Genomic DNA, 69,686 nt, shown 5'->3' on the forward strand with positions numbered 1-69,686 from the left:
TTGGTGTATGTGATCACAATATTTCTGAACATTTGTGGCCTGCTCCTTCTCTGCCAGAAAGTATGATCCATTCCACAGGAGACACATGATGCAAAGACATCACCACTATCTGTAAACACCTGCAGACATATCTCACTGATAGCATCACTGATAGCATCACTGGGAAGGCCATTGCTAGGTTCACACTTTGAATACTTCATCTTCTTTCAGACCGAATGTAACCAAAAGCAAGATGTGGTGTTTCTGTCGGAAGAATTACCCTGGACATGATCTGCCTCCTCTGACACATGGATATCTCTCCACCTTACTTTCATAAATCTCACTAATACATTCGATGCTGTAAACAGAGCCGGGGCTACAAGATTTTGGGAAAAATTGGCTGCCCATCAAAGTTCACCAGTCTCATTCACGCCTTCCGTGACAACATGTGCTGCACTGTACAGATTGATGATTCTACTTCTGACAGATTGTAAGTGAAGAATTGAGTGAACAGGACCGTGTTCGAGATTAAACTCTATTCGACATCTTCTTCTCCATGCTACTGATCTTACCGTCCCTGGTGATATAGCTGGAATGCACAGGCCCGCTACGTGAGACCACAAGCTGTACAATATTTCAAGTTGAAGGATAAAGTCGCCGACTGGGAGAACCGATCGCGTCGGCAAAACCTGAGAATCGTGGGGTTGCCGCAGGGAATGGAGGGGAGAAACTGCACAAAATCTGCAGCCTCGATGCTCGGGAAACTGGTCGGCGAGGAGGACTTCGCCAAGCCCCCGGGAGTAGACCGCACCCACATGTCGCTTTTTTCCATGGCTGGGAAACCACTGTGGGCGATAATCGTGAGGCTCCACAGGTACCAGGACTAGGCGCGGATCCTGAGGTGGGTGAAGAGTGCGAGAGGGTGTAAGTGAGACGGACATTCCAGTCGCCTTCACCAGGACATTGCTGCTCACTTGGGCAGAATTGAACGGTGTAAAGTCCACCCTGTTCGAAGGTGGAGTGCAGCTTGGTGTCCCCCATCCTGCAAGTTGTGGGTGACATTCCAGGGTAAAGAACATTACATTGACACCCCGGAGGAAGCCAGTCCAGGAAAGTGGACTGGACAAACAACGATAGAGGTCAATGGCCAGAACGCGGGTGGAAAGACATCGAGGGAGACAGGGCGAACACAGGCAGAGGCGGGGAGAGAGGGGGAGGGGAGAGAGGCAGACGGGGATTAAATAGAGGAACCCAACTCTTAGGAGAGCCGCTACACTGGCGAGCAAGCTGGAGTACCGAGGTACAGGGAAGGAGGAGGCCTCGGGGCGCCGCCCGAGAGGGAGGGAGCTCTTGGCAGAGGGGGTATGAAAAACAGAACTTCGGGGGAATCAACGAGCAAAAGGGGGGTGGTCGAGGAGGGGGTAAAGCCAAACGGGAGGGGGACTAGGAGCGGATAACAGAAGGGTAGGCCGCACAGTGGGTGAAGCAGAGCGGGTAGGGGGTTAGAGTGGGGAGGGGAGGTCGCTGGTTGCAGCTGACAACATGTGGAGATGGCGCAAATAAGGAAGTCGTGGGCGGTCATCTTGAATGGCCCGTGAGCAAGGGCAGGCCCGGACGAACAGGGCCAGGCCCACAGGGTGAGTATGGTTGACCCCACAGGATGTGTTGGCAGGCCCAGGCCATCCCCCAATCTGGATAGTAACCTGGAACGTGAGGGCCTCGAGGGGCCGGTGAAGAGGTACAGTGTCCTCGCCGATTTCTAGAGTCTGAGGATGGACGTAGCCTTCCTGCAAGAGACACACTTAAGACTGTGGGTAAGGACGGGCTGGGTGGGACAGACGTTTCACTCATGTTTCGGCATTCGGACAAGGGTTGAGGGGGTGCATACTAATCAACAGGACAATTTCATTTATGCTGATGAGCACCGTGAGGGACACGATGGTAGAAGGGGGTTGGGGGTGAAAGGTTATGGGGAGCGTGACCATGGAAGGGACTCTGGTTGTCTTGGTAATCATATATGCCCAGAACTGGGACGATGCAGATTTCGTCAAGAAAGCAATGAGCGAATTCCCGAACCTAGACACCCAGTGACATATCGCACAGGCGGACTTTACCTGTGTACAGGACCCGACAATGCACAGATCCAACCCCAGGACAGGACCGTGCCAGGCATGGCACCAGAATTGAACCCATTAATGGAGCAGATGGGTGAGAGGTGCGACCCCCAGGGTTACAATCACCCGAGAGTAAAATAATCAATCTTCTCCCATGAGCACAAAGCCTACTCATGTGCGGACTTCTTTGTCGCAGGGGTAAAATGTGGGAATACTCCACGATTCTAATCTCCGACCACACGCCACGAGGCTCGAGAAGGGTCCTGATGCTAGAGATGGGCAGGGCCCAAAGCCCCCTATGGAGGCTGGACGCAGCTCCCTTGCCCGATAAGGAATTCTGTACAACGGTACCCAAGCCATCGACGGTTATGTAACCTTTAACCAGAACGGGGAGGTCTCACCTTCCACGTTCTGGTAGGCGCTGAAGGCGGTGGTCACAGGCGAAATCATAGCTCATGGGGCCCTTCGGGTCAGGAAATACATGGCAGCCAAGCAGCGGCTGATTGACCCCATGCTGGGTGTTGATCGGCAGCGGTTAACCGTGGAACTGCTGGTGGACAGTAAAAAGCTGCAGATGGAATTTGATCTGCTCTCCAGAAGGAAGTCACTGCACCAGCTTCGCCATACACATAGAGACAAGGCCAGTCGCATTCTGGAGCACCAGCTCAGAAAACAAGGAGCCGCAAAAGAGAAAGCGCAAGTTAGGACCAGAAATTGCAGGTTGGCAGCAGACGTAATCGAGATTAAAGTGGTCTTTGGAAACTTTTACTGAGGGCTATACACCTCCGATCCCTCAGAAAGCGACTTGGGGATTCTCTTTCTTAAAAAATAATTTTTATTGGAATTTTTTGAAAAACATATATCAACAGAACAATAACAATAATAAACACCCCCGGCACCCGTAACAAAGCCACCCCCCCCCCCCCCCACCTCCCGAACCCAACAAACAACAAAATAAATTAACAAGAAGCAAATTAACTTAAACACTATCCTGCAACTTACTGCGTATGCGTCAATGGGAAAGAAAAAACAGAAAACACAGGACAGTCTCAGCTGGTCTGACAGCCTCTATGGAGAGAGATGGCAAGTGTCATTTCGAGTCTGGGTGACTCTTTGTCGAAGCTGGACAACTGGATCTTTGGTCAGGTGTAGACTGGCGGTGTGGGGGGGAGCGTGAAGCGTTGGGCCTCGACAGACGGCCAGCGATGGGTGGAGAATAACAAAAATGTGTTGGGTCGAAAGAAAAAGGGAATATAAATGTTTCTAATCAGTGTTAAGAACTGTGCTGATAGAGGCGATTAGAAGATTAGAATGTGTTAATGGCAGATGACAATGAGGAACAAGGGGCGGATTTCCCAAGAGGGATGCGATTGGCTAGGGGAATGGGGAGGGGGAAGCAATGGGAGAGGAAGACATATCAATGGAAGCAATGAAAATAAGTTGATGGAAATAAACATGTGGTGAAGTGGGAAGAGTGATTTCACGGTACGAAGTTGTTGAGCGTACTGTAAAATCCGCAAGGCTGTACCGTGCCTATTCAGACGATGGGGGTTGTTCCTCTGCGTTGTGCTGAGCTACATGGGAACATTGCCGCAGGCCATGATCGGACATGTGGACCTGAGAGCAGGACAGTGAGTTCAAATAGCAAGCGACAGGAGAGTCTGCCACCAGCTTGTCGATGGAGCGAAGGTGTTTTCCAAAGCGGTCACCCAGTCGGCATTTAGTCTCTCCAATGCAGAGAAGATGGCATTGGGATCAGCAAATGCAACAGGCCAGATTGAAGGCTGTCTGAAAGTAATGTGTACTCAAAAGGACAGACACAAACGATACTGTAACTGACTTAGAGGAAATGCCAGAGACTTAACTGAACCAGCATTGGGAAAGTAAAAACGGTTTTCCTGATGGAGAAACAGGAAAAGCCAGTGTGGGAATCCAGGCTCAAAGTTGATTTACAATTATCCCCCCTTTCTTCCACATGAACGGTATTTAGGCTGCAGCATTTTACACACCAAAACACAAAGAGGTCAAATATAAGAAACACATAGTTGTCAATTCTTAAACTCAACTCAAGCATTGAATAAGGAAACAAATATTGTGTAAAGTCGGTTGTTTTTTTCTGTAGGATTTAAGAATGCTGCATTAATAATAGAAGAGAGCATTTCGCCGTTAGAGATTTGCTGAACAAATTGAAATGAGATGAAATCAAAATTACTTATAGTCACGAGTAGGCTTCAATGAAGTTACTGTGAAAAGCCCCTTGTCGCCACATTCCGGCGCCTGTTCGGGGAGGCTGTTACGGGAATCGAACCGTGCTCCTAGTCTGCTTGGTCTGCTTTCAAAGCCAGCGATTTAGCCCTGTGCTAAACAGCCCATTAAGTTCTTCATTTCAATATAGGTTCTTCTACTGGCTTGTAAGTTTAGACATCTGTTTTAAAGAAATAGACGTGTTCTTGTAAGAAGTGACATGGCCTCTCAGCCGAACCATGCGAAGCTGCAACAAGGCAGTTGAGTTGAAGGTGACACAGGTCCGTTGGCGCTTGCGTTGCCAGCTGTTTCTGTAGTGTAGTGGTTATTACATTCGCATTACACGCAAATGGTTCGAAACCGGGTAGAAACATCTGGTGTGTCCAGTTTAGTCTGTCGCTAAATATTACCTCAATCTCGTAACTGGTCTTTATCATCGAGGAATAACAGAAGCCTATAACTGCTGTGGGCCAGTGGCGCAATGGATAACGCGTCTGACTACGAATCAGGAAATTCCAGATTTGACTCCTGGCTGGCTCGCAGTTCGTAGTTTTGGCGTCCCCTTTAGTTCAGTGGGTCGGACAGCTGGTTCCCGATGCAGAGCAAATTGAGCAGGGCATCATCAATTCTCGTTTCAGCTGTGGTTAATTATGAAAGCCCTGCCCTCTCAATTGAACTTCAAGCAAAACATAACTTATCTCCAGTTCAGCAAAGTTCAATATCTGATCCTTTGATAAGTTGAGACATCAGTTTTAAAGGAACGGCTTCTTCCAATAACGTGCATGGCCTCTCGGCGAAACCGTTAGAAGCTGCAACCGTTAGAAGCTGCAGCCCCGAGCAGTTTCTGCAGTGTAGTAGTTATCACATTCGCCTAACACGCGAAGGGTCCCCTGTTCGAGACCGGGCAGAAACATCGCGTGCTTCTCATTTTGTGTGACGAATGTTTGCACAAAATACCTTTCTTCCTCAATCTCGCACGTTCGAGGAACATGAGATTTGGTCTCTCATGAGATATTAAAATTCCTGCAACAATGTCAGAAATACGGAATTTTCAAGACGCCGGGGGAAGAAAAGCCTTCCCTATTTTGCCATGATTCGGATATTAGCAGTTTGTACATCCACCACAGAATCTATCGGGTTTACTGATGCAGATAAACATATTTAATCACCATTTCAAACATTTCTAAATGTACGATAAAAGCAACTTACTGCGGTGGGTCAATGGGAAACAAAAACAGAAAACACAGGACTGTCTCATCAGGTCTGACAGCCTCTGTGGAGAGAGATGGCAAGTGTCGTTTCGAGTCTAGGTGACTCTTTGTCGAAGCTGGACAACTGGATCTTTGGTCAGGTGTAGACTGGCGGAGTGTGTGGAGGACGTGTTGGGGGGGGGGGGGGGGAGAGGACGTGTTGGGGGGGGGGAGGACGTGTTGGGGGGGGACGTGTTGGGGGGGGGGGGGGTGGGAGCGTGAAGCATTGGGCCTCGACAGACGGCCAGCGATGGATGGGGAATAACAAAAATGTGTTGTGTCGAAAGAAAAAGGGAATTTAAATGTTTCTAATTAGTGTTAAGAACTGTGCTGACAGAGGCGATTAGAAGATTAGAATGTGTTAATGGCAGATGACAATGAGGAACAAGGGGCGGATTTCCCAAGAGGGATGCGATTGGCTAGGGGAATGGGGAGGGGGAGACAATGGGAGAGGAAGACATATCAATGGAAGCAGTTTGTTCATCCACCACAGAATCTTTTGGGTTTACAGATGCAGATGAACATTTTAATCACCATTTCAAACATGTCTAAATGAACAACTGCTCCCTATCCACCCTGCCATGCCCCTCATAATCTTGTACACCCAAAACTATGCAACGTCTCTTCATAACATAAATGGGCGAAGTATGTCCCTGATCTGCGTGGGAATCGAACAGAAGACATGTCGTGTCAACAGAAATTTCAGGTATTTTCGATCGAAAAATTGATTTCTATTAAAGTCTAAACCTGGCACGATGTGCTTCCCATGTCCCAACTGATAGTAATTCTCATGTTGCTCGGCGGTTATTATACATTAAGCGTACATTGTCGTAATAATAATCTTCACTAGTGTCATAAGTAGGCTTACATTAACACTGCAATGAAGTTACTGTGAAAATTCCCGAGTCACCACATTTCGACCCCTGTTCAGGTACACAGAGGGAGAATTCAGAATGTCCAATTCACCTAACAGCACGTCTTTTCGGGACTTGTGGGAGGAAACCGGAGGACCCGGACGAAACCCACGCAGACACGGGGAGGACGTGCAGACTCCGCACAGATAGAGAACCATGCCGGGAATCGAACGCGGGTCCTAGGAGCATGAGGCAGCAGTGCAACCCACTGAACCACAGTGCCGCCTATTAAGTACCTTGTACATTTTGTACCGCAGCACGTATTGATGCATTCTGCATTTCGCTAAAAGAACAGGTAACGAGGAGTCTTTGTCCTTGGACTTTCTGCGAGAGCAGGCCATGATTTTCGTCCATCTCCTCAGTTGAGTGCTACCCTCTGCTGGTAGGTAGATATTCTGATTTTAAAGTTACAATAAAATTTGCGGTATGATAGACCATAATAAGACCATAAGACCATTAGACATAGGAGCAGAATTAGGCCACTTGGCCCATCGAGTCCGCTCTGCCATTCAATCATGGCTGATATTTTCAACCATAGCTCTCAAGATTTCCCAAACTATTCCTCTCTTGATCTACACAAGGACAGAGACATGTCCGGTAAATAGACCTGATTGCTTGCCTGAGCCTGGGATCAATTCCTTCTCGGAAAGGAACCTCAGTGATGCTGTAAACACTCACTCAGGGTTGTGTACGGGGCTTTAGGTTTTCTCGAACGAGAATAGACCACCCCGTCATCCACATCGAATGCGCTTATACTGAGGTAACCGATCTGTTTAGATTTGTCAGCAAACGCCAGATATCGTCCTGAACCCACATCTTTCTTCATTGCTGAGGTGTTGGTGATAATCCATCTCGGTGGCTGTGTCGGTTTCTCCTAATATCATTGCATTTTGTACATGTTGGGGCCTTTATATTGGCAATTTAACTTCACCGAAGCCCCTTCTGAGACTGTTATTGTCACTGGTGACTGAGCTACTGGATTGCACATTGCCGGCCTGCGAAAGTGAAGGACTGAAATGAACAGATTGTTGTTCCTTTATAAAGTTAGAGTTTGCTCACCTAAGAGGTGCTTTTTAGCGTGTCCACTCCACTTAGCCTGTACATCTAGGTTGTGGGAGTGAGAATGTTCACGGACAGTGATCTGGGACCGGACCCGTGTCCTCAGTGCAATGAGGCAGCAGTGCCAACCATTGCGCCAACGTGCCGCCCTGAGTTTAAACAGAGTTGATATAAATCTACTTGTATCTGCGGCATTTTCTGGGACCTCTGATGCAGGCACTTCATAGACATTCCCGATCGTTAATTATACTCTAGCCTATGTGTATTAATATGCTAATCTGGTTTAATTAACACTATAACTACTTACTGTGCCAAAGCGCCGCCAGTATTATCACAACCATGTCTGACTGAATCTCTCCCAGTGAACTGAACTGGACTGAGTTAGGGATTGTGTAGGAGAGAGGGAACTTCGTGCAGTGCAGGGAGTGGGTCTATTGTGACATCACTCGCCTCCCATCCTATCGGCTTGGCCGGCACCATCAGGTGAGTTTGTGACGCCCGTGCTTGAATTTGGCGCCCTCTGCTGCCGGATTCGGTTTACTCCGTGTTAGAATTCGGCTGTTGAGTGGATTCAGTGTTGACTGCAATGCATATCAGGACGGGAAACCTAGACAGAAATCTAAATTTCAGCTGTTTATACACTATCTTTGTCACTATAGGTGTTTCTAATCAAAAAATGATGCTTAATCTGTGCAAATCATCCCTGGAGTTCTCGGTTCACATCATGGATGCGACGAAATCGAAAGAATGCCAAGACTTTGGAGGACATGCGGACGTTTGAACTCAGAATGATAGCAGGGCTCAACAGACTAGTTTTCTTTATTTTGGTTCTGAACATCGCTTTTTTCAGAGGCCAGATTGTCTGGAATAATTTTCATTAGGTTAAAATTCATGAAGTTTAAATGTCCTCTGAAGAAGATAGGTGGATGATATTTCATGCAATAAGTGTTTGTGAGATAATGAAACGTTACAGAGGACTTTAAATGGACCACCGAGGCACGGGCGGGATCTGAACACGCGATTTTTGGTTTACGAGACCAACGCCTTTTCTCTTGGCCACCTCACCTTATGCAAGCAAATCATGTTGATTGCACTGTGAGTTGTTATCATTTGGAGTCTGGCGCAACAATTGGCGAGAGAAGAAGAATCAATAGAACATTTCAAAAGGTATTGTCAGAACTTGAGAACGGAAAACCCCGCGGGATTTAAATGCAGGGTGAAAAGGCAGCGATTTAGCCCTGTCCTAAACAGCCCCAAAAAACATATCATCCAGGAGTGGAACATCAATTCGTCTCTGGGTGGGATCGAACCACCAACCTTTCGGTTAACAGCCGAACGCGCTAACCGATTGCGCCACGGAGACGACAACAGGATCACAACTCTGTGCATTTCAACAGTGACGGCCAATCCTCTGATTGCCAGGGACCGAATGAGAATGCTGGTAATATTGGTCCCCTGAGGCAGTGCGGAAAATACCTGGAAGGAGAGTACACATGGTCCCGCGGGCATAAAAAACGGTTTTTAATGAAAGGTGATGGTGAAAGACGAATTTTGTTGTCCTGTCGACAAATGCCGCCTGACTCCCTGAGATGTTGCAGTACTTTTGGCGTTCTCCGCAGATGTTAGATTGATTTTCGATGGCAATGACATTAGCTTTTTTCGCGGGGGCTCGTTGGTCTAGGGATATGATTCTCGCTTTGGGTGTCTCGCTGTCGGAATTTGTGAGAGTTCCCGGGTTCAAATCCCGGACGAGCCCTTCGATGAGGTTTTCCTTTGGTTAAGTAACATGTTTTCTTCATTTCTTTGCGGCGTAGACGGCGGGATTCATTCACATTGGGTTTGCTTTGAGAAGCTGAGCTCAAACTGCATGGATCCAACACGTTCCCGAGAAGCTTGTCTATGTGTGGGCGTTCACATTTCTATTGACTAATTCTGGTGGACTCAGACAGCTTTTTGTCCCTTTCATTTTATCAGTTCAACAACTTCAGACTGTGAACTCTCACTTCCCCCTCCACTACATGTTTTTTCCATCAACTTTTCATTCCTTCCATTGATATGTTTTACCCTCAACAATGCCCCCCTCCACCCAGCCCATACCATCCTACTTGATCAATCAGATCCCTGTTTGTAATTGTTCTCTGACGCACTGCTTACCTTTGTTCTGCCATTAACACATTCTGACCGCTTGATGCGCCACCAGCACATTTCATAGCCTTGATTAGCCTCATTTACATTCCCCTTTTCTTTCTGCCCGAGACATTTTCTATCGAGGCCCAATACAGCACGCCGCCACCCCCACCCCCCACCCACAATCGTCTGAATCTCCAGTTCCAGTTCTCCAGCTTTGACAAAGAGTCCACTTGACTGGAAACGACAGCTGCCATTTCGCTCCCCAGAGGCTGTCAGACCTGCTGAGATTATCCAGTATTTTTTGTTTTTGTTTCCGTTTTTAGCATCCACAGTAAGTTGCATTTGTCATACATTTAGACATGTTTGAGATGGTGATTAAATATGTTCATTTGTAAATCGCTGAAACTCTGTTGTGGATGAACTAGCTGCTAATATCCGAGCTGTGCCAAGATATGAAAATTCTTCACCTCTCATTGCCTGCCGAATTCAGTGCTTGGGCCTTAATGTTCAATTCAGTGTAGTGGCTCATGGGAGGCGAAATCTCATAGTCCTGGAACACACGAGATTCCGGCAACATTCAGGAACAGAATTATTTTGTGACAAATAATTGTTCAAACTTTTCTCACACAAAATGCTAAATTTTCGATGTTCCTGCCCGGTTTCGATCCGGGGACCTTCCGCGTGTGAGACGAATGTGATAACCACTACACTACAGAAACCGCTGCGAATATCTGAGCTGTGCCAAGATACGAAAATTCTTCACCTCTCATTGCCTGCCGAAAATCCAGTGCTTGGACCTTAATGTTCAATTCAGTTTAGTGGCTCATGTGAAACGAAATCTCATAGTCCTGGGACACACGAGATTCCGGCAAAATTCAGGAACAGAATTATTTTGTGCCCAATAATTGTGCAAATATTTCTCACACGAAATGCTCGATGTTTCTGCCCGGTTTCGGACCGGGGAACTTTCGCGTGTGAGGCGAATGTGATAACCACTACACTACAGAAACCGCTGGCAACCAATGGACGTACGGAATGTACAACCTCACTGTGTTGCTGCAGATGCTGATGGTCTGTTTGAGAAGCCAGGTCCCTTGTCACAGACGACAGCTGTTTCTTAAATTAACAGATGTCTCAACATATAAAGCCATGAGATGTAGAAATTATATCGAAATTAACATAAGTTATATTTTGCTGAATGTCGGTCTCAAATTTGTGCTCTTTGGTCTCGAGGTCTGGTTCTCGTTTAAGGATTTTCAATCAATGCCTATGGGAGTGGTCGTGGGTTTAAACCCAGGACAGGCTCTTTACTCCAGGTCAGGAATTACGAATTGTTTGCGATGCTGACGGCGGGGTTGATTTACATTGGCCCACTCTGAAAAAGATTTCTCAGGACTCGGAATGTTTACGTCGTTTCTCTCCCCACAGATGATGCTCGAGAGAGAGAGACAGAGTCTGAGCTGGAGTGCGTTTGGATAAAATTGATGCTCCAGATCTGTGTTAACCACAGGGACGTGACCCATTTAATCCACAGAGCCAAAGTGGAGAATTGAACTGACTGGGGAGCTGGATCTTAACGCTGACCTCCCGGACCTCGGCGTCGTGAAATGTTCCAAAGAAGCTCAACAGCCACTCGAGGAACAGCAGCGCATCTTTCCACTGTGCTCAATACAGCTTTCACACTCAGTGTGTGTTCAGTAGTTTCACACTGTAAATGCTGCACCCATTTTGTGTGTCCTTCCATCGCAGATTTGGGATTCAATCTTGTTTCCACTTGTTCTTTGTGTCCGGGCGGTAGTTGTTGATCAACATGCCATCGATAGCTCCTCCAGACATATCTTTTGTTTCTTTGTTTCTTCCATTGCGCTAACAGAGAGCTGGCACAGACACGGCGGCCGGAATGGCCTCATACTGTGGTGTCTTTATTCTCTGATTCGATGCTAACCTAACTCTGTGGACAGGGTCCCAAGGCCTCTTCTTATTTAATCTCTCCTGACTTGCCCCCCATTAGAACCCTTTCCTGTCGTCCTGTTTCCTCCCTCCGGTAATTCACTTGGTTAAGACGTACCACATTTCTAACCTGTCCCGGTTTTAATTAAAGGTGATGGTGAAAGACGAACTTTGTTGTCCTGTCGACAAATACCGCCTGACTCCCTGAGATGTTGCAGTACTTTTGGCGTTCTCCTCAGATGTTAGATTGATTTTCGATGGCAATAACAGTATGCTTTGACTCTTTTTGCGGGGGTCGTTGGTCTAGGGGTATGATTCTCGCTTTGTGTGTGTCGCTGTCGGAATTTGCGAGAGGTCCCGGGTTCAAATCCCGGACGAGCCCTTCGATGAGGCTTTCCCGTTGGTCAAACCACATGTTTTCTTCATTTCTTTGCAGCGTCGACGGCGGTATTCATTCACATTGGGTTTGGTTTGAGAAGCTGAGCTCAAACTGCATGGAACCAATACGTTCCCGAGAAGTTTGTCTATGTGTGGGCATTCACATTTCTATTGACTAATTCTGGTGGACTCAGACAGCTCTTTGTCCCTTTCATTTTAGTCCCTTATCAGTTCAACAACTTCAGACTGTGAACTCTCACTTCCCCCTTCACCACATGTTTTTTCCATCAACTTATCATTCCTTCCATTGATATGTTTTACCCTAAGCATTGCCCCCCTCCCCCCAGCCCATACCATCCTACTTCAGCAATCTGATCCCTGTTTGTAATTGTTCTCTGACACACTGCTTACCTTTGTTCTGCCACTAACACATTCTGACCGCTTGATGCGCCATCAGCACCTTTCATAGCCTTGATTAGCCTCATTTACATTCCCTTTTTCTTTCTGCCCGAGACATTTTCGTCATTTCCCACCTATTGCTAGCCCTCTATCGAGGCCCAATACAGCACTCCACCACCCCCACCCCCACCCACAATCGTCTGAATCTCCAATTCCAGTTCTCCAGCTTTGACAAAGAGTCCACTTGACTGGAAACGACAGCTGCCATTTCGCTCCCCAGAGGCTATCAGACCTGCTGAGATTATCCAGTATTTTCTGTTTTTGTTTCCGCTTGAAGCATCCGCAGTAAGTTGCATTTGTCATACATTTAGACATGTTTCAGATGGTGATTAAATATGTTGATTTGTAAATCGGTGAAACTCTGTTGTGGATGAACTAGCTGCTAATATCCGAGGTGTGCCAAGATCTGAAAATTCTTCACCTCTCATTGCCTACCCGGAATTCAGTGCTTGGTCCTTCATGTTCAATTCAGAGAGCTGGCACAGACACGGCGGCCGGAATGGCCTCATACTGTGGTGTCATTATTCTCTGACTTGATGCTAACCTAACTCTGTGGCCAGGGTCCCAAGGCCTCTTCTCATTTCATCTCTCCAGACTTCCCCCCTATTAGAGCCCTTTCCTGTTGTTCTGTTTCCTCCCTGCGGGAGTTCACTTGGTTAAGACGTACCACATTTCTAACCTGTCCCGGTTTTAATGAAAGGTGACGGTGAAAGACGAACTTGTTGTCCTGTCGACAAATGCCGCCTGACTCCCTGAGATGTTGCAGTACTTTTACCGTTCTCCGCAGATGTTTGATCGATTTTCGATGGCAATGACAGTATGCTTTGGCTCCTTTTGCGGGGCTCGTTGGTCTAGGGGGTATGATTCTCGGTTTGGGTGTCTCGCTGTCGGAATTTGCGAGAGGTCCCGGGTTCAAATGCCGGATGAGCCCTTTGATGAGGTTTTCCGTTGGTCAAGCAACATGTTTTCTTCATTTCTTTGCGGCGAAGACGGCGGGATTCATTGCTGTCCAACCCATCGAACTAAAGGGGACGCCAAAACTCGGAACTGCGAGCCAGCCGACGAACTTTGAATCTTCTGATTCATCCTCAGACGCTTTATCCATTGCGCCACTGCAGTCCAAGCATTTGCTATTCCTCGATGATGCAGACCAGTTACGAGGTTGAGGTAATATTTAGCAACAGACTAAACTGGAAGCACCAGATGTTTCTGCCCGGTTTCGAACCTGGGACCATGCGCGTGCAAAGCGAATGAATTAACCACTACACTACAGAAACAGCTGGCAACGCAGACTCCAACGGACCTGTGTCACCTTCACTCAGCAACCTTGTTGCAGCTTCGCATGGTTCGGCTGAGAGGCCATATCGCTTCTTATAAGAATATGTCTGTTTCTTCAAACCAGATGTCTAAACTTACAAGCCAGAAGAAGGACCTATATTGAACTGAAGCATTTGTTCAGCAAATCTCTAACGGCGAAATGCTCTCTTCTATTATTAATGCAGCATTCTTAAATCCTACAGAAAAAAGCAACCGACTTTAAACAATATTCGTGTCCTTATTCAATGCGTGAGTTGAGTTTAAGAATTGATAATTATGTGTTTTGAGTACACATTACTATAAGACATCCTTCAATCTGGCCTGTTGTATTTGTTGATCCCAACGGCATCTGCTCTGCATTGCAGAGACTAAATACCGACTCGGTGACCGCTTTGGAAAACACCTAAGCTCCATCGACAAGCTGGTGGCAGACTCTCCTGTCGCTTGCCATTTCAACTCACTGTCCTGCTCTCATGTCCACATGTCCGATCTTGGCCTGCTGCAATGTTTCCATGTAGCTCAGCACAAAGCCGAGGAACAGCACCCCAACCTCCGAATAGGCACGGTACAGCCTTGCGGATTTTACAGTAGGCTCAACAACTTCGTACCGTGAAATCACTCTTCCCACTTCACCACATGTTTATTTCCATCAACGTATTTTCATTGCTTCCATTAATATGTCTTCCTCTCCCATTGTCTCCCCCTCCCCATTCCCCAAGCCAATCCCATCCCTCTTGGGAAATCCGCCCCTTGTTCCTCACTGTCCTCTGCCATTAACACATTCTAATCTTCTAATCGCCTCTGTCAGCACAGTTCTTAACTTTGATTAGAAGCATTTACATTCCCTTTTTCTTTCGACCCAACACATTTTTGTTATTCTCCACCCATCGCTGGCCGTCTGTCGAGGCCCAATGCTTCACGCTCCCCTCCACCCCCACCGCCAATCTAAACCTAACCAAAGATCCAGTTGTCCAGCTTCGACAAAGAGTTACCCAGACTCGAAACGACACTTGCCATCTCTCTCCACGGAGCCTGTCAGATCTGCTGAGACTGTCCTGTGTTTTCTGTTTTTCTATCCCATTGACGCATCCGCAGTAAGTTGCTTTTATCGTACATTTAGACATGTTTGAAAGATGCGCTGCTGTTCCTCGAGTATCTGTTGAGCTTCTTTGGAACATTTCACGACACCGAGGTCCGGGAGGTCAGCGTTAAGATCCAGCTCTCCAGTCAGTTCAATTCTCCACTTTGGCTCTGTGGATTAGATGGGTCACGTCCCTGCCGTCACAGATCTGAAGCATCAATTTTATCCAAGCGCATTCCAGCTCAGACACTGTCTCTCTCTCTCGAGCATCATCTGTGGGGAGAGAAACGACGTAAACATCGCGAGTGCTGAGAAATCTTTTTCAGAGTGGGCCAATGTAAATCAACCCCGTCGTCAGCATCGCAAACAATTCATAATGTCTGACCTGGAGTAAAGGGCTTGCCCCGGATTTAACCCAAGACCGCTCCCTTGGGCATTGATTGAAAATCCCTAAACGAGAACCACACCTCGGGACCAAAGAGCACAAGTTTCCGACGGAGGTTCAGTAAAATATAACTCATGTTAAATTCGATATAATTTCTGCAACTCATGGTATTATGTTGAAACATCTGTTTTTTAAAGAAACAGCTGTCGTCTTGGAATAAGTGACGTGGCCTCTCAGCCTCACTATTACAATATGCAGCAACACAGTGACGTTGTACATTGTTCACGTCCATTGATTGCCAGCGGTTTCTGTAGTGTAGTGGTTATCACATTCGCCTCACACGCGAAATGTCCCCTTTTCAAAACCAGGCAGAAACATCTCGTGCTTCCAATTTTGTATTTTTCTGAATATTACCTCAATCTCATAACTGGTCTCCATCAACGAGGAATAGCCAATGACGTGCACCGCTGTGGCCCAGTGTCGCAAAGGATAACGCGTCTGACTACGAATTCCAGGTTCCACTTCTGCCTGGCTCGGAATTCAGAGTTTTGGTGTGCGCTTTAATCAGTGGGTGGGACAGCTGATTCTTTGTGCAGAAAAATGAAGATTGCGTTTAGTTACCTTCTATTTAGGTTTCTCGACAATATTTGACATTTGTGTTTTGATGTGTATTTCAATAAACCCACTCAGTAGTTATACATTGGATTGAAGAGAATCCGTCAGCAGAGGGAGGCAGGCAGCAGTATGCTAATTAGAAAGTCACGTGAGATCAATGCCAAAGCCAATAGTGACGTGAGATGCTGGCGTCGGACTGGGCGAGCAGTAAGAAGTCTGACAACAACCTGGTTAAAGTCGAATCATGATGGTATCCTGAGTGATGTCACAATAGGCCTGGCCCCCTGCGGTGTGTGGCTGGAACAATGAGTTGAACAGAGCCCGGGATCCCTCGCTCTTTCTCATTCTCTGACTCATTTCATTCCCATTCACTGAGAAATTTAATGAGACATGTTTCTAATAATACTGGCGACGCTCTGGGACGGTCAGTATACGATTAGGTTCATCGTGACAGTTTAGCATATTGATCGCAAATAGTTTGCACTCAACATTAATATCGTTAACGATAAGATATATACATGTTATGTGTAGCTTGGCAAATGAGAGTTTACACACTTACGTCTCGATAGACACACGTTTCGCTTGACTCTATTTAATCTCGGGCTCTTTTGTTCATCGACTTTCACAGGGGGATTATGTGCATTGACTCAGTCTCCAGTGACATTAACTGTGTTAGAAGAGCGTTCGGCGCAGTTAATTTGCGAGTATACAGATCAGGGTATAAACACCATGCAGTGGTATCGGCAGAAACAGGCACATCCTCCAATTTGCATAATTTACAAAGTAGCAGTACTGAAGAAAGATAAAATCTCAGGACGATATCTGGCGACTGATGATTAGTCTACAAAGTCTGGTTACCTGAACATAGGCGCCCTGAATGTGGAGACGGAGCGGTTTATTACTGTTCAGAGAGGCACAGTGTCTGATACAAGACAAGAAGTCGTACAAAGACCTCCTTTCTTCTCGGCTGAGTGTTTTTGACGCCTCTAACTGCGAAAGTCTATTTCCGTGCTCGCAGTGAACAAAACTGACAGGTTTATGTAAGACACATTTGCATTGATGTCTTTATCATTGTCCACCTGAACAGAAAGCCGGTCTAGGAAACCCTGAGACTTATCTCCATGATCCGAGTTATATCACCACAGCAATTTCGGAGCTTACCCTGAATATTGATGTTCCAACAGAGGCGACCCAGGAGTAGTGAGTCTGTGTTACTTGTTGCGGCAAAAGAACACAGGCTGTGTCAGAGTCTGGGGTGGATTCTAACACATGGAATAAACAATGTCCCTTTGAACATAGTCTTACCAAGCAGCACGGCCATTATCAGAAACGGCCCTGGAGAGTACACGGTGTCTAATGTAGACTTCAGCGGAAAAAGAATCCTTGTTATTAAACGCAGATCAGAAACAGATTTCACTTATCTGGCGACTAAGGGACGTTTCCAGCGACTGTGTTACAAACTGTAGCTTTTTGCAGAGCTGACCGGTGTTCCACCGCAGCCCAATGGTGCTTTAGCATCTGGACTTGGGGAACTGGCTGTCAGTGAATCTAAACAACCCGAATAGAGATCTAGTCAGTATCCTTATAAGAATACAGGTTTCACTGTTAGGCACGGGGTAGGAATGGCCCCGGCCATCTGGTTATTGTCAGGCGGAAGAATTAGGCTGTGAATTGTGTTAGAAAACATTCAAATAAACATTTGTAAATAAACATTGAGGTAATTCTGAGCTTTTGGCTTGTTACCAGCAAATTACTCGAGCCAAATAGACACTATGTGCCGGCTGTGGTCGAAGAGACCCAGAAACTGAGAGCGTGAATGGGGAAAGGATTTCACATTGATTCCGAAAGACAGGACAATATCAGAAAAAGGCAGAAAGTGTGTGAACGCACCACAAATTAATTTTTGAAATTAATTTACAGTATAGCTGCAAGTTAAAAATCGAACTAATAACATTCCTCAGCTGCTGCTTACGTTATTGTTGGGTGTTGTGTTTTGTTCTCATATCTTAATCATGACCCTCACAGGCTCAGTTATTGTTTATGTTTTCAGTGCGAGCGCGCCCTCTGCTGACAATAACTGGAACTCTCACGCTGGGGTTTTTGTACAGGCTCCGCTATTTCTCTGCATCAGTGTGGGCTGCAAGGCACAGAAATACACGGCGGTGTCGGAGAGAAGCGCCGCGGCGATATTTAAAGGAACCGTTTTGTTTTCTTTGTTTAAAATAGCCGAGAACCTGGTTGGCAAATCTTGAGACGTAGCTCCTGAGCTATATATCTTGAATAAATATTTCGGAGCTTCTCCGGGAGACTGGATGTACCAGAACAGAGTTGGAGCACCAGTTGTCGAGTAGCTGCAGCCCAGTGTTATTGCCCGTCCTTCCAGAACTGTTAATTCAGCGGGATCCTGGAACACTTCATCTTTGCCATTTGTTCCTGCAACAAATTACAGAATCTATTAAATATCTGGGAGCGAACGCTGGGAACAGACAATGACCATTTGAACATAGACTCACCGGGCAGCAAGACCAACAGTATTAGAAAAGAACATCGAGACAACATGGTTGCTGCTTTAGAATTTCACAGAAGTCACAGAATTGTTAAAACATGTTAACTCTTATAGTCTGACATGAAAAAGGAAATTCAAAGGCAGATTTCATTTATTGGGTAACTAAGGGGCGTGGCCCAATGGTAGGATTGGCTGGCTTCTCATTGCTGCTGATCATGCAAGTGAACACATGTGCTCCCTGTCAGCAATTGGCTAACACTCAGTATTAGTGTCAGCTCAGTGACTAACTCTTTCTCTATATCGCACTGTCTGTCTTTTTCTGCGTCCTTTGTTCTTCTCGATGTTTGTCTGGCTCTTTCAATCGTTAAGTATGCCTGTGTGCCAATCTCTTTCCTCTGTATCTCGGAACCTCTCTCTCCTTCTACCCCGTGTCAGGAAAGCGCAGAATGGGAGCGTCACGGTGGCGCAGTGGTTAGCACTGCTACCTCACGGTGCTGAGGAGCCGCGTTTGATCCTCGGTCTCGGGTCACTGTCCATGTTCAGTTTCAGCGTTCTCCCCGTGTCTGTGTGGATCTCACCCCCACGAGTACAAAGATGTACAGGGTAGGTGGATTGGCCACGTTAATTTTCCCCTGGATTGAAATCAAAATGAATTGTGTACTTTAAATTTATTAAAACAAAGGAAAGTGCAGAATGTGGAACATTCATTTTCTCCCAGTCTGCCATGTCAACAACTTCACCAAACAATGTGTTCCAGGAAGGAGGGAGTAGAAGTATCAGACAAAATATACTCCCCGGAACTCTGAGACACTCAAATAGAAATCAAGCTGCCTCTCGGATCAATTGCAGATCCGGGAATTCACGAGAAATGTCTTCACCTAGTAGAGGTTAGAATATGGAAATGTCCATTACAGGTAGTGACAGAGGCGAATTGATGCATTCAAGGGGCCAAGGAGGCAGGAGGGGTTGGAAGGATATGCTCGAGTTGGATGAAGCTGGTTAGAGGATATTGGTAGAAAGTGTGAGCATCTAGGTACTGAGTCAGATGTTCTTTTCAGGGGTATAAATTCCATTTCATTTTATAGAACACAGTCTGCGAGTTTTTACTGTCAGTTCAGTTGAATTTTTAAGCAATGATTTCCGCTTTCAATACCCGTGTGTTCCAACTCTAAGCAATGGAGATTCTGTTACTCAGCGGGAATCCTCACTCGCACACACAGAGGGGAAGATGTCATTTTAACCTGCACTTATACCGACGATGTATTGTACTTATTTCAGTCAATTCAATTCTCCACTTTGGCTCTGTGGATTAGATGGGTCACGCCCCTGTGGTTAACACAGATCTGGAGCATCAATTTTATCCAAACGCACTCCGGCTCAGACACTGTCTTTCTCGAGCATCATCTGTGGGGAGAGAAACGACTTAAACACCCCGAGTCCTGAGAAATCTTTTTCAGAGTGGGCCAATGTAAATCAACCCCGCTGTCAGCATCGCAAACAATTCATAATCCCTGACCTTGAGTAAAGAGCCTGTCCTGGATTTAAACCCACGACCACTCCCATAGGCATTGATTGAAAATCCCTAAACGAGACCAAAGAGCACAAATTTAAGACCGACATTAAGCAAAATATAACTTATGTTAATTTCGATATAATTTCTACATCTCACGGCTTTATATGTTGAACATCTGTTAATTTAAGAAACAGCTGTCGTCTGCAACAAGGGACCTGGCCTCTCAAACAGACCATCAGAATCTGCAGCAACACAGTGAGGTTGTACATTCCGCACGTCCATTGATTGTCAGCGGTTTCTGTAGTGTAGCGGTTATCACATTCGCCTCACACGCGAAAGTGCAGGTTAAAATGACATCTTCCCCTCTGTGTGTGCGAGTGAAGATTCCCGGTTCGAAACCGGGCAGAAATATTGAGCATTTCGTGTGAGAAAAGTTTGCACAATTATTGGGCACAAAATAATTCAGTTTAGACTCCTACATCAGACTCCTATTTATTGACTACAGCTCCGCCTTCAACACCATAATCCCAGCCAAGCTCATATCAAAGCTCCAAAACCTAGGACTTGGCTCTCCACTCTGATCCCTGACTTTCTCACCAACAGACCACAGTCAGTAAGAATGAACACCAACACCTCCTCCACAATAGTCCTCAATACCAGTGCCCCGCAAGGCTGCGTGCTTAGCCCCCTACTCTACTCCCTGTACACACACGACTGCGTGGCAAAACTTGGTTCCAACTCCATCTCCAAGTTTGATGACGATACGACCATAGTGGGCCGGATCTCGAATAACGACGAATCCGAATACATGAGGGAGACAGAGAACCTAGTGGAGTGGTGTGACGCCAACAATCTCTCCCTCAATACCAGCAAAACTAAAGAGCTGGTCATCGACTTCAGGAAGCAAAGTACTGTACAAACCCCAGTCAGCATCAACGGAGCCGAGGTGGAGATGGTGAGCAGTTTCAAATTCCTAGGGGTGCACATCACCAAAAATCTATCCTGGTCCACTCACGTCGACGCTATCACCAAGAAAGCACAACAGCGCCTATACTTCCTCAGGAAACTAAAGAAATTCGGCATGTCCACATTAACCCTTACCAACTTTTACAGATGGACTATAGAGAGCATCCTATCGGGCTGCATCACAGCCTGGTATGGCAACTGCTCGGCCCAGGACCGCAAGGAACTTCAGAGAGTCGTGAATACCGCCCAGTCCATCACACAAACCTACCTCCAATCCATGGACTCCATCTACACTTCCCGCTGCCGGGGGAAAGCGGGCAGCATAATCAAGGATCCCTCCCACCCGGCTTACTCACTTTTTCAACTTCATCCATCGGGCAGGAGATTCAGAAGTCTGAGAACACGCACGAACAGACTCAAAAACAGCTTCTTCCCCACTGTCACCAGACTCCTAAATGACCCTCTTATTGACTGACCTCATTAACACTACACCCTGTATGCTTCATCCGATGCCGGTGCTTATGTAGTTACATTGTGTACCTTGTGTTGCCCTATTATGTATTCTCATGTGTTTTCTTGAATTCTGTTTAATTCCCTTTTCTTCCCATGTACTGAATGATCTGTTGAGCTGCTTGCAGAAAAATACTTTACACTGTACCTCGGTACATGTCACAATAAACAAATCCAATCCAATCCAATCCAGATGTTAAATCGACTTTCTTCCCCTGGCGTCTTGAATATTCCGCATTTCTGACTTTGTTGCAGGAATTTTAATGTCTCATGCGAGACCAAATCTGATGTTCCTCGAACGTGCGAGATTGAGGAAGAAAGGTATTTTGTGCAAACATTCGTCACACAAAATGAGAAGAACACGATGTTTCTGCACGGTTTCGAACCGGGGACTTTTCGCGTGTTAGGCGAATGTGACAACCACTTTGTGTTTTGGTGTGTAAAATGCTGCAGCCTAAATACCGTTCATGTAGAAGAAAGGAGGGGTAATTGTAAGTCAACTTTGAGCCTGGATTCCCACACTGGCTTTTCCTGTTTCTCCATCAGGAAGACCGTTTTTTCTTTCCCAAAGCTGGTTCAGTTAAGTCACTGGCATTTCCTCTAAGTCAGTTACAGTATCGTTTGTGTCTGTCCTTTTGAGTACACATTACTTTCAGACATCCTTCAATCTGGCCCGCTGCATTTGCTGATCCCAATGCCATCTACTCTGCATTGGAGAGACTAAATGCCGACTGGGTGACCGCTTTGCAAAACACCTTCGCTCCATCGACAAACTGGTGGTAGACTCTCCTGTCGCTTGCTATTTGAACTCACTGTCCTACTCTCATGTCCACATGTCCGATCATGGCCTGCTGCTATGTTCCCATGTAGCTCAGCACAATGCCGAGGAGCAGCACCGCATCCTCCGAATAGGCACGGTACAGCCTTGCGGATTTTACAGTACGGTCAACAACTTCGCACCGTGAAATCACTCTTCCCACTTCACCACATGTTTATTTCCATCAACCTATTTTCATTGCTTCCATTGATATGTCTTCCTCTCCCATTATCTCCCCTCCCCATTCCCCAAGCCAATCGCATCCGTCTTGGGAAATCCGCCCCTTGTTCCTCATTGTCCTCTGCCATTAACACATTCTAATCGCCTCTATCAGCACCGTTCTTAACACTGATTAGAAACATTTACATTCCCTTTTTCTTTCAGCACAACACATTCTTGTTATTCTCCACCCATCGCTGGCCGTCTGTCGCTCTCCCCCCACGCACCGCCAATCTAAACCTAACCAAAGATCCAGTTGTCCGGCTTCGACAAAGAGTCACCCAGACTCGAAACGACACTTGCCATCTCATCCACAGAGGCTGTCAGACCTGCTGAGACTGTCCTGTGTTTTCTGTTTTTGTTCCCCATTGACGCATACGCAGTAAGTTGCTTTTATCGTACATTTAGACATGTTTGAAATGGTGATTAAATATGTTCATCTGCATCCGATAGATTCTGTGGTGGATGAACAAACTGCTGATATCCGAATTGTGGCAAAACAATTTTCTTCCCCCGGCGTCTTGAAAATTCAGTATTTCTGACTTTGTTGCAGGAATTTTAATATCTCATGCGAGACCAAATCTCATGTTCCTCGAACGTGCGAGATTCAGGAAGAAATGTATTTAGTGCAAACATTCGTCACACAAATTCAGAAGCACGCCATGTTTCTGCCCGGTTTCGAACCGGGGACTTTTCGCATGTTAGGCGAATGTGATAACCACTACACTACAGAAACCACTGGAAGCATCACAGTCAGTGGCCGTGTGCAATGTTGAACTTCAATGTATTGTTGCAGCTTCTAACGGTTCCGCTGAGAGGCCATGTAACTTATTGGAAGAAGCCGTTTCTTTAAAACTGATGTCTCAACTCATCAAAGGATCATATCTGGAACTTTGCTGAACTGGAGATAAGTTATGTTTTGCTTGAAGTTAAATTGAGAGGGCAGGGCTTTCATAAGTAACCACAGCAGAAACGAGAATTGATGATGCCCTGCTCACTTTGCTCTGCATCGGGAACCAGCTGTCCAACCCACTGAACTAAAGGGGACGCCAAAACTAGCAACTGCGAGCCAGCCAGGAGTCGAACCTGGAATCTCCTGATTCGTAGTAAGACGCGTTATCCATTGCGCCACTGGCCCACAGCAGTTATAGGCTTTTGTTATTCCTCGATGATGAAGACCAGTTACGAGATTGAGGTCACATTTTGCGACAGACTAAACTGGAAACACCAGATGTTTCTGCCCGGTTTTGAACCGGGGACCATTCGCGTGTAAAGCGAATGTGATAACCACTACACTACAGAAACAGCTGGCAGCGCAGATTCCAACGGACCTTTGTCACCCTCAACTCAACTGCCTTGTTGCAGCTTCGCATGGTTCGGCTGAGAGGCCATGTCACTTCTTACAAGAACACGTCTATTTCTTTAAAACAGATGTCTAAACTTACAAGCCAGTAGAAGAACCTATATTGAACTGAAGAATTTGTTCAGAAAATCTCTAAAGGCGAAATGCTCTCTTCTATTATTAATGCAGCATTCTGAAATCCTACAGAAAAAAGCAACCGACTTTACACAATATTTGTTTCGTTATTCAATGCTTGAGTTGAGTTTAAGAATTGACAATTATGTGTTTCTTATATTTGACCTCTTTCTGTTTTGGTGTGTAAAATGCTGCAGTCTAAATAGCGTTCACGGAGAAGAAAGGAGGGGTAATTGCAAGTCACCTTTGAGCCTGGATTCCCACACTGGCTTTTCCCGTTTCTCCATCAGGAAGACCATTTTTTCTTTCCCAAAGCTGGTTCAGTTAAGTCTCTGGCATTTCCTCTAAGTCAGTTACAGTATCGTTTGTGTCTGTCCTTTTGAGTACACATTACTTTCAGACATCCTTCAATCTGGCCCGCTGCATTTGCTGATCCCAATGCCATCTACTCTGCATTGGAGAGACTAAATGCCGACTGGGTGACCGCTTTGCAAAACACCTTCGCTCCATCGACAAAGTGGTGGTAGACTCTCCTGTCGCTTGCTATTTGAACTCACTGTCCTGCTCTCATGTCCACATGTCCGATCATGGCCTGCTGCTATGTTCCCATGTAGCTCAGCACAACGCCGAGGAGCAGCACTCCATCCTCCGAATAGGCACGGGACAGCCTTGCTGATTTTACAGTACGGTCAACAACTTTGCACCGTGAAATCACTCTTCCCACTTCACCACATGTTTATTTCCATCAACCTATTTTCATTGCTTCCATTGATATGTCTTCCTCTCCCATTGTCTCCCCCTCCCCATTCCCCAAACCAATCGCATCCGTCTTGGGAAATCCGCCCCTTGTTCCTCATTGTCCTCTGCCATTAACACATTCTAATCGCCTCTATCAGCACCGTTGTTAACACTGATTAGAAACATTTACATTCCCTTTTTCTTTCAGCACAACACATTCTTGTTATTCTCCACCCATCGCTGGCCGTCTGTCGCCCTCCCCCCACGCACCGCCAATCTAAAGCTAACCAAAGATCCAGTTGTCCGGCTTCGACAAAGAGTCACCCAGACTCGAAACGACACTTGCCATCTCTCTCCACAGAGGCTGTCAGACCTGCTGAGACTGTCCTGTTTTCTGTTTTTGTTCCCCATTGACGCATACGCAGTAAGTTGCTTTTATCGTACATTTAGACATGTTTGAAATGGTGATTAAATATGTTCATCTGCATCCGATAGATTCTGTGGTGGATGAACAAACTGCTGATATCCGAATTGTGGCAAAATAGTAAAGGCTTTTCTTCCCCCGGCGTCTTGAAAATTCAGTATTTCTGACTTTGTTGCAGGAATTTTAATATCTCATGCGAGACCAAATCTTCTGTTCCTCGAACGTGCGAGATTCAGGAAGAAATGTATTTAGTGCAAACATTCGTCACACAAAATCAGAAGCACGCCATGTTTCTGCCCGGTTTCGAACCAGGGACCTTTCGCGTGTTAGGCGAATGTGATAACCACTACACTACAGAAACCGCTGGGAGTATCACAATCAGTGGCCCTGTGCAATGTTGAACTTCAATATATTGTTGCAGCTTCTGATGGTTCCGCTGAGAGGCCATGTAACTTATTGGAAGAAGCCGTTTCTTTAAAACTGATGTCTCAACTCATCAAAGGATCATATATTGAACTTTGCTGAACTGGAGATAAGTTATGTTTTGCTTGAAGTTAAATTGAGAGGGCAGGGCTTTCATAAGTAACCACAGCTGAAACGAGAATTGATGATGCCCTGCTCACTTTGCTCTGCATCGGGAACCAGCTGTCCAACCCACTGAACGAAAGGGGACGCCAAAACTAGAAACTGCGAGCCAACCAGGAGTCGAACCTGGAATCTCCTGATTCGTAGTTAAACGCGTTATCCATTGCGCCACTGGCCCACAGCAGTTATATGCTTTTGTTATTCCTCGATGATGAAGACCAGTTACGAGATTGAGGTAATATTTTGCCACAGACTAAACTGGAAACACCAGATGTTTCTGCCCGGTTTCGAACCGGGGACCATTCGCGTGTAAAGCGAATGTGATAACCACTACACTACAGAAACAGCTGGCAGCGCAGACTCCAACGGACCTGTGTCACCTTCAACTCAACTGCCTTGTTGCAGCTTCGCATGGTTCGGCTGAGAGGCCATGTCACTTCTGACAAGAACACGTCTATTTCTTTAAAACAGATGTCTAAACTTACAAGCCAGTAGAAGAACCTATATTGAGGAAATGGCTGAGGAACTGAACAGGTTTTTTGGGTCGGTCTTCACAGTGGAAGACACAAATAACATGCCAGCGACTGATAGAAATGAGGCTATGACAGGTGAGGACCTTGAGAGGATTGTTATCACTAAGGAGGGAGTGATGGGCAAGCTAATGGGGCTAAAGGTAGACAAGTCTCCTGGCCCTGATGGAATGCATCCCAGAGTGCTAAAAGAGATGGCTAGGGAAATTGCAGATGCACTAGTGATAATTTACCGAAATTCACTAGACTCTGGGGTGGTCCCGGTGGATTGGAAATTAGCAAACGTGACGCCACTGTTTAAAAAAGGAGGTAGGCAGAAAGCAGGAAATTATAGGCCAGTGAGTTTAACTTCGGTAATAGGGAAGATGCTGGAATCTATCATCAAGGAAGAAATTGCGAGGCATCTGGATAGAAATTGTCCCATTGGGCAGAAGCAGCATGGGTTCGTTAAAGGCAGGTCATGCCTAACTAATTTAGTGGAATTTTTTGAGGACACTACCAGTGCAGTAGATAACGGGGAGCCGATGGATGTGGTATATCTGGATTTCCAGAAAGCCTTTGACAAGGTGCCACACAAAAGGTTGCTGCATAAGATAAAGATGCATGGCATTAAGGGTAAAGTAGTAGCATGGATAGAGGATTGGTTAATTAATAGAAAGCAAAGAGTTGGGATAAATGGGTGTTTCTCTGGTTGGCAATTAGTAGCTAGTGGTGTCCCTCAGGGATCCGTGTTGGGCCCACAATTGTTCACAATTTACATTGATGATTTGGAGTTGGGGACCAAGGGCAATGTGTCCACGTTTGCAGATGACACTAAGATGAGTGGTAAAGCGAAAAGTGCAGAGGATACTGGAAGTCTGCAGAGGGATTTGGATAGGTTAAGTGAATGGGCTCGGGTCTGGCAGATGGATACAATGTTGACAAATGTGAGGTTATCCATTTTGGTAGGAATAACAGCAAACGGGATTATTATTTAAACGATAAAATATTAAAGCATGCCGCTGTTCAGAGAGACTTGGGTGTGCTAGTGCATGAGTCACAGAAGGTTGGTTTACAAGTGCAACAGGTGAAATCCTTGCGGATTTTACAGTACGGTCAACAACTTCGCACCGTGAAATCACTCTTCCCACTTCACCACATGTTTATTTCCATCAACCTATTTTCATTGCTTCCATTGATATGTCTTCCTCTCCCATTGTCTCCCCCTCCCCATTCCCCTAGACAATCGCATCCCTCTTGGGAAATCCGCCCTTGTTCCTCATTGTCCTCTGCCATTAACACATTCTAATCTTCTAATCGCCTCTATCAGCACCATTCTTAACACTGATTAGAAACATTTACATTCCCTTTTTCTTTCAGCCCAACACATTCTTGTTATTCTCCACCCATCGCTGGCCGTCTGTCGCTCTCCCCCCACGCACCGCCAATCTGAACCTAACCAAAGATCCAGTTGTCCGGCTTCGACAAAGAGTCACCCAGACTCGAAACGACACTTGCCATCTCTCTCCACAGAGGCTGTCAGACCTGCTGAGACTGTCCTGTGTTTTCTGTTTTTGTTCCCCATTGACGCATACGCAGTAAGTTGCTTCTATCGTACATTTAGACATGTTTGAAATGGTGATTAAATATTTTGATCTGCATCCGATAGATTCTGTGGTGGATGAACAAACTGCTGATATCCGAATTGTGGCAAAATGTGGCTTTTCTGCCGCCGGCGTCTTGAATATTCAGTATTTCTGACTTTGTTGCAGGAATTTTAATATCTCACGCGAGACCAAATCTCATGTTCCTCGAACGTGCAAGATTGAGGAAGAAACGTATTTAGTGCAAACATTGGTCACATAAAAACAGAAGCACGCCATGTTTCTGCCCGGTTTCGACCCGGGGACCTTTCGCGTGTTAGGCGAATGTGATAACCACTACACTACAGAAACCGCTGAGAGCATCACAATCAGTGGCCCTGTGCAATGTTGAACTTCAATGTATTGTTGCAGCTTCTAACGGTTCCGCTGAGAGGCCATGTAACTTATTGGAAGAAGCCGTTTCTTTAAAACTGATGTCTCAACTTATCAAAGGATCATATATTGAACTTTGCTGAACTGGAGATAAGTTATGTTTTGCTTGAAGTTAAATTGAGAGCAGTATAGCAGTATACATTTCACCTGAAGAAGGAGCCGTGCTCCGAAAGCTCGTGTTTGAAACAAACCTGTTGGACTTTAATCTGGTGTTGTAAGACTTCTTACTGTGCTCACCCCAGTCCAACGCCGGCATCTCCACATCATGGTTAAATTGAGAGGGCAGGGCTTTCATAAGTAACCACAGCTGAAACGAGAATTGATGATGTCTGCTCACTTTGCTCTGCATCGGGAACCAGCTGTCCAAATCACTGAACTAAAGGGGACTCCAAAACTAGGAACTGCGAGCCAGCCAGGAGTCGAACCTGGAATCTCCTGATTCGTAGTCAGACGCGTTATCCATTGCGCCACTGGCCCACAGCAGTTATAGGCTTTTGTTATTCCTCGATGATGAAGACCAGTTACGAGATTGAGGTAATATTTTGCGACACACTAAACTGGAAACACCAGATGTTTCTGCCCGGTTTCGAACCGGGAACCATTCGCGTGTAAAGCGGATGTGATAACCACTACACTACAGAAACAGCTGGCAGCGCAGACTCCAACGGACCTGTGTCACCTTCAACTCAACTGCCTTGTTGCAGCTTACAACACCAGGTTAAAGTCCAACAGGTCACCTGAAGAAGGAGCCGTGCTCCGAAAGCTCGTGTTTGAAACAAACCTGTTGGACTTTAACCTGGTGTTGTAAGACTTCTTACTGTGCTCACCCCAGTCCAACGCCGGCATCTCCACATCATTGTTGCAGCTTCGCATGGTTCGGCTGAGAGGCCATGTCACTTCTTACAAGAACACGTCTATTTCTTTAAAACAGATGTCTAAACTTACAAGCCAGTAGAAGAACCTATATTGAACTGAAGAATTTGTTCAGCAAATCTCTAACGGCGAAATGCTCTCTTCTATTATTAATGCAGCATTCTGAAATCCTACAGAAAAAAGCAACCGACTTTACACAATATTTGTTCCGTTATTCAATGCTTGAGTTGAGTTTAAGAATTGACAATTATGTGTTTCTTATATTTGACCTCTTTGTGTTTTGGTGTGTAAAATGCTGCAGCCTAAATACCGTTCATGTAGAAGAAAGGAGGGGTAATTGTAAATCAACTTTGAGCCTGGATTCCCACACTAGCTTTTCCTATTTCTCCATCAGGAAGACCGTTTTTTCTTTCCCAAAGCTGGTTCAGTTAAGTCTCTGGCATTTCCTCTAAGTCAGTTACAGTATCGTTTGTGTCTGTCCTTTTGAGTACACATTACTTTCAGACATCCTTCAATCTGGCCCGCTGCATTTGCTGATCCCAATGCCATCTACTCTGCATTGGAGAGACTAAATGCCGACTGGGTGACCGCTTTGCAAAACACCTTCGCTCCATCGACAAAGTGGTGGTAGACTCTCCTGTCGCTTGCTATTTGAACTCACTGTCCTGCTCTCATGTCCACATGTCCGATCATGGCCTGCTGCTATGTTCCCATGTAGCTCAGCACAACGCCGAGGAGCAGCACCCCATCCTCCGAATAGGCACGGTACAGCCTTGCGGATTTTACAGTACGGTCAACAACTTCGCACCGTGAAATCACTCTTCCCACTTCACCACATGTTTATTTCCATCAACCTATTTTCATTGCTTCCATTGATATGTCTTCCTTTCCCATTGTCTCCCCCTCCCCATTCCCCTAGCCAATCGCATCCGTCTTGGAAATCCGCCCCTTGTTCCTCATTGTCCTCTGCCATTAACACATTCTAATCTTCTAATCGCCTCTATCAGCACCGTTCTTAACACTGATTAGAAACATTTACATTCCCTTTTTCTTTCAGCACAACACATTCTTGTTATTCTCCACCCATCGCTGGCCGTCTGTCGCTCTCCCCCCACGCACCGCCAATCTAAACCTAACCAAAGATCCAGTTGTCCGGCTTCGACAAAGAGTCACCCAGACTCGAAACGACACTTGCCATCTCTCTCCACAGAGGCTGTCAGACCTGCTGAGACTGTCCTGTTTTCTGTTTTTGTTCCCCATTGACGCATACGCTTTTATCGTACATTTAGACATGTTTGAAATGGTGATTAAATATGTTGATCTGCATCCGATAGATTCTGTGGTGGATGAACAAACTGCTGATATCCGAATTGTGGCAAAATGTGGCTTTTCTTCCCTCGGCGTCTTGAATATTCAGTATTTCTGACTTTGTTGCAGGAATTTTAACATCTCATGCGAGACCAAATCTCATGTTCCTCGAACGTGCAAGATTGAGGAAGAAACGTATTTAGTGCAAACATTCGTCACACAAAATCAGAAGCACGCCATGTTTCTGCCCGGTTTCGAACCGGGGACCTTTCGCGTGTTAGGCGAATGTGATAACCACTACACTACAGAAACCGCTGGGAGTATCACACTCAGTGGCACTGTGCAATGTTGAACTTCAATGTATTGTTGCAGCTTCTGACGGTTCCGCTGAGAGGCCATGTAACTTATTGGAAGAAGCCGTTTCTTTAAAACTGGTGTCTCAACTCATCAAAGGATCATATATTGAACTTTGCTGAACTGGAGATAAGTTATGTTTTGCTTGAAGTTAAATTGAGAGGGCAGGGCTTTCATAAGTAACCACAGCTGAAACGAGAATTGATGATGCCCTGCTCACTTTGCTCTGCATCGGGAACCAGCTGTCCAAATCACTGAACTAAAGGGGACGCCAAAACTAGGAACTGCGAGCCAGCCAGGAGTCGAACCTAGAATCTCCTGATTCGTAGTCAGACGCGTTATCCATTGCGCCACTGGCCCACAGCAGTTATAGGCTTTTGTTATTCCTCGATGATGAAGACCAGTTACGAGATTGAGGTAATATTTTGCGACAGACTAAACTGGAAACACCAGATGTTTCTGCCCGGTTTCGAACCGGGGACCATTCGCGTGTAAAGCGAATGTGATAACCACTACACTACAGAAACAGCTGGCAGCGCAGACTCCAACGGACCTGTGTCACCTTCAACTCAACTGCCTTGTTGCAGCTTCGCATGGTTCGGCTGAGAGGCCATGTCACTTCTTACAAGAACACGTCTATTTCTTTAAAACAGATGTCTAAACTTACAAGCCAGTAGAAGAACCTATATTGAACTGAAGAATTTGTTCAGAAAATCTCTAACGGCGAAATGCTCTCTTCTATTATTAATGCAGCATTCTGAAATCCTACAGAAAAAAGCTACCGACTTTACACAATATTTGTTCCGTTATTCAATGCTTGAGTTGAGTTTAAGAATTGACAATTATGTGTTTCTTATATTTGACCTCTTTGTGTTTTGGTGTGTAAAATGCTGCAGCCTAAATACCGTTCATGTAGAAGAAAGGAGGGGTAATTGTAAATCAACTTTGAGCCTGGATTCCCACACTAGCTTTTCCTATTTCTCTATCAGGAAGACCGTTTTTTCTTTCACAAAGCTGGTTCAGTTAAGTCTCTGGCATTTCCTCTAAGTCAGTTACAGTATCGTTTGTGTCTGTCCTTTTGAGTACACATTACTTTCAGACATCCTTCAATCTGGCCCGCTGCATTTGCTGATCCCAATGCCATCTACTCTGCATTGGAGAGACTAAATGCCGACTGGGTGACCGCTTTGCAAAACACCTTCGCTCCATCGACAAAGTGGTGGTAGACTCTCCTGTCGCTTGCTATTTGAACTCACTGTCCTGCTCTCATGTCCACATGTCCGATCATGGCCTGCTGCTATGTTCCCATGTAGCTCAGCACAACGCCGAGGAGCAGCACCCCATCCTCCGAATAGGCACGGTACAGCCTTGCGGATTTTACAGTACGGTCAACAACTTCGCACCGTGAAATCACTCTTCCCACTTCACCACATGTTTATTTCCATCAACCTATTTTCATTGCTTCCATTGATATGTCTTCCTTTCCCATTGTCTCCCCCTCCCCATTCCCCTAGCCAATCGCATCCGTCTTGGGAAATCCGCCCCTTGTTCCTCATTGTCCTCTGCCATTAACACATTCTAATCTTCTAATCGCCTCTATCAGCACCGTTCTTAACACTGATTAGAAACATTTACATTCCCTTTTTCTTTCAGCCCAACACATTCTTGTTATTCTCCACCCATCGCTGGCCGTCTGTCGCTCTCCCCCCACGCACCGCCAATCTAAACCTAACCAAAGATCCAGTTGTCCAGCTTCGACAAAGAGTCACCCAGACTCGAAACGACACTTGCCATCTCTCTCCACAGAGGCTGTCAGACCTGCTGAGACTGTCCTGTGTTTTCTGTTTTTGTTCACCATTGACGCATACGCAGTAAGTTGCTTTTATCGTTCATTTAGACATGTTTGAAATGGTGATTAAATATTTTGATCTGCATCCGATAGATTCTGTGGTGGATGAACAAACTGCTGATATCCGAATTGTGGCAAAATGTGGCTTTTCTGCCGCCGGCGTCTTGAATATTCAGTATTTCTGACTTTGTTGCAGGAATTTTAATATCTCACGCGAGACCAAATCTCATGTTCCTCGAACGTGCAAGATTGAGGAAGAAACGTATTTAGTGCAAACATTGGTCACATAAAATCAGAAGCACGACATGTTTCTGCCCGGTTTCGACCCGGGGACCTTTCGCGTGTTAGGCGAATGTGATAACCACTACACTACAGAAACTGCTGGGAGTATCACAATCAGTGGCCCTGTGCAATGTTGAACTTCAATGTATTGTTGCAGCTTCTAACGGTTCCGCTGAGAGGCCATGTAACTTATTGGAAGAAGCCGTTTCTTTAAAACTGATGTCTCAACTTATCAAAGGATCATATATTGAACTTTGCTGAACTGGAGATAAGTTATGTTTTGCTTGAAGTTAAATTGAGAGGGCAGGGCTTTCATAAGTAACCACAGCTGAAACGAGAATTGATGATGCCCTGCTCACTTTGCTCTGCATCGGGAACCAGCTGTCCAACCCACTGAACTAAAGGGGACGCCAAAACTAGGAACTGCGAGCCAGCCATGAGTCGAACTTGGAATCTCCTGATTCGGAGTCAGACGCGTTATCCATTGCGCCACTGGCCCACAGCAGTTATAGGCTTTTGTTATTCCTCGATGATGAAGACCAGTTACGAGATTGAGGTAATATTTTGCGACAGACTAAACTGGAAACACCAGATGTTTCTGCCCGGTTTCGAACCGGGGACCATTCGCGTGTAAAGCGAATGTGATAACCACTACACTACAGAAACAGCTGGCAGCGCAGACTCCAACGGACCTGTGTCACCTTCAACTCAACTGCCTTGTTGCAGCTTCGCATGGTTCGGCTGAGAGGCCATGTCACTTCTTACAAGAACACGTCTATTTCTTTAAAACAGATGTCTAAACTTACAAGCCAGTAGAAGAACCTATATTGAACTGAAGAATTTGTTCAGCAAATCTCTAACGGCGAAATGCTCTCTTCTATTATTAATGCAGCATTCTGAAATCCTACAGAAAAAAGCAACCGACTTTACACAATATTTGTTCCGTTATTCAATGCTTGAGTTGAGTTTAAGAATTGACAATTATGTGTTTCTTATATTTGACCTCTTTGTGGTCTGGTGTGTAAAATGCTGCAGCCTAAATACCGTTCATGTAGAAGAAAGGAGGGGTAATTGTAAATCAACTTTGAGCCTGGATTCCCACACTAGCTTTTCCTATTTCTCCATCAGGAAGACCGTTTTTTCTTTCCGAAAGCTGGTTCAGTTAAGTCTCTGGCATTTCCTCTAAGTCAGTTACAGTATCGTTTGTGTCTGTCCTTTTGAGTACACATTACTTTCAGACATCCTTCAATCTGGCCCGCTGCATTTGCTGATCCCAATGCCATCTACTCTGCATTGGAGAGACTAAATGCCGACTGGGTGACCGCTTTGCAAAACACCTTCGCTCCATCGACAAACTGGTGGTAGACTCTCCTGTCGCTTGCTATTTGAACTCACTGTCCTGCTCTCATGTCCACATGTCCGATCATGGCCTGCTGCTATGTTCCCATGTAGCTCAGCACAACGCCGAGGAGCAGCACCCCATCCTCCGAATAGGCACGGTACAGCCTTGCGGATTTTACAGTACGGTCAACAACTTCGCACCGTGAAATCACTCTTCCCACTTCACCACATGTTTATTTCCATCAACCTATTTTCATTGCTTCCATTGATATGTCTTCCTCTCCCATTGTCTCCCCCTCCCCATTCCCCTAGCCAATCGCATCCGTCTTGGGAAATCCGCCCCTTGTTCCTCATTGTCCTCTGCCATTAACACATTCTAATCTTCTAATCGCCTCTATCAGCACCATTCTTAACACTGATTAGAAACATTTACATTCCCTTTTTCTTTCAGCCCAACACATTCTTGTTATTCTCCACCCATCGCTGGCCGTCTGTCGCTCTCCCCCCCACGCACCGCCAATCTAAACCTAACCAAAGATCCAGTTGTCCGGCTTCGACAAAGAGTCACCCAGACTCGAAACGACACTTGCCATCTCTCTCCACAGAGGCTGTCAGACCTGCTGAGACTGTCCTGTGTTTTCTGTTTTTGTTCCCCATTGACGCATACGCAGTAAGTTGCTTTTATCGTACATTTAGACATGTTTGAAATGGTGATTAAATATTTTGATCTGCATCCGATAGATTCTGTGGTGGATGAACAAACTGCTGATATCCGAATTGTGGCAAAATGCGGCTTTTCTGCCGCCGGCGTCTTGAATATTCAGTATTTCTGACTTTATTGCAGGAATTTTGATATCTCACGCGAGACCAAATCTCATGTTCCTCGAACGTGCAAGATTGAGGAAGAAACGTATTTAGTGCAAACATTGGTCACATGAAATCAGAAGCACGCCATGTTTCTGCCCGGTTTCGTCCCGCGGACCTTTCGCGTGTTAGGCGAATGTGATAACCACTACACTACAGAAACCGCTGGGAGTATCACAATCAGTGGCCCTGTGCAATGTTGAACTTCAATGTATTGTTGCAGCTTCTAACGGTTCCGCTGAGAGGCCATGTAACTTATTGGAAGAAGCCGTTTCTTTAAAACTGATGTCTCAACTTATCAAAGGATCATATATTGAACTTTGCTGAACTGGAGATAAGTTATGTTTTGCTTGAAGTTAAATTGAGAGGGCAGGGCTTTCATCAGTAACCACAGCTGAAACGAGAATTGATGATGCCCTGCTCACTTTGCTCTGCATCGGGAACCAGCTGTCCAACCCACTGAACTAAAGGGGACGCCAAAACTAGGAACTGCGAGCCAGCCATGAGTCGAACTTGGAATCTCCTGATTCGGAGTCAGACGCGTTATCCATTGCGCCACTGGCCCACAGCAGTTATAGGCTTTTGTTATTCCTCGATGATGAAGACCAGTTACGAGATTGAGGTAATATTTTGCGACACACTAAACTGGAAACACCAGATGTTTCTGCCCGGTTTCGAACCGGGAACCATTCGCGTGTAAAGCGGATGTGATAACCACTACACTACAGAAACAGCTGGCAGCTCACACTCCAACCGACCTGTGTCACCTTCAACTCAACTGCCTTGTTGCAGCTTACAACACCAGGTTAAAGTCCAACAGGTCACCTGAAGAAGGAGCCGTGCTCCGAAAGCTCGTGTTTGAAACAAACCTGTTGGACTTTAACCTGGTGTTGTAAGACTTCTTACTGTGCTCACCCCAGTCCAACGCCGGCATCTCGAAATCATTGTTGCAGCTTCGCATGGTTCGGCTGAGAGGCCATGTCACTTCTTACAAGAACACGTCTATTTCTTTAAAACAGATGTCTAAACTTACAAGCCAGTAGAAGAACCTATATTGAACTGAAGAATTTGTTCAGCAAATCTCTAACGGCGAAATGCTCTCTTCTATTATTAATGCAGCATTCTGAAATCCTACAGAAAAAAGCAACCGACTTTACACAATATTTGTTCCGTTATTCAATGCTTGAGTTGAGTTTAAGAATTGACAATTATGTGTTTCTTATATTTGACCTCTTTGTGTTTTGGTGTGTAAAATGCTGCAGCCTAAATACCGTTCATGTAGAAGAAAGGAGGGGTAATTGTAAATCAACTTTGAGCCTGGATTCCCACACTAGCTTTTCCTATTTCTCCATCAGGAAGACCGTTTTTTCTTTCCCAAAGCTGGTTCAGTTAAGTCTCTGGCATTTCCTCTAAGTCAGTTCCAGTATCGTTTTTGTCTGTCCTTTTGAGTACACATTACTTTCAGACATCCTTCAATCTGGCCCGCTGCATTTGCTGATCCCAATGCCATCTACTCTGCATTGGAGAGACTAAATGCCGACTGGGTGACCGCTTTGCAAAACACCTTCGCTCCATCGACAAAGTGGTGGTAGACTCTCCTGTCGCTTGCTATTTGAACTCACTGTCCTGCTCTCATGTCCACATGTCCGATCATGGCCTGCTGCTATGTTCCCATGTAGCTCAGCACAACGCCGAGGAGCAGCACCCCATCCTCCGAATAGGCACGGTACAGCCTTGCGGATTTTACAGTACGGTCAACAACTTCGCACCGTGAAATCACTCTTCCCACTTCACCACATGTTTATTTCCATCAACCTATTTTCATTGCTTCCATTGATATGTCTTCCTTTCCCATTGTCTCCCCCTCCCCATTCCCCTAGCCAATCGCATCCGTCTTGGGAAATCCGCCCCTTGTTCCTCATTGTCCTCTGCCATTAACACATTCTAATCTTCTAATCGCCTCTATCAGCACCGTTCTTAACACTGATTAGAAACATTTACATTCCCTTTTTCTTTCAGCACAACACATTCTTGTTATTCTCCACCCATCGCTGGCCGTCTGTCGCTCTCCCCCCACGCACCGCCAATCTAAACCTAACCAAAGATCCAGTTGTCCGGCTTCGACAAAGAGTCACCCAGACTCGAAACGACACTTGCCATCTCTCTCCACAGAGGCTGTCAGACCTGCTGAGACTGTCCTGTTTTCTGTTTTTGTTCCCCATTGACGCATACGCTTTTATCGTACATTTAGACATGTTTGAAATGGTGATTAAATATGTTGATCTGCATCCGATAGATTCTGTGGTGGATGAACAAACTGCTGATATCCGAATTGTGGCAAAATGTGGCTTTTCTTCCCTCGGCGTCTTGAATATTCAGTATTTCTGACTTTGTTGCAGGAATTTTAACATCTCATGCGAGACCAAATCTCATGTTCCTCGAACGTGCAAGATTGAGGAAGAAACGTATTTAGTGCAAACATTCGTCACACAAAATCAGAAGCACGCCATGTTTCTGCCCGGTTTCGAACCGGGGACCTTTCGCGTGTTAGGCGAATGTGATAACCACTACACTACAGAAACCGCTGGGAGTATCACACTCAGTGGCACTGTGCAATGTTGAACTTCAATGTATTGTTGCAGCTTCTGACGGTTCCGCTGAGAGGCCATGTAACTTATTGGAAGAAGCCGTTTCTTTAAAACTGGTGTCTCAACTCATCAAAGGATCATATATTGAACTTTGCTGAACTGGAGATAAGTTATGTTTTGCTTGAAGTTAAATTGAGAGGGCAGGGCTTTCATAAGTAACCACAGCTGAAACGAGAATTGATGATGCCCTGCTCACTTTGCTCTGCATCGGGAACCAGCTGTCCAAATCACTGAACTAAAGGGGACGCCAAAACTAGGAACTGCGAGCCAGCCAGGAGTCGAACCTAGAATCTCCTGATTCGTAGTCAGACGCGTTATCCATTGCGCCACTGGCCCACAGCAGTTATAGGCTTTTGTTATTCCTCGATGATGAAGACCAGTTACGAGATTGAGGTAATATTTTGCGACAGACTAAACTGGAAACACCAGATGTTTCTGCCCGGTTTCGAACCGGGGACCATTCGCGTGTAAAGCGAATGTGATAACCACTACACTACAGAAACAGCTGGCAGCGCAGACTCCAACGGACCTTTGTCACCCTCAACTCAACTGCCTTGTTGCAGCTTCGCATGGTTCGGCTGAGAGGCCATGTCACTTCTTACAAGAACACGTCTATTTCTTTAAAACAGATGTCTAAACTTACAAGCCAGTAGAAGAACCTATATTGAACTGAAGAATTTGTTCAGAAAATCTCTAACGGCGAAATGCTCTCTTCTATTATTAATGCAGCATTCTGAAATCCTACAGAAAAAAGCTACCGACTTTACACAATATTTGTTCCGTTATTCAATGCTTGAGTTGAGTTTAAGAATTGACAATTATGTGTTTCTTATATTTGACCTCTTTGTGTTTTGGTGTGTAAAATGCTGCAGCCTAAATACCGTTCATGTAGAAGAAAGGAGGGGTAATTGTAAATCAACTTTGAGCCTGGATTCCCACACTAGCTTTTCCTATTTCTCTATCAGGAAGACCGTTTTTTCTTTCACAAAGCTGGTTCAGTTAAGTCTCTGGCATTTCCTCTAAGTCAGTTACAGTATCGTTTGTGTCTGTCCTTTTGAGTACACATTACTTTCAGACATCCTTCAATCTGGCCTGTTGCATTTGCTGATCCCAATGCCATCTACTCTGCATTGGAGAGACTAAATGCCGACTGGGTGACCGCTTTGCAAAACACCTTCGCTCCATCGACAAAGTGGTGGTAGACTCTCCTGTCGCTTGCTATTTGAACTCACTGTCCTGCTCTCATGTCCACATGTCCGATCTTGGCCTGCTGCTATGTTCCCATGTAGCTCAGCACAACGCCGAGGAGCAGCACCCCATCCTCCGAATAGGCACGGTACAGCCTTGCGGATTTTACAGTACGGTCAACAACTTCGCACCGTGAAATCACTCTTCCCACTTCACCACATGTTTATTTCCATCAACCTATTTTCATTGCTTCCATTGATATGTCTTCCTTTCCCATTGTCTCCCCCCTCCCCATTCCCCTAGCCAATCGCATCCGTCTTGGGAAATCCGCCCCTTGTTCCTCATTGTCCTCTGCCATTAACACATTCTAATCTTCTAATCGCCTCTATCAGCACCGTTCTTAACACTGATTAGAAACATTTACATTCCCTTTTTCTTTCAGCCCAACACATTCTTGTTATTCTCCACCCATCGCTGGCCGTCTGTCGCTCTCCCCCCACGCACCGCCAATCTAAACCTAACCAAAGATCCAGTTGTCCAGCTTCGACAAAGAGTCACCCAGACTCGAAACGACACTTGCCATCTCTCTCCACAGAGGCTGTCAGACCTGCTGAGACTGTCCTGTGTTTTCTGTTTTTGTTCACCATTGACGCATACGCAGTAAGTTGCTTTTATCGTTCATTTAGACATGTTTGAAATGGTGATTAAATATTTTGATCTGCATCCGATAGATTCTGTGGTGGATGAACAAACTGCTGATATCCGAATTGTGGCAAAATGTGGCTTTTCTGCCGCCGGCGTCTTGAATATTCAGTATTTCTGACTTTGTTGCAGGAATTTTAATATCTCACGCGAGACCAAATCTCATGTTCCTCGAACGTGCAAGATTGAGGAAGAAACGTATTTAGTGCAAACATTGGTCACATAAAATCAGAAGCACGACATGTTTCTGCCCGGTTTCGACCCGGGGACCTTTCGCGTGTTAGGCGAATGTGATAACCACTACACTACAGAAACTGCTGGGAGTATCACAATCAGTGGCCCTGTGCAATGTTGAACTTCAATGTATTGTTGCAGCTTCTGACGGTTCCGCTGAGAGGCCATGTAACTTATTGGAAGAAGCCGTTTCTTTAAAACTGGTGTCTCAACTCATCAAAGGATCATATATTGAACTTTGCTGAACTGGAGATAAGTTATGTTTTGCTTGAAGTTAAATTGAGAGGGCAGGGCTTTCATAAGTAACCACAGCTGAAACGAGAATTGATGATGCCCTGCTCACTTTGCTCTGCATCGGGAACCAGCTGTCCAAACCCACTGATCTAAAGGGGACGCCAAAACTAGGAACTGCGAGCCAGCCAGGAGTCGAACCTAGAATCTCCTGATTCGTAGTCAGACGCGTTATCCATTGCGCCACTGGCCCACAGCAGTTATAGGCTTTTGTTATTCCTCGATGATGAAGACCAGTTACGAGATTGAGGTAATATTTTGCGACAGACTAAACTGGAAACACCAGATGTTTCTGCCCGGTTTCGAACCGGGGACCATTCGCGTGTAAAGCGAATGTGATAACCACTACACTACAGAAACAGCTGGCAGCGCAGACTCCAACGGACCTTTGTCACCCTCAACTCAACTGCCTTGTTGCAGCTTCGCATGGTTCGGCTGAGAGGCCATGTCACTTCTTACAAGAACACGTCTATTTCTTTAAAACAGATGTCTAAACTTACAAGCCAGTAGAAGAACCTATATTGAACTGAAGAATTTGTTCAGAAAATCTCTAACGGCGAAATGCTCTCTTCTATTATTAATGCAGCATTCTGAAATCCTACAGAAAAAAGCTACCGACTTTACACAATATTTGTTCCGTTATTCAATGCTTGAGTTGAGTTTAAGAATTGACAATTATGTGTTTCTTATATTTGACCTCTTTGTGTTTTGGTGTGTAAAATGCTGCAGCCTAAATACCGTTCATGTAGAAGAAAGGAGGGGTAATTGTAAATCAACTTTGAGCCTGGATTCCCACACTAGCTTTTCCTATTTCTCTATCAGGAAGACCGTTTTTTCTTTCACAAAGCTGGTTCAGTTAAGTCTCTGGCATTTCCTCTAAGTCAGTTACAGTATCGTTTGTGTCTGTCCTTTTGAGTACACATTACTTTCAGACATCCTTCAATCTGGCCCGCTGCATTTGCTGATCCCAATGCCATCTACTCTGCATTGGAGAGACTAAATGCCGACTGGGTGACCGCTTTGCAAAACACCTTCGCTCCATCGACAAAGTGGTGGTAGACTCTCCTGTCGCTTGCTATTTGAACTCACTGTCCTGCTCTCATGTCCACATGTCCGATCATGGCCTGCTGCTATGTTCCCATGTAGCTCAGCACAACGCCGAGGAGCAGCACCCCATCCTCCGAATAGGCACGGTACAGCCTTGCGGATTTTACAGTACGGTCAACAACTTCGCACCGTGAAATCACTCTTCCCACTTCACCACATGTTTATTTCCATCAACCTATTTTCATTGCTTCCATTGATATGTCTTCCTTTCCCATTGTCTCCCCCTCCCCATTCCCCTAGCCAATCGCATCCGTCTTGGGAAATCCGCCCCTTGTTCCTCATTGTCCTCTGCCATTAACACATTCTAATCTTCTAATCGCCTCTATCAGCACCGTTCTTAACACTGATTAGAAACATTTACATTCCCTTTTTCTTTCAGCCCAACACATTCTTGTTATTCTCCACCCATCGCTGGCCGTCTGTCGCTCTCCCCCCACGCACCGCCAATCTAAACCTAACCAAAGATCCAGTTGTCCAGCTTCGACAAAGAGTCACCCAGACTCGAAACGACACTTGCCATCTCTCTCCACAGAGGCTGTCAGACCTGCTGAGACTGTCCTGTGTTTTCTGTTTTTGTTCACCATTGACGCATACGCAGTAAGTTGCTTTTATCGTTCATTTAGACATGTTTGAAATGGTGATTAAATATTTTGATCTGCATCCGATAGATTCTGTGGTGGATGAACAAACTGCTGATATCCGAATTGTGGCAAAATGTGGCTTTTCTGCCGCCGGCGTCTTGAATATTCAGTATTTCTGACTTTGTTGCAGGAATTTTAATATCTCACGCGAGACCAAATCTCATGTTCCTCGAACGTGCAAGATTGAGGAAGAAACGTATTTAGTGCAAACATTGGTCACATAAAATCAGAAGCACGACATGTTTCTGCCCGGTTTCGACCCGGGGACCTTTCGCGTGTTAGGCGAATGTGATAACCACTACACTACAGAAACTGCTGGGAGTATCACAATCAGTGGCCCTGTGCAATGTTGAACTTCAATGTATTGTTGCAGCTTCTAACGGTTCCGCTGAGAGGCCATGTAACTTATTGGAAGAAGCCGTTTCTTTAAAACTGATGTCTCAACTTATCAAAGGATCATATATTGAACTTTGCTGAACTGGAGATAAGTTATGTTTTGCTTGAAGTTAAATTGAGAGGGCAGGGCTTTCATAAGTAACCACAGCTGAAACGAGAATTGATGATGCCCTGCTCACTTTGCTCTGCATCGGGAACCAGCTGTCCAACCCACTGAACTAAAGGGGACGCCGAAACTAGGAACTGCGAGCCAGCCATGAGTCGAACTTGGAATCTCCTGATTTGGAGTCAGACGCGTTATCCATTGCGCCACTGGCCCACAGCAGTTATAGGCTTTTGTTATTCCTCGATGATGAAGACCAGTTACGAGATTGAGGTAATATTTTGCGACAGACTAAACTGGAAACACCAGATGTTTCTGCCCGGTTTCGAACCGGGGACCATTCGCGTGTAAAGCGAATGTGATAACCACTACACTACAGAAACAGCTGGCAGCGCAGACTCCAACGGACCTGTGTCACCTTCAACTCAACTGCCTTGTTGCAGCTTCGCATGGTTCGGCTGAGAGGCCATGTCACTTCTTACAAGAACACGTCTATTTCTTTAAAACAGATGTCTAAACTTACAAGCCAGTAGAAGAACCTATATTGAACTGAAGAATTTGTTCAGAAAATCTCTAACGGCGAAATGCTCTCTTCTATTATTAATGCAGCATTCTGAAATCCTACAGAAAAAAGCTACCGACTTTACACAATATTTGTTCCGTTATTCAATGCTTGAGTTGACTTTAAGAATTGACAATTATGTGTTTCTTATATTTGACCTCTTTGTGTTTTGGTGTGTAAAATGCTGCAGCCTAAATACCGTTCATGTAGAAGAAAGGAGGGGTAATTGTAAATCAACTTTGAGCCTGGATTCCCACACTAGCTTTTCCTATTTCTCTATCAGGAAGACCGTTTTTTCTTTCACAAAGCTGGTTCAGTTAAGTCTCTGGCATTTCCTCTAAGTCAGTTACAGTATCGTTTGTGTCTGTCCTTTTGAGTACACATTACTTTCAGACATCCTTCGATCTGGCCCGCTGCATTTGCTGATCCCAATGCCATCTACTCTGCATTGGAGAGACTAAATGCCGACTGGGTGACCGCTTTGCAAAACACCTTCGCTCCATCGACAAAGTGGTGGTAGACTCTCCTGTCGCTTGCTATTTGAACTCACTGTCCTGCTCTCATGTCCACATGTCCGATCATGGCCTGCTGCTATGTTCCCATGTAGCTCAGCACAACGCCGAGGAGCAGCACCCCATCCTCCGAATAGGCACGGTACAGCCTTGCGGATTTTACAGTACGGTCAACAACTTCGCACCGTGAAATCACTCTTCCCACTTCACCACATGTTTATTTCCATCAACCTATTTTCATTGCTTCCATTGATATGTCTTCCTTTCCCATTGTCTCCCCCTCCCCATTCCCCTAGCCAATCGCATCCGTCTTGGGAAATCCGCCCCTTGTTCCTCATTGTCCTCTGCCATTAACACATTCTAATCTTCTAATCGCCTCTATCAGCACCGTTCTTAACACTGATTAGAAACATTTACATTCCCTTTTTCTTTCAGCCCAACACATTCTTGTTATTCTCCACCCATCGCTGGCCGTCTGTCGCTCTCCCCCCACGCACCGCCAATCTAAACCTAACCAAAGATCCAGTTGTCCAGCTTCGACAAAGAGTCACCCAGACTCGAAACGACACTTGCCATCTCTCTCCACAGAGGCTGTCAGACCTGCTGAGACTGTCCTGTGTTTTCTGTTTTTGTTCACCATTGACGCATACGCAGTAAGTTGCTTTTATCGTTCATTTAGACATGTTTGAAATGGTGATTAAATATTTTGATCTGCATCCGATAGATTCTGTGGTGGATGAACAAACTGCTGATATCCGAATTGTGGCAAAATGTGGCTTTTCTGCCGCCGGCGTCTTGAATATTCAGTATTTCTGACTTTGTTGCAGGAATTTTAATATCTCACGCGAGACCAAATCTCATGTTCCTCGAACGTGCAAGATTGAGGAAGAAACGTATTTAGTGCAAACATTGGTCACATAAAATCAGAAGCACGACATGTTTCTGCCCGGTTTCGACCCGGGGACCTTTCGCGTGTTAGGCGAATGTGATAACCACTACACTACAGAAACTGCTGGGAGTATCACAATCAGTGGCCCTGTGCAATGTTGAACTTCAATGTATTGTTGCAGCTTCTAACGGTTCCGCTGAGAGGCCATGTAACTTATTGGAAGAAGCCGTTTCTTTAAAACTGATGTCTCAACTTATCAAAGGATCATATATTGAACTTTGCTGAACTGGAGATAAGTTATGTTTTGCTTGAAGTTAAATTGAGAGGGCAGGGCTTTCATAAGTAACCACAGCTGAAACGAGAATTGATGATGCCCTGCTCACTTTGCTCTGCATCGGGAACCAGCTGTCCAACCCACTGAACTAAAGGGGACGCCAAAACTAGGAACTGCGAGCCAGCCATGAGTCGAACTTGGAATCTCCTGATTCGGAGTCAGACGCGTTATCCATTGCGCCATTGGCCCACAGCAGTTATAGGCTTTTGTTATTCCTCGATGATGAAGACCAGTTACGAGATTGAGGTAATATTTTGCGACACACTAAACTGGAAACACCAGATGTTTCTGCCCGGTTTCGAACCGGGGACCATTCGCGTGTAAAGCGAATGTGATAACCACTACACTACAGAAACAGCTGGCAGCGCAGACTCCAACGGACCTGTGTCACCTTCAACTCAACTGCCTTGTTGCAGCTTCGCATGGTTCGGCTGAGAGGCCATGTCACTTCTTACAAGAACACGTCTATTTCTTTAAAACAGATGTCTAAACTTACAAGCCAGTAGAAGAACCTATATTGAACTGAAGAATTTGTTCAGAAAATCTCTAACGGCGAAATGCTCTCTTCTATTATTAATGCAGCATTCTGAAATCCTACAGAAAAAAGCTACCGACTTTACACAATATTTGTTCCGTTATTCAATGCTTGAGTTGAGTTTAAGAATTGACAATTATGTGTTTCTTATATTTGACCTCTTTGTGTTTTGGTGTGTAAAATGCTGCAGCCTAAATACCGTTCATGTAGAAGAAAGGAGGGGTAATTGTAAATCAACTTTGAGCCTGGATTCCCACACTAGCTTTTCCTATTTCTCTATCAGGAAGACCGTTTTTTCTTTCACAAAGCTGGTTCAGTTAAGTCTCTGGCATTTCCTCTAAGTCAGTTACAGTATCGTTTGTGTCTGTCCTTTTGAGTACACATTACTTTCAGACATCCTTCAATCTGGCCCGCTGCATTTGCTGATCCCAATGCCATCTACTCTGCATTGGAGAGACTAAATGCCGACTGGGTGACCGCTTTGCAAAACACCTTCGCTCCATCGACAAAGTGGTGGTAGACTCTCCTGTCGCTTGCTATTTGAACTCACTGTCCTGCTCTCATGTCCACATGTCCGATCATGGCCTGCTGCTATGTTCCCATGTAGCTCAGCACAACGCCGAGGAGCAGCACCCCATCCTCCGAATAGGCACGGTACAGCCTTGCGGATTTTACAGTACGGTCAACAACTTCGCACCGTGAAATCACTCTTCCCACTTCACCACATGTTTATTTCCATCAACCTATTTTCATTGCTTCCATTGATATGTCTTCCTTTCCCATTGTCTCCCCCTCCCCATTCCCCTAGCCAATCGCATCCGTCTTGGGAAATCCGCCCCTTGTTCCTCATTGTCCTCTGCCATTAACACATTCTAATCTTCTAATCGCCTCTATCAGCACCGTTCTTAACACTGATTAGAAACATTTACATTCCCTTTTTCTTTCAGCCCAACACATTCTTGTTATTCTCCACCCATCGCTGGCCGTCTGTCGCTCTCCCCCCACGCACCGCCAATCTAAACCTAACCAAAGATCCAGTTGTCCAGCTTCGACAAAGAGTCACCCAGACTCGAAACGACACTTGCCATCTCTCTCCACAGAGGCTGTCAGACCTGCTGAGACTGTCCTGTGTTTTCTGTTTTTGTTCACCATTGACGCATACGCAGTAAGTTGCTTTTATCGTTCATTTAGACATGTTTGAAATGGTGATTAAATATTTTGATCTGCATCCGATAGATTCTGTGGTGGATGAACAAACTGCTGATATCCGAATTGTGGCAAAATGTGGCTTTTCTGCCGCCGGCGTCTTGAATATTCAGTATTTCTGACTTTGTTGCAGGAATTTTAATATCTCACGCGAGACCAAATCTCATGTTCCTCGAACGTGCAAGATTGAGGAAGAAACGTATTTAGTGCAAACATTGGTCACATAAAATCAGAAGCACGACATGTTTCTGCCCGGTTTCGACCCGGGGACCTTTCGCGTGTTAGGCGAATGTGATAACCACTACACTACAGAAACTGCTGGGAGCATCGCAATCAGTGGCCCTGTGCAATGTTGAACCTCAATGTATTGTTGCAGCTGATAACGGTTCCGCTGAGAGGCCATGTAACGTATTGGAAGAAGCCGTTTCTTTAAAACTGATGTCTCAACTCATCAAAGGATCAGATATTGAACTTTGCTGAACTGGAGATAAGTTATGTTTTGGTTGAAGTTAAATTGAGAGGGCAGGGCTTTCATAAGTAACCACAGCTGAAACGAGAATTGATGATGCCCTGCTCACTTTGCTCTGCATCGGGAACCAGCTGTCCAATCCACTGAACTAAAGGGGACGCCAAAACTAGGAACTGCGAGCCAGCCAGGAGTCGAACCTAGGAATCTCCTGATTCGTAGTCAGACGCGTTATCCATTGCGCCACTGGCCCACAGCAGTTATAGGCTTTTGTTATTCCTCGATGATGAAGACCAGTTACGAGATTGAGGTAATATTTTGCGACAGACTAAACTGGAAACACCAGATGTTTCTGCCCGGTTTCGAACCGGGGACCATTCGCGTGTAAAGCGAATGTGATAACCACTACACTACAGAAACAGCTGGCAGCGCAGACTCCAACGGACCTGTGTCACCTTCAACTCAACTGCCTTGTTGCAGCTTCGCATGGTTCGGCTGAGAGGCCATGTCACTTCTTACAAGAACACGTCTATTTCTTTAAAACAGATGTCTAAACTTACAAGCCAGTAGAAGAACCTATATTGAACTGAAGAATTTGTTCAGAAAATCTCTAACGGCGAAATGCTCTCTTCTATTATTAATGCAGCATTCTGAAATCCTACAGAAAAAAGCTACCGACTTTACACAATATTTGTTCCGTTATTCAATGCTTGAGTTGAGTTTAAGAATTGACAATTATGTGTTTCTTATATTTGACCTCTTTGTGTTTTGGTGTGTAAAATGCTGCAGCCTAAATACCGTTCATGTAGAAGAAAGGAGGGGTAATTGTAAATCAACTTTGAGCCTGGATTCCCACACTAGCTTTTCCTATTTCTCTATCAGGAAGACCGTTTTTTCTTTCACAAAGCTGGTTCAGTTAAGTCTCTGGCATTTCCTCTAAGTCAGTTACAGTATCGTTTGTGTCTGTCCTTTTGAGTACACATTACTTTCAGACATCCTTCAATCTGGCCCGCTGCATTTGCTGATCCCAATGCCATCTACTCTGCATTGGAGAGACTAAATGCCGACTGGGTGACCGCTTTGCAAAACACCTTCGCTCCATCGACAAAGTGGTGGTAGACTCTCCTGTCGCTTGCTATTTGAACTCACTGTCCTGCTCTCATGTCCACATGTCCGATCATGGCCTGCTGCAATGTTCCCATGTAGCTCAGCACAACGCCGAGGAGCAGCACCCCATCCTCCGAATAGGCACGGTACAGCCTTGCGGATTTTACAGTACGGTCAACAACTTCGCACCGTGAAATCACTCTTCCCACTTCACCACATGTTTATTTCCATCAACCTATTTTCATTGCTTCCATTGATATGTCTTCCTCTCCCATTGTCTCCCCCTCCCCATTCCCCTAGCCAATCGCATCCGTCTTGGGAAATCCGCCCCTTGTTCCTCATTGTCCTCTGCCATTAACACATTCTAATCTTCTAATCGCCTCTATCAGCACCGTTCTTAACACTGATTAGAAACATTTACATTCCCTTTTTCTTTCAGCCCAACACATTCTTGTTATTCTCCACCCATCGCTGGCCGTCTGTCGCTCTCCCCCCACGCACCGCCAATCTAAACCTAACCAAAGATCCAGTTGTCCAGCTTCGACAAAGAGTCACCCAGACTCGAAACGACACTTGCCATCTCTCTCCACAGAGGCTGTCAGACCTGCTGAGACTGTCCTGTGTTTTCTGTTTTTGTTCACCATTGACGCATACGCAGTAAGTTGCTTTTATCGTTCATTTAGACATGTTTGAAATGGTGATTAAATATTTTGATCTGCATCCGATAGATTCTGTGGTGGATGAACAAACTGCTGATATCCGAATTGTGGCAAAATGTGGCTTTTCTGCCGCCGGCGTCTTGAATATTCAGTATTTCTGACTTTGTTGCAGGAATTTTAATATCTCACGCGAGACCAAATCTCATGTTCCTCGAACGTGCAAGATTGAGGAAGAAACGTATTTAGTGCAAACATTGGTCACATAAAATCAGAAGCACGACATGTTTCTGCCCGGTTTCGACCCGGGGACCTTTCGCGTGTTAGGCGAATGTGATAACCACTACACTACAGAAACTGTGTAATACTTGTGTAAAGTCGGTAGCTTTTTTCTGTAGGATTTCAGAATGCTGCATTAATAATAGAAGAGAGCATTTCGCCGTTAGAGATTTTCTGAACAAATTCTTCAGTTCAATATAGGTTCTTCTACTGGCTTGTAAGTTTAGACATCTGTTTTAAAGAAATAGACGTGTTCTTGTAAGAAGTGACATGGCCTCTCAGCCGAACCATGCGAAGCTGCAACAAGGCAGTTGAGTTGAAGGTGACACAGGTCCGTTGGAGTCTGCGCTGCCAGCTGTTTCTGTAGTGTAGTGGTTATCACATTCGCTTTTCACGCGAATGGTCCCCGGTTCGAAACCGGGCAGAAACATCTGGTGTTTCGCAGAAAGGAGTTGAAATAGCAAGCGACAGGAGAGTCTTCCACCAGCTTGTCGATGGAGCGAAGGTGTTTAGCACAGCGGTAACCGAGTCGGTATTTAGTCTCTCCAATGCAGAGTAGATGCCGTTGGGATCAGCAAATGCAACAGGCCAGATTGAAGGATGTCTTGTAGTAATGTGTACTCAAAAGGACAGACACAAACGACACTGTAACTGACTTAGAGGAAATGCCAGAGAGTTAACTGATCCACCTTTTGGAAAGTAAAACCTGTCTTCCTGATGGAGAAACAGGAAAAGCCAGTGTGGGAATCCAGGCTCAATGTTGATTTGCAATTACCCTTCCTTTCTTATACATGAACGGTATTTAGGCTGCAGCATGTTACACACCAAAACACAAAGAGGTCAAATATAAGAAACACATAATTGTCAATTCTTAAGAAGCGACATGGCCTCTCAGCCGAACTATGCGAAGCTGCAACAAGGCAGCTGACTTGAAGGTGACACAGGTCCGTTGGCTTCTGTGCTGCCAGCTGTTTCTGTAGTGTAGTGGTTATCACATTTTCTTTACACGCGAATGGTCGCCGGTTCGAAACTGGGCAGAAACATCTGGTCCTTCCAGTTTAGTCTATATGTTGCTAAATATTACCTCAGTCTCGTAACTGGTCTTCATCATCGAGGAATAGCAAAAGCTTGGAACTTCGGTGGGCCAGTGGCGCAATGGATAATGCGTCTGGTTACGAATCAGGAGATTCTGGGTTCGACTCATGGCTGGCTTGCAGTTCTGAGTTTTAGCGTCCTCTTTAGTTCAGTGGGTTGGACAGCTGGTTCTTGATGCAGAGCAAATTCAGCAGGACATCATCAATTCTCGTATCAGCTGTGGTTACTCATAAAAGCCCTGCCCTCTCTCTGTAACTTCAAGCAAAACATAACTTATCTTCAGTTCAGCAAAGTTCAATACCTGATGCTTTCATAAGTTGAGACATCAGTTTTAAAGAAACGGCTTCTTGCAATAAGTTACATGGCCACTCCGCGGAACCATTAGAAGCTGCAGCAACACATTGAGGTTGAACATTACACACGTCCACTGATGGCGAAGCTCCCACCGGTTTCTGTAGTGTAGTGGTTATCACATTCGCCTAACACGCGAAAGGTCCCCGGTGGTTAGGAAGCATCCCGCGCTTTTCATTTCGTGTGACGAATGGTTTTACAAAATACGTTTGTTCCTCAATCTCGCACGTTCGAGGAACATGAGATTTGGTCTCGCATAAGGTATTGCAATTCCTGCAACAAAGTCAGAAATGCTGAATTTTCCAGACGCCAGGGGAAGCAAAGCCTTTCCTAATTTGCCACAATTCGGATATTAGCAGTTTGTTCATCCACCACAGAATCTATTGTGTTGACAGATGCAGATGAACATATTTAATCACCATTTCACACATGTCTAAATGTACGATAAAAGCAACTTACTGCGGATGCGTCGATGGGAAACAAAAACAAAAAATTCAGGACAGTCTCAGCTGGTCTGGCAGTCCCTGTGGAGAGAGATGGCAGCTGACGTTTCGAGTCTGGGTGACTCTTTGTCAAAGCTGGAGAACGGGCAATAGGGTCAGATTCAGGCTATTGTGGCTGGGGCGGGGCTGACGTGACGCATTGGTCCTCAGTAGAGTGTCAGCGACTGGTGGCAAATGACGAAAATGTGTTGGACAGAAAGGAAAAGGGAATGTAAATGAGGCTAATCAAGGCTAAGCAAGGTGCTGATAGAGGCGCATTAAGAGGTCAGAATGTGTTCATGGTAGAACAAAAGTAAGCAGCGAGGCAGAGGAAAATGAGATTAAAATCGCTTATTGTCACTAGTGGGCTTCAAATAAAGTTACTGTCGCCACATTCCGGCGCCTGTTGGGGGAGGCTGGTACTGGCCTATCGTGGTCCGCTTTCAAAGCCAGCGATTTCGCACTGTGCTAATCCAGCCCCTGCAATAGAGATCAGATTGCTCAAGTGGGATCGGATGGGCTGGATGGAGGGGCAATGGTGAGGGCAAAGCATATCGTTGGAATTAATGAAAATAAGTTGATGGAAATAAACAGGTGGTTAAGGGGGTAGAGAGAGTTCAGAGTCTAAGGTTGTTGAACCGAATGTTAAGTCGGGAAGGCCTAATGTCGGGACATGCCTAATCAGAGGATGAGGAGCTATTCCCCCAGTTTCTGCTGGGTTTCTGTGGAACATTGCAGCAGGCCAGGGTCGAAATGAAGACATACATAATAAATAAATACGTGAATGTAAATGGGGAATTGGGAATGTTTCACTGTCAAAATAAATATTGGGTAAAAATAGACTAGCGATTCAAGAAGGCAATTCACCATCACCGTCCCAATAGCAAATAGCTGTGGGCAATAAATGCTGGAGCAGCCAGGGGTGGTCACATCCCCGAATGAATGAAATGGAACAGACAGAGAGCTGCCGGAATCCACCAGAATAGAGATAAGTGAATGTCCACTCATAGACAAGCGTTTCGAAAATGTTTCGATTTTCTCGGGAATGTATTGGTTCCCTGCAGTTTGAGCTCAGCTTCTTAAAGCAAACCCAATGTGAATGAATCCCGCCGTCTACGCCGCAAAGAAATGAAGAAAACATGCGGTATGACCATCGGAAAACCTCATCGAAGGGCTCACCCGTGATTTGAACCCGAGACCTCTCGCAAATTCCTACAGCGAGACACCCAAAGCGAGAATCATACCCGTAGACCAACGAACCCCTCGAAAGTAAACGCAGCATACTGTCATTGCCATCGAAAGTCGATCTAACATCTGAGGAGAAAGCGGAAAATACTGGAACAACTCAGGGAGTCAGGCGGCATTTCTCGACAGGACAACAAAGTTCGTCTTTCACCATCACCTTTCATTAAAACCGGGACAGGTTAGAAATGTAGTACGTCTTAACCAAGTGAACTCCCGGAGGGAGGAAACAGAACAACAGGAAAGGGCTCTAACAGGGGGCAAGTCAGGAGAGATTAAATGGGAAAAGGCCTTGGCTTCCCTGGCCACAGAGTGAGGTTAGCATCGAATCAGAGAATGATTAGAAGGGACACTCAATTGATGTGCTAAAAAATATTGATTTTGGTGGTATATATCACTAGTAATTGTTTCTAAAAGCAGCAAACAAAATCTTCCCGATTACATGAAAAATTAGACAGTGAGAGATGAATTTTATTTATTATGATGAATTTTATTTACTGTGTTGCGATATGTTTACATCCGTACTTCCACCAAGATTCAACGGAACCTTTCAAAGGAGAATTGTGAAGGGAAGCATCATGGCTAATGTGAGGTATGAAAGGCGATTGGGACAGCGTTTTCAAATAGACACAGGAAAATTGAATCCTCATTCCGTTCCCTAAATCTCTATGATTCATGAGCGTTCATGTCACTCCCTCACTGTTTGTTCTCAGTCACTTGAGCAGTGAGCAGGTGCAGGATGGTCACAGGCCTCTGGAGATTGAACCGTCGCTATTTCCGCTCCAGCAGTTGATCCGCCGCACAGTTTGATCAGTTTAGAGTCTGCGGTGTCCACGACCACAGCTTCCGTTTGCTGCTCTCGATATGAACCGATTGTGCTGGTGGATACATCGCTGCCTCTGGCCCCTTCCTATCACTACTTCTGTAAACAATGCAGTGGTGCAGGAATCTGTATGGCTGCGTCAGCAGATCATTTCCTGCATTGAATAAACACGGAAGAACATTAGTTGTTGATCTAAAGTGCAACCACAAATGCTGTGTCTGATTCTATCATATAAACATATAAAGTAGATGGAATGAGGCAGGAACTCAGAAGTAAATATAATTTACATGAGTCAAAGAGGACAAAGATCTCAGGGATCGAATGCGAAAATTTGGGAACACGATGCCGATGATGTTACAGAGTTAAAGGATCCAGGATTTATCAACAACGACGCAGGCATTATAAAAGATACAGCAAGTGTAAATATGTACATATCGCTGTTGGGAATGCTGTTCAAACACATGGATGGTTCCGTTACTCTTCTTTCATTTGGTATTAACCTCACAGACAGAGTGTGGGAGGGATTGGGAAAGATGAAGCAGGGATGAAATACAATAATCCTGAGCAGAGACTTTAGCAACTGGAGCAAGTGCACGAGAAACGTTGCCGGGAACAGAATCCATCAATCAGTTTAAGGAAGAAGTGGATAAATATCGGACTAGTAACTATAAATTTAAAAATGATGAAATCTATGGAACAAGCAGATAATTAATCAGTGGATAACTCCTTAAGCGAGACAATACAAAATAATGGACCGAATTTCCTCTCTTTGGGCTGTAAACCACTATGATTGTAAGATAATCAATGGCTCTGCTCAGTCAGGCAGGAAACAGAGCACTGACTATCTGAATCATTGTAACCTGGTGTTACACACAGGAAGTAGAGAGGTTTGGAATCAGTGACGGTTCAAGTGGTCTATGGATTGAGAAACAGCCAATCGCTCAGTGGCACCGTGAGTAACGCCAGGTAACGACATTCCATAATAGTCCAATCGGTGACAATGTGGCCCCTCCGTCTCACATTGAGGGGCAGCAAGTCCCAGTCTGGAAATCAGACCCGGATTGATCCGCCTTTTGTCCACTTTCATCATCGTGACCAGGAATCCCAGGAAAGAGCTGTTTCCAGCTGGAACTATGAAGCTGCTGATATTGGGTGAGTTTATTTTCTTATCTGATGCATTGTTTTAACAATCACATAACACCGTGTGGTTATGTGGGTTTTATTTTGTTCCCAGCTGTTCAGTGTGAGGATCAGAGCTCCCACCCTGAACAGGCGGTGTCTCGGGAAGGGGATCGGGCTGAACTGAACTGCTGGCTCTCCATTGGTTCTGGCTATTTCGTAGCCTGGTAGACAGACACTGACAGAGGCTCCCACATTTATCGCCTCCATTTGCCGGGGGACTGAGACCAAAGGACGCTCCACCCTGTCCTTGGAGAGAACAAAGAAGTCCATTTCCATCTGTATAGATGAGAGCACGGTCCAGGACTCCGGAATGTATCTCTGTGCGAAGCAGCCACAGTGACACACAGAGCGGATCCGGCTGGATAATATCTTGTTCTCTGTCGGGTCTCCGCTGCCCGTTACCCTTTCCCCAAACCAGAACCTTTAGAGATGCCGGTGATGGTCATAAATGTTACTTTCCCATGTTCAAACTTCTATCTGGACAATCTTCCAACACAAGGGCAGCACGGTAGGATTGTGGATAGCACAATGGCTTCACAGCTTCAGGGTCCCAGGTTTGATTCCGGCTTGGGTCACTGTCTGTACGGAGTCTGCACATCCTCCCCGTGTGTGCAGGTCAGGTGGATTGGCCATGATAAATTGCCCTTAGTGTCCAAAATTGCACTTAGTGTTGGGTGGGGTTACTGGGTTATTGGGAGGTGTTGACCTTGGGTAGTGTGCTCTTTCCAAGAGCCGGTGCAGACTCGATGGGCCGAATGGCCTCCTTCTGCACTGTAAATTCTATGATAAAACATTATAGCTGTTACTAGTAAAGTAAAGCCGCCATAGACCCAAATCAGCACTTTGAGTGGAATGCTGACTGGTGGTGATTTAACCGGATGATCACCACATCGTCTGTCGAGGGACAAGGTTGGGAACTCGGGGCTTAGGAATAACGTCTGTTATAGCTGTTATAGGAGATATAGAGGAACAGGGCAGGTTAAGTAAAGTTCTCTATTTAATTGTCCCAAACTAAAAAGTTAAGACACAGGCAGAAAATCTGACTCTTCTTTCTCTTTCAAATACTTAGCTTGACGTGCAAGAGAAAGATAGATAATGAATTATGCAGATAGATAGAAAAATTGATAGTCGGTATATAGATGGTTAGATAGTCATGGGAACGCAGACAGACAAATAGAATGGTAGATAAATTCAGTAAGAAGTTCCGAAACAAAGCTGTTGGACTTCAACCTCCTGTGGTAAAACTTCTTACTCTCCCATCCCAGTCCGGCATCTTCACATCATGATAGATAGACTTAGATTAGCTTATTCAGCCTATATACTCAAGCACTTTATCTATTTCTCCTTGGACATATCGTGATGTTAATTTTATTTCTGTTTTAACAGCTGTTAATTGTCATTCAGGGACATTTCAGATATCGATATCTCGGGTAACACAATGTCAGACTATCTCGCTTCATCACAACGCTACTTTCACTACAAATGACTGGTGCCAGCAGTTCTCCAATCAAGCTCCCGAGTATCTGGTCTCCACACTCGGAGGTTAAAGACAGTAAGAAGTCTTACAACACCAGGTTAAAGTCCAACAGGTTTGTTTCAAACACGAGCTTTCGGAGCACGGCTCCTTCTTCAGGTGAATGGATTCACCTGAAGAAGGAGCCGTGCTCCGAAAGCTCGTGTTTGAAACAAACCTGTTGGACTTTAACCTGGTGTTGTAAGACTTCTTACTGTGCTCACCCCAGTCCAACGCCGGCATCTCCACATGGAGGTTAAAGAGTTCAGGGAAGTTTTAAAGTATCCCTGGACCTTGAGAAAGGCTCCACCACTCTCAGTGTTTACACGGTTGAGCTGACAGACTGTGCGGTGTATTACAATGCAGTGAGACACTGTGAAACAAAGAGATGAGAACCCTGTACCCTGCTCACTCGATATGGGGACTGCAGAGACATGTAGCGAATGGGCTTTAGAAGGGAGTGTGATACAAGCAAAATCAATTAAAAGGTTCTTGCTTATGGATTTAAAACATATACTTTATTCATTCTAATAATCTAATTTGCAGATAATCCGTAGTAGAAACACGTAAATCATTGGATGATACATTGGCTTACTGCAATTTGGTTCCCGTCATTGTTTGATGTTTAGGGAACCTTCAAGCCTTCCATTCTACCGAAATTAACATTCCAAATGTATCAGTTGTGGATATATCAGTTTATTTCGTTAAGCTATTTATGCAAATAACAAGTACTTTACAAATGGCGTAGGCACGTCCGAAGATTGAGGCAAAGGAACTGGCATCAATCCGAAATGGCAAGTGTAGCAAAAGCAATGTAATGGAAAATGCCTCAGATGCGGTAATAAAAACATCAAAGTAATAAACCCCGTAATAAGTTGCCACAATAAAATCTCCTCAATATTCAAGGATAAATATGTGCAGGTTAGGTGGATTGGCCTTGATAAATTGCCCTTAGTGTCCAAAATTGCCCTTAGTGTTGGGTGGGGTTATTGGGTTATGGGGATAGGGTGGGGGTGTTGATCTTGGGTAGGGTGCTCTTTCCAAGAGCCGGTGCAGACTCGATGGGCCGAATGGCCTCTTTCTGCACTGTAAATTTTATAAAATTCTATGAAATTGAGAATCGCTATTTCACAGAGAATATTCCACTAGATGGCGCGCTAGGACATTATCTGTGTCCAAAATTTACAGAGGCGTCAGTTCACCGCCGTAACAGCTGACAGCTGAGGAATACAGGAAATGTGTATGTTTCGTGTCATTTCCAGGTAAACGATATGTATTTAGGGCAAGAGCCTATGTATGAATTACAGAAGCTCTGGCACAGAGCACGTTTCTGGGCATGAGGCTCTGGAATCCAGCCCCACTTCAGGACTTTCTGGTTCGCAGTCTGTTTAAACCGATTGATGATCAGCTTGTAAATTCTTCCAAGATGCGCATTGACAGTTCGTAAGAGCTGGAGAGTTTTCTGGTCAACCAAACTGCAGGAGACAATTGAAAGCACTGCAGTCAAACATAATCATGGGCCAATGTAATGGAAGCCAATGGCCAACCAGCGCCACCTGAGGTGATGGTACCTGGAGGATGAGGAGGATGACGGTGGTGACTTAGACAGTGAACAGAATAAATTGTTTTATTCCAATATCACTGGGTGGTCTGACTAAGAGATTTAACAGGTTTCAAATCAATGTGGTTCCTCAATATATCATAGAGAAAGAGAGAGAGAAAGGGATGTGCACCAATTCGTTGCAGAATGTTCTGGTTACTATTTGCAACAAGGTCAAAGTACCAGGAAAATACCTAGGCTCTCAAATCCCTTTGCTCAAGCATTAGGATGACAACACTTTCTGTGGGAGAATTAAACATTCCCAATGACGTCTGTGTTAATAATATCTCCGACATCACAACACCGACTGTAGTGGAAATCATAGATCATAGAGTTTACAGTGCAGAAGGAGGCCATTCGGGCTATCGAGTCTGCACCGGCTCTTGGAAAGAGCACTCTAACCAAGCCCACACCACCCTATCCCCATAACCCAGTAACCCCACTCAACCAACACTAAGGGCAATTTTGGACATTAAGGGCAATTTAGCATGGCCAATCCACCTAACCTGCACGCCTTTAGACTGTGGGAGGAAACCAGAGCACCCGGAGTAAACCACGCACACACGGGGAGGATGTGCAGACTCCACACAGACAGTGACCCAGCCGGGAATCGAACCTGGGACCCTAGAGCTGTGAAGCATTTGTGCTAATCACTGTGCTACCGTGCTGCCCTACCTGGAATGAAATGAACGTCCTGAGGTTGAAAAGTGCTTTGGGGCATCCGGAGTCGGTAAAAGGCGCGACATCAGTAAAAATATTTCGCTTACCGAGGAATAATTTACTCCAGGGTTAAATTAATTGTCCTCCTTTTTCCATGGAGATCATTAATTTGTTATTAATTCCCTTTTCTTTATTCCAGTCTCCTTTTCCCGGATTGGATTAATGAGTGGTCACCACCTCCTGGGATTTTCCAGGATTTTGTCTCCAGTCTGTTGAGAGGTTCTTTCCTCTCAACAGGACACCGGGAGCCCGTCAGAAACAACAACCGGGAATTTACCGAGGAGACGGTGCATCCCTCAGGGAATGCTGCACTGTCAGTTCCTGGCCTCTGAATAATATGTTAAATTGTGGACACTGCCTTCCTCCGGAATGTATCTCTGTGCGAAGCAGACACAGTGAGACATATAACAATGGAGGGATTAAGATCGCATGGCCACCATTTCCAAAAAAAGAACAGGAGAAATGCCCTGTCCAATATCCATCCACCAATCACAATTACTGTAACAGCGAGGCTATTAAACATTACTGTGTGGAGTGATATGCTGGGTCCAATTGGCTGCAAGGTTTTCCACATTTTATTATAACAGTGACGGTGAAACACTTTGGAACCTGAAGCTCGATAAATATTCTAATTTTCATTCTCGAAACTGTCCTCTTCCATTGCTTTATTTTGGCAATAAATTTATTCGTGTTAAAAATGTATGTTAGAATTGAAAAGTTGAGATATCACCTCGATTTCAGGCGCCATTTCAGACTCGCCGCTGATTACCGTGTTTGCCTAACGCTCTGTTATGCTGAATGGCACTTTGACAGTTTTTGTACAGGTTCAGCCCAGCTCTGTGTCTCTGTGGGACTCAGTGCGCAGTAATACACCGCGGAGTCTGTCAGCTCTGTTTTAGACACATTCAGTAGGACGGTGCGGATTGTATCATTGAGCTCAGCTGAAAAACGGTCCCCTGGGGATCTCTCTGTGTTCCCGATGTATTTACTAATCTGGAGCAGGTACTCCATGGATCCGCTGGGATACTGACGGTACCAAAATAGGTAATAATTGTTCGTGCTTGTAGCTGTATAATTGCAGAATAACTTAACATCTTCTCCTTCACGCACTGTGACAGCAGCCGGTGTCTGAGAAACGGAATCTCCTCGACAATGTCCTGTAAGAACCCAAAGTGATTTTCAATTAAACAGTGCGAATTCACTGAGTCTATACCGCAGAATCGTCCCGTTATCCTGAACAATAGCCTCAGAGAGTGATCAGCCAAGACAATAGAAATATATTTTCCACAGCTTAGTGGTTGCAACGGGAAAGTGTTTGGACGGATTAAATAAATCTTCTATCATAAAGATTCCGGTCTTTCTAACGATGTCCGGTCCTCAGCTTCAGTCACTGTAACTGGAAGCGGAAAGTACTAATGGTCTGTGGGTTTGACAGTCCGCTGTTTGTCAAGGTCATTCACTAGCAGCAGAGAAGCTTCAATCTCAGCCCAACTCTCCCGCTCTCATTCCCTCGGGAAATGTGCCGACTTCCAGCAAACAGTGTTTCCTGTTTAGACCAGCAAGATCCGGATTACCTTTTCAAGTTGGGACAGTCTGTACCTCCGACCACCCACACCCTTGTATTCAGCGACCTGCCTGACAGAATGTCATGTTGGAAAATCTGTGACATAAAGAGTTGAGCAACTTGTGAACTTACCGGTTAAAAGAGCGGCCGCTGTGAGGGATAAATACACAGTAACAGGCGACATGTTTGCAGAGAGATCGTGGCAGCTTTGAACAGAAATGGTTGAGGCTGAAATTGTTTTCATCAAGAGTTGAGAAGAGGATGAGTCATAATCATGAGCCTGCTGATTGGTACATTGCTCGCAACGTCATCGGGTCACATCCAATTGCCTGTAAGTTCCTTTTCTCTTCAATTCAATCAATGTTCTCACAGCTCATTGGATCTCCAATTCATCCTGTTGGCGCAGATCGAAAGCAACGAAGTGAATTTGTACATCTCCATGCTGATCCTTAAATAGGTTGACAAAGAACAGGGTTATTGATAATGTGAGATGAGCAGTTGTTTCGCCCAGAACTAGAACAAATGAAATGCGAATGAATTTGGTGGCCATTGTTGTAAACAATGGGCGTTTGGATGAGAATTCTGTATTTTGCATGAACATTAGGCCTTGCGAATATCATGCTATACTAAGCCGTCAGCAGCATTAATGTGCAGGATAAGGGGATTAGCCATGCGAAAATTGTCCCTCAGTGTCCAAAGATGTGCAGGTTAAGTGGGGTTGCCGGGTTAGGGCTGGGGAGTGGCCGAGGTAGGGTGCTCTTTCAGAGGTCGGTGCCGACTGGATGGGCAAAATGCCTGAAGCCGCCACTACTGTCAGCCTGACCCCCCCCCCCCCCACCTCATGTCCAGCCTGACCCTCCCATTCCAGTCCAGCCCGACCCTCCCATTCCAGTCCAGCCCGAGCCTCCCATTCCAGTCCAGCCCGACCCTCCCATTCCAGTCCAGCCCGACCCTCCCATTCCAGGCCAACCCGACCCTCCCATTCCAGGCCAGCCAGATACCCCACTCAGTCCAACCCCACCTTACTAACTATGGTGCGTTCTGTACCCCTCCAGTCCAGCCTATCTCTCCGAATCCGGTCCAGCCTGACCCCCCCCCCCCACACTACAGTCCAGCCTGACCGTTCTCCCTCCGATCCCACTCGACTCCTGCAGCTCCCATTCGAACCCGCATTCCCTGTTCCAGAAGAGGCCCTATAGTGTGAAGCGACCCCACCTTGTGACCCGATACTCCTCCGGTCTGAGCAGACCCCCTCCCTTGCTGTTCAATCACCGCGCCCCCCCCCCCCATCCCCAGTGTGCCCCCCCCCCGTACATCCGATACCCCACCTTGTCTGTCCCACTTACCTTTTTAATTGTCCCTTTAAACACTCCCCTTCCGGCAGCTCGTGCCGCAAAAATGAGGGCTTCTTACCTCACTGAGCCTCAGCTGCCCCACGCTGGACAAAGATAGATATCTTCTTGATTAATAAGGGGATCAGGGTTATGACGAATGCAGGGAAATGGGGATGAGAAGCACATCCGCCGTGATTGACCGGCGGAGCAATCGTGATGGGCCAAATGGCCCCATTCTGCTCCTATGTCTTATGGGCTTATGTTCCAGAAATTGGACAGGTATTTATAAGCGCACATTGCAGTGATTGTCGCTGCCGCCAGAGGGCAGTGATATTTAGTGAAGACAATGTTATGGAGGGAGCCAATGCGGAAACAGAAACATTATTTTAACGCTCATATGTAAATTGAATTTTTAAAAAAGTTATTTATTATCATGTGTTTTCACTGCTGTTACTGTTGGAATGTTACAAATGTCCGATAGATAGACGAGTTCGCATTTGATGGGATCACGCGGGGCAGCAGGGTAGCATGGTGGTTAGCATAAATACGTCACAGCTCCAGGGTCCCAGGTTCGATTCCCGGCTGGAATCACTGTCTGTGCGGAGTCTGCGCGCTCTCTCCGGGTGCTCTGGTTTCCTCCCGCAGTCCAAAGATGTGCGGGTTAGGTGGATTAGCCATGCTAAATTGCCCGTAGTGTCTTAAAAAGTAAGGTTAAGGGGGAATTGTTGGGTTACGGGTATAGGGTGGATACGTGGGTTTGAGTAGGGTGATCATTGCTCGGCACAACGTCGAGGGCCGAAGGGCCTGTACGGTTCTATGTTCTAAAATGATATAAGGATATTTTTCTTGACAAACGGACTTGCAGGAAGAGTGAGTGAGCAAAAGGCACCGCAATCGTTGGACAGCAGACAGGAAAGTGAGATTTAGTCTCTCCCTCAGTAAAATAGCTATAACAGGAAGGAGGGAACCTGTTCTCATTCGTGACTATATCGTGAACTGCAACTTGTTGGCAGTTCGTGAATAATTGCACCATGCACCATGCACTTACCAGTTCACACCGCCAGAGGACAGTGTGATGTATGAAAAGTATTTAAGGTGATGGTCAGGTGTGTGCTCTCAGTGCGAGCTGGTGTCAATGTGAAAGGTGGTTAAACCTTAAGGAGTACTCAGCTTACTTAGTTAGATCAACAGCAACACGTGACTAGGTGAACCCGAAGTTAGTGTTTGGTTCCCGGTTAATCTTTCAGAATATAGTATTCATCTCCCGGTTCTGAGCCGAGCTCGGTATTCCGTGAGAACTGATAATGCTTCGGGTTCACACATTCATTTTGCTGTGTTTCACTCTGATCTGCACGGAGGTGACCGGAGAAGATGAGGTGCAGCAGCTCCCTGGGTGGATGGTTGTTAGTGAAGCGGGTAATGTGTCCATGAATTGCTCCATCAGCATTGCATTTAACATCGTATTCTGGTACAAACAGTACCCGAACCAGGCACCCCAGCATCTGCTGATGGCCACAAGAGGAACCGATCAACACGGGAGGATTACAGCTTCAATCGGTGGAGACAACAAGCTCAGTATCCTGACTGTGAGAGAGGCGCATGTTACAGAGGCTGCCACCTATCTCTGCGCTGTGAGGCACAGTGTAACTAACAGAGGGAGACCCCATACAAAAACCTGCACCGTCTTACAAACCCGCTTCGCTGTGGCTGCAATATCGGCGTTTCATGAAGCGGGGTGTTGTATTCCATGGGAAGGGGGAATGAGAACAACACGTATATAGAAGCAGAAGAGTGAAAGAGGGAGAAATATGAAGAGAGTTGGAAATATAGTCGAAGAAAGAGAAAGTGTTAACATATTACCGGAATGAGTGAAAGAACAGCACAGAACATTCTGTAACAATGAAAAGAGAAGTGGAAAAAAGTGAAAAATAACGAGTGTGATGCAGAGTTAACGATCAGTTAAAAGCATAAATGAAGTGACTCAGAAATAATGTAAAACGGCCTTAAAAGCATTCAATCTTCCTTGATATTTCGACATTTTATGGTTTGAAAAGCGGCTTCTGAAGAAGTGCCATTGGATATTGCTCTATAAGTTAATTTACACCCTTTCCACCGTTCTGCCCATGTAAATCCCTTCCACTGGGAACCCGGCCAGAGGGCGAGGTGGTCCCAAAGTATTTCCTGTTATCAACCTCAAACTATCGACAAAGGACTCGCGGTAACACTGCGAGCTGCCGTCCTGACAACAGCTTGTTCAAACTCTGATACACATTTTCTGCCCTGTGATAGTGGAGATCTTTCCCAGTTTGTTTTTGCTGCCTCAGCTGGGGTCCCGGGATCTGTATTTCTGTAACCTTTTCCTGAAATCCACTACGAACATCAAACTGGACTTTTTTTCTGTTTGTCAGGATGTGGTTAGTGCTGGGCCTTCGAACGGTTACAATTTAGATAAGTGATTTGGACGGTATAGTTGCTCAATCTGCTGACCACAGAGAGAGATGTAGGAAAGTAAATGTTGAAGAGGACCTTAGGGGCCTATAAAAGGGCATGGATACGGTAAGTGAATGGACAAAGATCTGGCAAACAGAATATAATGTGGAAAATATGAAATTATTAATTTTGGGAGGTAGACACACAGAGAAGCTGATTATCTGAGGAATTGCAGTGGACTGAGATTCAGAAGGATCTCGGTTTCCGAGTGCGTGAATCACAAACGCCAGTTTACAGGTGTAGCAAATAGTCAGAACATTGTTGTTTATTGTGAGGTGAATTCAGCACAAAAACATGGAAGTTATGCTTCAGTTATAGAGGATATGAGTGGGATCACATCTCGGGTACTGTGCAGTAGGGCATGATTTGTTGCAATTTTCTAATGGTCTCCGACTGTGCCTGTCACCGTGGAGGCTGGATTATTGTTTCTTTGCTGAGCACTAACTGGAACCCTGACTGTTGGGTTTTTGTACGGGACCCGCTATATCTGTAGCAGTGTGGGCTGCAAGGCACAAAGATACAGTGCGCGATCAGACATCAGCGTGTTGTCGATTATTAGCTCGCTAATCTTGGCAGTTTGATTTAAGGTAGCTGAAACGCGATCGGTGATGTCAGGGTGTCTGTAAATGTTTTTCCCCAGAACATGAAGAATGTATTGTGGAGACTTCCAGGGACTCTGACTGTACCAGTACACATACTGGTTAGAAGTGATTGTCTTCAAGTTGCAGGTTAGTGTCACATTACTTTCCTCTTCAATCTTTAGTTCAGCATCCGGCTGCTCCACTGTGTCCTGGTGGCTCCAATCTGACGTATAAATTAGATTAAGAGCAACAATCAATATCAGCTTCAAATTGATCAACCTAATCGTCAACATCACTATTGTTTTCACCAACAATAAATTCAGGGTTACAGCAGCCAGGAGGAGAATGGAATTTTATTGGGAAGGAAATACTTACTGAGAACTGAGATAATGATGAGCATCTGAGCGAGCCGGTTCCCCATCATCCTTCCTGAGTCTGGAACTCTGCAGTGAGAGGAATCCTCTGTCAGAGACAGAAATACCGATCCCCGTCACACTGCATTGCTCATCCAGCCAATGGCAGAAGCAGAAATGCAGACCCCCGTTTCATTGCACTGCTAATCCAGCCAATGGCAGCGACAGCAACTTCTCCACTGACACAATTGGGTCAGAGCGAGAGCAGGAACCGCAAGCTGTGGGCGGGGATACCGCAGGCTCAGAGTGAGGTTTGTGCTGACTCTCAGCTGCACTCGGAGCGGAAATGGGAAGGGATGAATCTGCAGAAGACTGTGACCATCCTGCACCTGCTCACTGTTACAGCCACTGAGAAGAAATCGAGCGGGAGGGACATAAAGCCAATTTAAACACGGCTTCTGACACTAGACACGGTGTCAATGAATCTGCAAATAGCCTGCCTGTCAATGTAGAGCATCAAAAGAGCAGAAGGATAAACAAATCTGCCAATATTTGTTCTCCGTGGGGCTGGGATGAAATTAACCCGGCTGATGGAGGTAAACCTGTATTAACTGTATCAGTGTGCGTAAATTCTAATAGAACATAGAACAGTACAGCACAGAACAGGCCCTTCGGCCCTCGATGTTGTGCCGAGCAATGATCACCCTACTCAAACCCACGTATCCACCCTATACCCGTAACCCAACAACCGGGTTCTGTTCAGCTCATTGTTCCACCCAGACACAGCAGGGGGCCAGGCCCATTGTGACATCACTGAGGACACCTCTGTTGTTGGTCTCATGTGACTTTCCAATCATCATGCTTGGGCTTTGCGCCCTCTGCTGGTGGATTCTGTTCAATCCTATTCCGAGGGTTACTGGATGGACTTAAGGTTTATAATATAGTAATCTTTATTGTCACAAGTAGGCTTACACTAACACTGTAATTATTGATTTGTATGTCAAAACATCAATGTCAGGAATGAGAATTGACTATTTAAATCTGGATCCTGCTCATTATTTCTTTCTCTGACCCAGGTCCAATCCATTGGACTGGGAGTCCGTTCGCACCTATCCCAGAGCTGGAACAGGAATCCAGTGCGTTCTGGCTTTCCAGTCCCCTGAGCCAACCCCAACCGTCGTTCGCAGACAACATGAAAATGGGCGGTGTGCTAAATAGCGAGGAGGAAAGGTTTAGATTGCAGGATGATATAGACAGACGGGCTAGATGGGCAGAACAGTGGCGAATGGAATTTAACCCTGAAAAGGGTGAGATGATGCATTTTGGGAGGACTAACAATGCAAGAAAATACACAATGAACGGTAGGTCGCCAAGAAGTATAGAAGCAAGAGGGACCTTGGGGTTCATGTCCGTAGATCCCCGAAGGCAACAGGACAAGGACTTAAGGTGGTGAAGATGACATATAGGATGCTTGTCTTTATTAACCGACGCACGGAATATAAGAGTCGGGAGGTTATTATGGAGCTGTAAAAAACGCTGGTTATCCCGCAGCTGGCGTATTTTGTGCACATCTGGTCGAACCGTTATGGGAAGGATGCGATTGTACCAGAGAGGGTGCAGAGGTGATTAATGAGACAACGTATATTTAAGAAACTAATTGGATATGCATTAAGTGCTTGGAGGTGATTCTGAGAGATGCGAGAAGGTCATGATATATGAATTTTTTTTTATTTTCTATTAGTGTTATTTTAGCAGTGTCACGATAAAATAAATCAACCTACAGCGTGATTTAAAGGGAAAAAAGTGTCGTTTGGGCGCAATTGGCAGGATGTTTCTCAATGGCCGCATTGGCGAGATCGCAGCCCGTATTTAAGGGCATTCGGTGTTGGAAAGTAGCCCCCATCAGCTTCTCACCATTACTGGCTGCCACGCCGTCAGATTCGCTGGATCCGCACCTCATCTAAGGAGGGGAGCCGGCTGCTCTTAAATCCTCCCTCACCATTCACTGCAGTCAACACACAAGCATGGCAATATGTAGAGCTGCACCTCGCTTTGGCGATGCCAACCTGGCCAAGCTTCTCGATGCTGTGGATGCATGAGACGGGACATCCTGTTCCGCGGGGGGGGGGGGGGGGGGGGGGGGGGTCAGAGGGCCAGCAGCAAAGGCACCAATACCACCTGGGAGGCAGTGACAACAACTGTCAGTGGGACAGCATGGCAAGGGGGACCGTCGTTCAATGTAGGAAAAAGACCAATGACCTCCAGTGACCTGCAAGGGTAAGTTACCACCTCTCTCTTGGCATCAGGTCCGCCTGCCACCCCTCAAATCCAACCCCCCCCCCCCCCTACCCCCTAACACATGGCTGGCTGACACCTTGCACGCACTGGTCTTTGTGCTTGCTCCTCAGAGCTCACTGGCACCTAGCATCACAACCCCTTGATGTCCAGGTGAGGTGCCCACACATACCATCTGCTATAGAACTCCCCTCCCAGCCCCGAGGCATGGACTAGAAGAGTATGGAGGTTATTATGGAGCTGTATAGAAGGCTGGTTAACCCGCAGCTGAAGTATTTTCTGCACATCTGGTCACCACATTATGGGAAGAAAGTGATTGCACCAGAGAGGGTGCAGAGGAGATTAATGAGGAAGTTTGCTGAGCAGGAGTGTTTCAGTTGTGAAGAGAGGCTGAATAGGCTGGGATTGTTGCCCTCAAAGCAGAGAATGTTGCAGAGGATCTGATCGAGGTGTTCAGAATTCTGAGGAACACAGATAGGAAGAAACTTTTCCCCTCAGTAGAGCGGGCAACAACCAGGGGGCATAGAATTAAGGTAAGGGGTAGGAATTTGGAAGGAATTTAAGCGTAGTTAGAACCTGGAACATATTGTCTGTGTTCCCGAGGCGGGAACACTCATAAAACTTAAGAAGCGTTGGGATGAGGACTTGAAACGCCATAACATACAAAGCTACGGACCAAGTGTGAGAAAATTGCTTTCGACTAGATGGATACTTGATGGCCGGGGCAAACACAATGGGCCAAAGGGCCTGTTCTTTGCTGCAAAACTGGACGACTAAGGGGCTTGAGGCAGGGAAGCTGATGATGGCGCCACACGGCCGCCTCTCCTTAGGTCAAAGAAAGTGAAGGAGAGACTGAACGGAGCTGCTGAAATGTAAGTTGGTCTGTTAATGAAGATCACGCGGAGCTGTTTCCTCGAGCAGATCCTTAGATAATACAACCATTGATGAGAAATAAAGACCAGGATAATTCCGTCTATTATCTACACTGCGATTATCTACACCGTCTATTATCTACACTGCGACAATTAAACACGTGGCTACAGGGATGGTGCAGACGGGAGGGATTCAGATTTCTGGATAACTGGGGCTCTTTCTGGGGAAGGTGGGACCTCTATAGACAGGATGGTCTACATCTGAACCTGAGGGGCACCAATATCCTGGGGGGGGGGGGGGAGATTTGTTAGTGCTCTTTGGGGGGGTTTAAACTAATTCAGCAGGGGCATGGGAACCTGGATTGTAGTTTTGGGGTACGGGAGATTGAGAGTATAGAGGTCAGGAGCCCAGATTTGACTTCGCAGGAGGGAGCCAGTGTTCAGGTAGGTGGTTCGAAGTGTGTCTACTTCAATGCCAGGAGTATACGAAATAAGGTAGGGGAATTGGCAGCATGGGTTGGTACCTGGGACTTCGATGTTGTGGCCATTTCAGAGACATGGATAGAGCAGGGACAGGAATGGTTGTTGCAGGTTCCGGGGTTTAGATGTTTTAGTAAGCTCAGAGAAGGGGGCAAAAGAGGGGGAGGTGTGGCGCTGCTAGTCAAGGACAGTATTACGGTGGCGGAAAGGATGCTAGATGGGGACTCTTCTTCCGAGGTAGTATGGGCTGAGGTTAGAAACAGGAAAGGAGAGGTCACCCTGTTGGGAGTTTTCTATAGGCCACCTAATAGTTCTAGGGATGTAGACGAAAGGATGGCGAAGATGATTCTGGAAAAGAGCGAAAGTAACAGGGTAGTTGTTATGGGAGACTTTAACTTTCCAAATATTGATTGGAAAAGATATAGTTCGAGTACATTAGATGGGTCGTTCTTTGTACAATGTGTGCAGGAGGGTTTCCTGACACAATATGTTGACAGGCCAACAAGAGGCGAGGCCACATTGGATTTGGTTTTGGGTAATGAACCAGGCCAGGTGTTAGATCTGGAGGTAGGAGAGCACTTTGGAAACAGTGACCACAATTCGGTGACCTTTACGTTAGTGATGGAAAGGGATAAGTATACCCCGCAGGGCAAGCGTTATAGCTGGGGGAAGGGCAATTATGATGCCATTAGACATGACTTAGGATGTGTAGGTTGGAGAAGTATGCTGCAAGGGTTGGGCACACTGGATATGTGGAGCTTGTTCAAGGAACAGCTATTGCATGTTCTTGATAAGTACGTACCAGTCAGGCAGGGAGGAAGGGGTCGAGCGAGGGAACCGTGCTTTACCAAAGAAGTGGAATCTCTTGTTAAACGGAAGAAGGAGGCCTATGTGAAGATGAGGCGTGAAGTTTCAGTTGGGGCACTTGATAGTTACAAGGAAGCGAGGAAGGATCTAAAGAGAGAGCTGAGACGAGCAAGGAGGGGACATGAGAAGTCTTTGGCAGGTAGGATCAAGGAAAACCCAAAAGCTTTCTATAGGTATGTCAGGAATAAAAGAATGACTAGGGTAAGAGTAGGGCCAGTCAAGGGCAGTGGTGGGAAGTTGTGTGTGGAGGCTGAGGAGATAAGCGAGATACTAAATGAATACTTTTCGTCAGTATTCACTCAAGAATAAGATAATATTGTGGAGGAGAATGCTGAGACCCAGGCTATTAGAATAGATGGCATTGAGGTGCGTAGGGAAGAAGTGTTGGCAATTCTGGACAAGGTGAAAATAGATAAGTCCCCGGGGCCGGATGGGATTTATCCTAGGATTCTCTGGGAAGCCAGGGAAGAGATTGCTGAGCCTTTGGCTTTGATATTTAGGTCATCATTGGCTACAGGAATAGTGCCAGAGGACTGGAGGATAGCAAATGTGGTCCCTTTGTTCAAGAAGGGGAGTAGAGATAACCCCGGTAACTATAGGCCGGTGAGCCTAACGTCTGTGGTGGGTAAAGTCTTGGAGAGGATTATAAAAGATACGATTTATAATCATCTAGATAGGAATAATATGATTAGGGATAGTCAGCATGGTTTTGTGAAGGGTAGGTCATGCCTCACAAACCTTATCGAATTCTTTGAGAAGGTGACTGAACAGGTAGACGAGGGTAGAGCAGTTGATGTGGTGGATATGGATTTCAGTAAAGCGTTTGATAAGGTTCCCCACGTTCGGCTATTGCAGAAAATACGGAGGCTGGGGATTGAGGGTGATTTAGAGATGTGGATCAGAAATTGGCTAGTTGAAAGAAGACAGAGAGTGGTAGTTG

At 45.7% G+C, this 69,686-nt stretch overlaps 33 non-coding genes and 1 gene segment (V, D, J or C); 2 read left to right on the forward strand and 32 right to left on the reverse strand.

The window, feature by feature from the left end:
* Positions 1-8,849: 8,849 nt before the first annotated feature.
* On the reverse strand, positions 8,850-8,923 carry trnan-guu. The gene has a single exon. It is a non-coding gene; the product is annotated as a tRNA-Asn (tRNA).
* Positions 8,924-10,336: 1,413 nt separating this feature from the next.
* Positions 10,337-10,409, reverse strand: trnav-cac. The gene has a single exon. It is a non-coding gene; the product is annotated as a tRNA-Val (tRNA).
* A 218-nt stretch (positions 10,410-10,627) lies between these two features.
* Positions 10,628-10,700, reverse strand: trnav-cac. Its single transcript has one exon. It is a non-coding gene; the product is annotated as a tRNA-Val (tRNA).
* A 1,232-nt stretch (positions 10,701-11,932) lies between these two features.
* trnat-ugu lies at positions 11,933-12,022 on the forward strand. Its single transcript is given in 2 exon segments — positions 11,933-11,968; positions 11,987-12,022. It is a non-coding gene; the product is annotated as a tRNA-Thr (tRNA).
* Positions 12,023-23,069: 11,047 nt separating this feature from the next.
* Positions 23,070-23,142, reverse strand: trnav-aac. Its single transcript has one exon. It is a non-coding gene; the product is annotated as a tRNA-Val (tRNA).
* A 329-nt stretch (positions 23,143-23,471) lies between these two features.
* Positions 23,472-23,544, reverse strand: trnar-acg. The gene has a single exon. It is a non-coding gene; the product is annotated as a tRNA-Arg (tRNA).
* A 94-nt stretch (positions 23,545-23,638) lies between these two features.
* Positions 23,639-23,711, reverse strand: trnav-uac. Its single transcript has one exon. It is a non-coding gene; the product is annotated as a tRNA-Val (tRNA).
* A 1,622-nt stretch (positions 23,712-25,333) lies between these two features.
* Positions 25,334-25,406, reverse strand: trnav-aac. The gene has a single exon. It is a non-coding gene; the product is annotated as a tRNA-Val (tRNA).
* A 496-nt stretch (positions 25,407-25,902) lies between these two features.
* On the reverse strand, positions 25,903-25,975 carry trnav-uac. Its single transcript has one exon. It is a non-coding gene; the product is annotated as a tRNA-Val (tRNA).
* A 2,046-nt stretch (positions 25,976-28,021) lies between these two features.
* trnav-aac lies at positions 28,022-28,094 on the reverse strand. The gene has a single exon. It is a non-coding gene; the product is annotated as a tRNA-Val (tRNA).
* Positions 28,095-28,579: 485 nt separating this feature from the next.
* On the reverse strand, positions 28,580-28,652 carry trnar-acg. Its single transcript has one exon. It is a non-coding gene; the product is annotated as a tRNA-Arg (tRNA).
* A 94-nt stretch (positions 28,653-28,746) lies between these two features.
* On the reverse strand, positions 28,747-28,819 carry trnav-uac. The gene has a single exon. It is a non-coding gene; the product is annotated as a tRNA-Val (tRNA).
* Positions 28,820-30,595: 1,776 nt separating this feature from the next.
* Positions 30,596-30,668, reverse strand: trnav-aac. The gene has a single exon. It is a non-coding gene; the product is annotated as a tRNA-Val (tRNA).
* A 329-nt stretch (positions 30,669-30,997) lies between these two features.
* trnar-acg lies at positions 30,998-31,070 on the reverse strand. The gene has a single exon. It is a non-coding gene; the product is annotated as a tRNA-Arg (tRNA).
* A 94-nt stretch (positions 31,071-31,164) lies between these two features.
* Positions 31,165-31,237, reverse strand: trnav-uac. Its single transcript has one exon. It is a non-coding gene; the product is annotated as a tRNA-Val (tRNA).
* Positions 31,238-32,865: 1,628 nt separating this feature from the next.
* Positions 32,866-32,938, reverse strand: trnav-aac. Its single transcript has one exon. It is a non-coding gene; the product is annotated as a tRNA-Val (tRNA).
* Positions 32,939-33,434: 496 nt separating this feature from the next.
* On the reverse strand, positions 33,435-33,507 carry trnav-uac. Its single transcript has one exon. It is a non-coding gene; the product is annotated as a tRNA-Val (tRNA).
* A 2,198-nt stretch (positions 33,508-35,705) lies between these two features.
* Positions 35,706-35,778, reverse strand: trnav-uac. Its single transcript has one exon. It is a non-coding gene; the product is annotated as a tRNA-Val (tRNA).
* Positions 35,779-37,555: 1,777 nt separating this feature from the next.
* On the reverse strand, positions 37,556-37,628 carry trnav-aac. The gene has a single exon. It is a non-coding gene; the product is annotated as a tRNA-Val (tRNA).
* Positions 37,629-37,957: 329 nt separating this feature from the next.
* trnar-acg lies at positions 37,958-38,030 on the reverse strand. The gene has a single exon. It is a non-coding gene; the product is annotated as a tRNA-Arg (tRNA).
* Positions 38,031-38,124: 94 nt separating this feature from the next.
* trnav-uac lies at positions 38,125-38,197 on the reverse strand. Its single transcript has one exon. It is a non-coding gene; the product is annotated as a tRNA-Val (tRNA).
* A 1,629-nt stretch (positions 38,198-39,826) lies between these two features.
* On the reverse strand, positions 39,827-39,899 carry trnav-aac. The gene has a single exon. It is a non-coding gene; the product is annotated as a tRNA-Val (tRNA).
* Positions 39,900-40,229: 330 nt separating this feature from the next.
* Positions 40,230-40,302, reverse strand: trnar-acg. Its single transcript has one exon. It is a non-coding gene; the product is annotated as a tRNA-Arg (tRNA).
* A 94-nt stretch (positions 40,303-40,396) lies between these two features.
* On the reverse strand, positions 40,397-40,469 carry trnav-uac. Its single transcript has one exon. It is a non-coding gene; the product is annotated as a tRNA-Val (tRNA).
* Positions 40,470-42,097: 1,628 nt separating this feature from the next.
* trnav-aac lies at positions 42,098-42,170 on the reverse strand. Its single transcript has one exon. It is a non-coding gene; the product is annotated as a tRNA-Val (tRNA).
* A 496-nt stretch (positions 42,171-42,666) lies between these two features.
* Positions 42,667-42,739, reverse strand: trnav-uac. Its single transcript has one exon. It is a non-coding gene; the product is annotated as a tRNA-Val (tRNA).
* Positions 42,740-44,367: 1,628 nt separating this feature from the next.
* trnav-aac lies at positions 44,368-44,440 on the reverse strand. Its single transcript has one exon. It is a non-coding gene; the product is annotated as a tRNA-Val (tRNA).
* Positions 44,441-44,936: 496 nt separating this feature from the next.
* On the reverse strand, positions 44,937-45,009 carry trnav-uac. Its single transcript has one exon. It is a non-coding gene; the product is annotated as a tRNA-Val (tRNA).
* A 1,628-nt stretch (positions 45,010-46,637) lies between these two features.
* trnav-aac lies at positions 46,638-46,710 on the reverse strand. The gene has a single exon. It is a non-coding gene; the product is annotated as a tRNA-Val (tRNA).
* Positions 46,711-47,039: 329 nt separating this feature from the next.
* On the reverse strand, positions 47,040-47,113 carry trnar-acg. Its single transcript has one exon. It is a non-coding gene; the product is annotated as a tRNA-Arg (tRNA).
* Positions 47,114-47,207: 94 nt separating this feature from the next.
* trnav-uac lies at positions 47,208-47,280 on the reverse strand. Its single transcript has one exon. It is a non-coding gene; the product is annotated as a tRNA-Val (tRNA).
* A 1,628-nt stretch (positions 47,281-48,908) lies between these two features.
* Positions 48,909-48,981, reverse strand: trnav-aac. The gene has a single exon. It is a non-coding gene; the product is annotated as a tRNA-Val (tRNA).
* Positions 48,982-49,259: 278 nt separating this feature from the next.
* Positions 49,260-49,332, forward strand: trnae-uuc. Its single transcript has one exon. It is a non-coding gene; the product is annotated as a tRNA-Glu (tRNA).
* A 14,386-nt stretch (positions 49,333-63,718) lies between these two features.
* On the reverse strand, positions 63,719-64,321 carry LOC119959899. The segment is given in 2 exon segments: positions 63,719-64,102; positions 64,255-64,321. Coding segments are annotated over 2 exon segments (372 nt in total).
* Positions 64,322-69,686: the final 5,365 nt, after the last annotated feature.

This window comes from Scyliorhinus canicula, unplaced genomic scaffold (assembly GCF_902713615.1).
Source record: "Scyliorhinus canicula unplaced genomic scaffold, sScyCan1.1, whole genome shotgun sequence".
Taxonomy (NCBI): Eukaryota; Metazoa; Chordata; class Chondrichthyes; order Carcharhiniformes; family Scyliorhinidae; genus Scyliorhinus; species Scyliorhinus canicula.